The following is a 72,089-nucleotide window of genomic DNA, read 5'->3' on the forward strand; positions in this document are numbered from 1 at the left end:
ATAATGTAGCCTTCTTCAGAAGTCTTGCCCAGGTAGGTTCAAATGGTTCAAATGGCTCTGAGCGCTATGCGACTTAACATCTGAGGTCATCAGTCGCCTAGAACTTAGAACTAATTAAACCTAACTAACCTAAGAACATCACACACATCCATGCCCGAGGCAGGATTCGAACCTGCGACCGTAGCGGTCACGCGGTTCCAGACTGAAGCGCCTTTAACCGCACGGCCACACTGGCGGGCAGCCCAGGTAGTGAAGGCAGCATATAGGTGTATGGAGACGTTTTTAAAAATTTTGAAAACAGGATTTCTGAAGAAGGCTATATTATTATAGCTGAAACCATGGTCAAGGTTTAAAATAAACATAATTTAGTGCAACTGTGGGCTGTTTTTCACTTGAGACAAAAGACGAATTTAGTTCATCGCACAACTTCTGGTTACAAGGAGTAGAGCAGCAGCGCTTTTTTCAGTTTCATGTTCTGATACGAAGCGCACTTTGATCAAGACCACAGTTAGGTGGAAATTTACGCATTAAATCAAAGGGCTCCTAGAATCTTTCCGTTGTTGTTGGATACAGAATGACAGAGCACGTAATATGGTGGTCTTACGCAGTCAGAAACATTATCCGTGTGTATATATTTTTGTTTAAATCCTAAATTAATTCCATTGCACTTGAATGAGCTCTGCATTTGAAAAGGAGGGATGCCACTATTCGACGATGTTGGCAGTAATGGATAAACCGTGACCATCCACAGCGTCAAAAGGGAAGTGGTCGAGCGAGAGAGACGACAGAACGTGAGCACCGAGAAATCGTCAGACAGACACTGAGAGCCCCGGATTCATCACTATCTTCGATCCTGCGTGCAAGCGGTGCTTCATTCACCACAAGGACCGTCAATAGGCGGGTCACAGAAAGGGGGCTGATCTCACGGCGCCCCTTGCCCCTTCTCTATATACCAAGAGGCCCGTTTGCAGTGGTGTTGGGCACATTGCACCCTTAGAATTGAGCCGCCGCTGTGCCGCTTTGTATTTATCCGACTTGGAACCTTAGATTAAACTCACGCCAGGCACTCAAACACCTCAAACTCTTTCATCCTTAAATCACGGTAACGCACCGCTAGAGGAGAGTGTTGTACCTTGTAATCTGTTTTTTACATGAATTTTTTTCATTATTAGCGATTCTTAAAACCTGATCCCCTCATGAAGGGATTATTTTCTTATAAATTTATGAGTGTGCTGTTCAAACACGAAAGTAGCGGATGTACTACCCCTTTAAATTCTTGTCTTTTTGGGACTGATGATTAATTTCTTTGGATAACAGTGTGGTTTTTTTCGGAAGGATAAGACTTTATTGGATCTTGTTCCAGCTGTGAATACTGCCTCTGTTGATTAGTAGATATACAAAGTTACTTAAGAGATAGCTCTCGAAATAAATGATGTGTTGGTGAAATGCTTTTTGATAACGATCTCAATAGCATCACCTAAACGCTTCGGAAAGTCACGACAGCCTTTCTAGTAGTTTGGGCAGATCTTGGAACACAGTAACAGTTTTGTTACAAGTACACATCAATTGTGTAACTTTACTAGACTGTCATCGTGTGTAGTTCTCGGGTGTATAGTAGATAAAGGTTGTAACTATCTCACTCGGGAAGTAATAGCTAAAAGCAGATAAACGAAAGATTGAATTAAAAGTAGTATTTTATATTTGATTCCTGAGTAAAAGCATGTTTGTTGCATCCTCAACTCCACACTATCCATAAATCCTTCCAAGTACTGGCAACACCCCTGCTACCTCCTAGCCTCTCCTGCACAATAATCACCCGTTACCTGACAACCTAAGGAAAGCCAATCACTTTCCATGTTATTTGTCTGACAGCTTCACAGTCCCTGAAAACCCCATTTTGACTTCTCCTTATAGCCATCAATCAATGAGTGCCCAACACCTCCCTTCGATGTCTTTCTCCTAGCTTTCAGTACTCAGACAACGTACCACAAACAGTGCTTAAAATTCCCGCAACAGCAGAAGATAGTCAAGCGATACTCCATAAATAAGGCAACACCGCTACCAGGCCCCACTGCATTACCAACAGACACGTGAAACAGAGTGCTCTCTTCAAAAATGGTTCAAATGGCTCTGAGCACTATGGGACTCAACTTCTGGGGTCATCAGTCCCCTACAACTCAGAATTACTTAAACCTAACTAACCTAAGGACATCACACACATCCATGCCCGAGGCAGGATTCGAACCTGCGACCGTAGCAGTCTCGCGGTTCCAGACTGTAGCGCCTAGAACCGCACGGCCACTCCGGCCGGCAGAGCGCTCTCTTCTTCCCAAAAATGCTAGACACGCTTTACAACGCAGGTCTGTCGCCTGGACCGGTAAGACACCAGCCTTTATCACTTATTGCAGGGAATTCAGTTTCCTAGATAACTGATTCAGATAATGAGGGGAACAGGGGAAAATTAAAGACCACTAACATATATATTCACGACAGAACACACAAATGTGAGGTTGTATTAGCACGAAAGTGAGGTTTTGCAGACCCAAAATTTAGTGGTATTTGAATAGGACAAGACAATGTACATAAAAGCAAACAAGAAACAACAATGTGACTCTTCAAGCTTTCCCGGCGGATGTGTTGTAAATAGTCTTCACGGGTTTGCCACCGGATCATGTTGTGCAAATTCCACAATATTTCCTCGGAGCAACTGTCCGACATCTTCAGGTGGTTCAACCTTGCTAGTGGCTACGTACGACTGACAGTATCCGCACGTCGACGCCCCGTTTCTAGACCAAGCGCTCGAAGAATGCGCAGCCGCGGAAATCGCGCATGCGCAATGATTTGCCATACTCAAACTCCCTCTGCCGAAAATCGCATAGCGGCTCTCCCGTGCGTGCGCTGTACGCTGAGTTTGTCAACAGTGCGGCCAGACGTTACTCACCAACGGCCGTGCTAGGCCAGTGTTATGACGAGCCTGTCATCGAAGAATCTTGATTTTGGCGTCGTGATTTAATACCAGCCAATGCAGGGTTACAGGCTGTGCTCAGTTGAAATCCCGTATCCTTGTTGATGAGATTATCGTCTGTACGGATATGCATAGCTTCCTTAATGACGCAATCCCAGAAAGATGATGCCAGGGATAAAACTTCCGTCTTTTCATAAATCATACGATGTCCCGTATTCAGGCAGTGTTCCGCAATTGCCGACTTTTCCGGTTGACGAAGACGTGTATGACGCTGATGTTCGTCGCAGCGTTCTTGTACTGTGCGGCATGTCTGGCCTATATACGCTGCCCCACACTGACGCGGAATCTTGTACACACCACATTTCCTAATGCCAAGGTCATCCTTAACCGAACCCAACAGGTTTCTCAGTTTTGTAGATGGTTGGAAAACACACTTAATTCCATATCTTCCGAGGACTCTTCCGATTCTTGACGACGTGGAACCAAAATACGGCAAAAAGGCCAAAGTGGTGGGTGTCTTCGTATCTTTATTGTGCTCCATAGAGTGAACACGCCTGGGCCTGAATGCATTACGTATCTGTCTCTCGGAATAACCGTTTTGTCGAAACACTGTCTTCAAATGTTGTATTTCACTCGACAAGCACTTAGGATCGGATACCATATGTGCTCTTTGAACTAACGTACGTAATGCATTACCGCACTGTGCAGGATGATGGCAGCTTGTGGCCTGCAGATACAGATTTGTATGCGTTCGCTTGCGGTAGACGCTGTGTCCCAAGGTTCCATCCTTACGAAGGAAAGGGTATGTCCGAAAGAACAGACACCATATCCATATAAGTGTATAGTTCTGGCAACACCAGCCATGACCTTCTTCTTCTGTGCGGATGCACACATATTCCCCGAACTCTTACGGGACTTGGAGAGAATGTCTTCCACGAGTAATGAGTGTGTTGGGGTGGGACGCTACGAATGTAGTGTGCGGACATACAAGGTGAGAATGTGGGTCTCGCGGGAGGCGTGCACGACATAGTCCCTGCAGTTGCGCTATCCTCTGTGCTCTCGGTGGCTCAGATGGAGCCGGCACGGTACCTCAGCGTGTTCGGTCAGACGGTTCTAGCCAGCACGGAAGCTCAGCGTGTTCGGTCAGAGGGTTAGCAGCCCTCCGTAATAAAAAAAAACTGAGTCCATGGATCAACGACGAACTGAAACGGGTGTCTTGCGACGTCCGCTCCGAGCGCATACAACGAACGAAAACGAACAAAACGAGAATTTATCCAAAAAAAAGGAGGGTTAGCTGCTCTCTGTAATAAAAAAACTGACGAACAGATACAAAGAACGAAGACGAACAAAATGAGATTAAAAAAAAAAAGGATGGATAGAGCGTCTGCCATGTAAGCAGGAGATCCCGGGTTCGAGTCCCGGTCGGGACGCACATTTTTACCTGTCCCCTTTGATATATATCAACGCCCGTCAGCAGCTGAAGGTATTAATATAATTCTAATTTCGTTCTAGACGGCTGCAGGTCATCAATGGTGTCTGTTCTTTCGGACATGTCCGAAAGAACAGATACCACATCCATATAAGTATAACTCCATACTAAGTGTGATTTCGGGAACTGTTCCCACAATCAGACTTCCTCATCCCTCAACCAAACATCCGCCCACATAACACCAATCCTATACACCCCCCAAAATCCTACAAATATCATTATACCCTGACTACTCGCAGTGCACATAAACTCACCACTTTCTTCAACTATGGAAATATTTCAAATAATTAACAAATCAACCTATTGTGTTTAAACCAAAACAACTCAAGATAAGTATTTAATTTTGTGAAGTCATTTATTTTTCTAACGCCATTCAACAATTTTAATATCTATTACATTTCTGAAAACATTTTGGCTGAAGACTGGTGAATCATAACCGCTGACAGCCCTCCCGCAGCCCATATGGGGCAATGTTGATGAAATAACAATGAAGAAAAAATACATTCATTTTATTGAATTATGGGGACAGGAGTGAAATTAATACACAAAAATTATTTACATTGTCCCAATAGTGTAAGACACCCTTGAGCCCTGTGTTCCACCCTCTCTCCATCTCCACACCCTCTGCCTCCTTTCCCAATGCAACTTCCACCGTCTACCCCTCCTGGATTATGAGCTTAGCCCTGGCATCTACCCTTCCTAACAACTCTAACCCCATCTTCCTGCCCCCTCCTCAGGGCTCCCTCTCCTCCCCCTCCCTTCTCCTAAGCGGGTTTCCCCTCCTACTCCCCCTCCCTCTCTTGTGCTCCCCTTCAGTGTCTCTGTACTCCCTCCTGCCTTGTCTTCCCTCTTCATCTCCTTCCGCAACAGCCTCTTAGTGTACCCGCTGACACCCCTACTCTCTTCATCCCGCCGCCTCCCCTACTGCTCCTTGCTCTCCCCTCCTCTTCCATCCTCTCCGACCTCTCCCTCAGCAGGTCCCACATGGCAGTTTTATACTTCACCGTGTGTGCTCCAAGTGGGTTTTAAGTGTGTTGTTATGGAGTGTTTTTAATACTGTGGCCGACTTTGAGCCTGTGCATGTGCATTCAGTGTCTTCTTTGTGTTTTAAGTCTCACCAACTGTGTTTTTTAACTTTATGATGAATGTCTCCCTGTCAGTGTATTTTTACCTCCGTTATCTCCCCTTACTCTGTTTTATGTTCCCCTTTCATATCGCCCTATATATGTAGCATTTTATTCTTGTTTTAGTTACCATGTCACTCGGCTGAAGAGCGGCGGATTGTGCCGCTGACAGCCCTCCCCTACCCATATGGGGCAGGGGAATGAAATCACGATAAAGAAAAGGAAAAAAAACCTCCACAGTGAGTCAGTCAGTCAGTCGAAGGCAGTTGGTCAGCCAAGGCAGTCTGTCAGTCTCGGCGAGTCGGCCAGTTGGTCAGCCGGGTCAGAGTGGGGCAGTCAGTGTTGGTCTGTCGTCCGGAGTGCTAGTATGTGTTAGGCCGCCAGTCTGCTCGAGTTTGTTCAGACAACGGGCATTGGCGGTTGGATCGATCGGTTGGTCGGTCGCGCACTGAGACACAATATGACTTGTCTGCCTGGAGCGTTGGCGGATGTGAGGTCGCCACTTGTCCAGTGGCTGCGCCGTATAGCGAGGCGTAGTGGCTTCGCGGCCAACACGATAGCAACAGGAGTCAACCCACGACATCGGTCTGGCCGGGGCGAGCTGCGACGCCGTGAGACGGGAGATTGGCGTGCCTTCAAAAATGTCAAATGTCTCTGAGCACTATGGGACTCAACTGCTGTGGTCATAAGTCCCCTAGAACTTAGAACTACTTAAACGTAACTAACCTAAGGACAGCACACAACACCCAGCCATCACGAGGCAGAGAAAATCCCTGACCCCGCCGGGAATCGAACCCGGGAACCCGGGCGTGGGAAGCGAGAACGCTACCGCACGACCACGAGATGCGGGCAGTGGGGCGTGCCTTCCTGCGTCCGTTGAAGCGGCTGGCAGCGGACGCTTCGGGAGAGTGTTTTGGGGGTGCTGCGCCAGGTCTTTGCCAGAAATCGCAGTTATTAGAAGTTAAGTGATTAGTGATATGTTGTTTCAGTTACTTGTTAAATTCTACTTGTGTTCTTGGTCAGTCTCTCGTCCCCAGCATGCTCGTCTGTATCTCGTCCGCATTTGTTAGCGGTGTCTGTCTGTCTGTCTGTGGTACGTTTGTCGGATTCGGTGTTAACGAATTTATTGCTTAAAGGACGAATTCTTGAAATATGCTTTTATGTTGCATATCATCTTGTGAGGTGGTATATGTGTAATGTAGACCATGTTGTACATTTTATGTAAGTCTGCATTTTATGGGTTTTATTTAGTCATTTTTATAAAGTTGCCACCCTTCCACCGCAAGAGTCCTTTTAAAATCAAATTGCACTTTTCGTGGCAAATAATTTGAGTGTTGTACCATTTCCATCCCTCTTACAGGGTGCATAGTTTACATTTTGTGCGAGTTGTTAAAAATTTTTGTTTAAAGTAATCTGGTGTGTTGCAGATTTGCACCCATGTACTCTTTCAGAGGTTGTTGTAAGCAGTCGTGACTACGGCCATGTTGAAAGGGAGCAGGCAACCATCTCAGCTCGAAGGGTCCTACCGTTAATATTGTTCTTTGCCTCTAAATAAAACTGTAACTTGATATTTCGAGGGTGCTTTTCTGCTTATAATTTTAAATCTGTTTTGAAAAAGCTTTTAGGAATAAATTCACATTTGTGAAAAGTAATTTTCCATCAGTTACTTCCTGGCAACTACTTCCACGCTCACCTAGTGTGATTAAATGTGTCAATGTTTTTACGAATCGCCAGTAAATAAAGTAAATTCACGGTTCAACACTGGTGAAGGGTGCTTGATTGGTGATCGAAACGTAGGTTAGTATTTTACATTGTGACATGGTCCAAGATCCATAAGAATAGAACTGAGTATGATACCGGTCTCAAGTGCGTGCGAACACACGCATGTTTACTGTTTCTACATCTACATTCTACATTTATACTCCGCAAGCCACTCAACGGTGTGTGGCGGAGGGCACTTTACGTGCCACTGTCATTACCTCCCTTTCCTGTTCCAGTCGCGTATGGTTCGCGGGAAGAACGACTGTCTGAAAGCCTCCGTGCGCGCTCGAATCTCTCTAATTTTACATTCGTGATCTCCTCGGGAGGTATAAATAGGGGGAAGCAATATATTCGATACCTCATCCAGAAATGCACCCTCTCGAAACCTGGCGAGCAAGCTACACCGCGATGCAGAGCGCCTCTCTTGCAGAGTCTGCCACTTGAGTTCATTAAACATCTCCGTAACGCTATCACGGTTACCAAATAACCCTGTAACGAAACGCACCGCAATTCTTTGCATCTTCTTTATCTCCTCCGTCAACCCGACCTGGTACGGTTCCCACACTGATGAGCAATACTCAAGTATAGGTCGAACGAGTGTTTTGTAAGCCACCTCCTTTGTTGATAGACTACGTTTTCTAAGCACTCTCCCAATGAATCTCAACCTGGTACCCGCCTTTCCAACAATTAATTTTATATGATCATTCCACTTCAAATCGTTCCGCACGCATACTCCCAGATATTTTACAGAAGTAACTGCTACCAGTGTTTGTTCCGCTATCATATAATCATACAATAAAGGATCCTTCTTTCTATGTATTCGCAATACATTACATTTGTCTATGTTAAGGGTCAGTTGCCACTCCCTGCACCAAGTGCCTATCCGCTGCAGATCTTCCTGCATTTCGCTACAATTTTCTAATGCTGCAACTTCTCTGTATACTACAGCATCATCCGCGAAAAGCCGCATGGAACTTCCGACACTATCTACCAGGTCATTTATATATATTGTGAAAAGCAATGGTCCCATAACACTCCCCTGTGGCACGCCAGAGGTTACTTTAACGTCTGTAGACGTCTCTCCATTGATAACAACATGCTGTGTTCTGTTTGCTAAAAACTCTTCAATCCAGCCACACAGCTGGTCTGATATTCCGTAGGCTCTTACTTTGTTTATCAGGCGACAGTGCGGATCTGTATCGAACGCCTTCCGGAAGTCAAGAAAAGTAGCATATACCTGGGAGCCTGTATCTAATATTTTCTGGGTCTCATGAACAAATAAAGCGAGTTGGGTCTCACACGATCGCTGTTTCCGGAATCCATGTTGATTCCTACATAGTAGATTCTGGGTTTCCAAAAACGACATGATACTCGAGCAAAAAACATGTTCTAAAATTCTACAACCGATCGACGTCAGAGATATAGGTCTATAGTTTTGCGCATCTGCTCGACGACCCTTCTTGAAGACTGGGACTATCTGTGCTCTTTTCCAATCATTTGGAACCCTCTGTTCCTCTAGAGACTTGCGGTACACGGCTGTTAGAAGGGGGGCAAGTTCTTTCGCGTACTCTGTGTAGAATCGAATTGATATCCCGTCAGGTCAGTGGACTTTCCTCTATTGAGTGATTCCAGTTGCTTTTCTATTCCTTGGACACTTATTTCGATGTCAGCCATTTTTTCGTTTGTCCGAGGATTTAGAGAACGAACTGCAGTGCGGTCTTCCTCTGTAAAACAGCTTTGGAAAAAGGTGTTTAGTATTTCAGCTTTACGCGTGTCATCCTCTGTTTCAATGCCATCATCATCCCGTAGTGTCTAGATATGCTGTTTCGAGCCACTTACTGATTTAACGTAAGACCAGAACTTCCTAGGATTTTCTGTCAAGTCGGCACATAGAATTTTACTTTCGAATTCACTGAACGCTTCACGCATAGCCCTCCTTACGCTAACTTTGACATCGTTTAGCTTCTGTTTGTCTGAGAGGTTTTGGCTGCGTTTAAACTTGGAGTGGAGCTCTCTTTGCTTTCGCAGTAGTTTCCTAACTTTGTTGTTGTACCACGGTGGGTTTTTCCCGTTCCTCACAGTTTTACTCGGCACGTACCTGTCTAAAACGCATTTTACGATTGCCTTGAACTTTTTCCATAAACACTCAACATTGTTAGTGTCGGAACAGAAATTTTCGTTTTGATCTGTTAGGTAGTCTGAAATATGCCTCCTATTACTCTTGCTAAACAGATAAACCTTCCTCCCTTTTTTTATATTCCTATTAACTTCCATATTCAGGGATGCTGCAACGGCCTTATGATCACTGATTCCCTGTTCTGTACATACAGAGTCGAAAAGTTCGGGTCTGTTTGTTATCAGTAGGTCCAAGATGTTATCTCCACGAGTCGGTTCTCTGTTTAATTGCTCGAGGTAATTTTCGGATAGTGGACTCAGTTTAATGTCACTCGATGCTCTGTCCCTACCACCCGTCCTAAACTTCTGAGTGTCCCAGTCTATATCTGGTAAATTGAAATCTCCACCTAAGACTATAACATGCTGAGAAAATTTATGTGAAATGTATTCCAAATTTTCTCCCAGTTGTTCTGCCACTAATGCTGCTGAGTCGGGAGGTCGGTAAAAGGAGCCAATTATTAACCTAGTTTGGTTGTTGAGTGTAACCTCCACCCATAATAATTCACAGGAACTATCCACTTCTACTCACTACAGGATAAACTACTACTAACAGCGACGAACACTCCACCACCGGTTGCATGCAATCTATCCTTTCTAAACACCGTTTGTACCTTTGTAAAAATTTCGGCAGAATTTATCTCTGGCTTAAGCCAGCTTTCTGTACCTATAACGATTTCAGCTTCGGTGCTTTCTATCAGCGCTTGAAGTTCTGGTACTTTACCAACGCAACTTAGACAGTTGACAATTACAATACCGATTGCTGCTTGGTCCCCGCATGTCCTGACTTTGCCCCGCACCCGTTGAGGCTGTTGCCCTTTCTGTACTTGCCCAAGGCCATCTAACCTAAAAAACCGCCCAGCCCACGCCACACAACCCCTGCTACCCGTGTAGCCGCTTGTTGCGTGTAGTGGACTCCTGACCTATCCAGCGGAACCCGAAACCCCACCACCCTATGGTGCAAGTCGAGGAATCTGCAGCCCACACGGTCGCAGAACCGTCTCAGCCTCTGATTCAGACCCTCCATTAGGCTCTGTACCAAAGGTCCACAGTCAGTCCTGTCGACGATGCTGCAGATGGTGAGCTCTGCTTTCATCCCGCTAGCGAGACTGGCAGTCTTCACCAAATCAGATAGCCGCCGGAAGCCAGAGAGGATTTCCTCCGATCCATAGCGACACACATCATTGGTGCCGAAATGAGCGACCCCCTGCAGATGGGTGCACCCTGTACCCTTCATGGCATCCCGTAGGATCCTTTCCACATCTGGAATGACTCCCCCCGGTATGCACACGGAGTGCACATTGGTTTTCTTCCCCTCTCTTGCTGCCATTTCCCTAAGGGGCCCCATTACGCGCCTGACGTTGGAGCTCCCAACTACCAGTAAGCCCACCCTCTGCGACTGCCCGGATCTTGCAGACTGAGGGGCAACCTTTGGAACAGGACAAGCAGCCATGTCAGGCCGAAGATCAGTATCAGCCTGAGACAGAGCCTGAAACCGGTTCGTCAGACAAACTGGAGAGGCTTTCCGTTCAGCCCTCCGGAATGTCTTTCGCCCCCTGCCACACCATGAGACGACCTCCCACTCTACCACAGGTGAGGGATCAGCCTCAATGTGGGCAGTATCCCGGGCAACCACAGTCGTAGTCCGATCAGGGGATGCGTGGGACGAGCTGGCCGTCTCCGACAAACCCCCATCTGGACCCCCACAGTGAAGCCCATTGGCAACAGCCTCAAGCTGTGTGACCGAAGCCAACACTGCCTGAAGCTGGGAGCGAAGGGATGCCAACTCAGCCTGCATCCGAACACAGCAGTTGCAGTCCCTATCCATGCTAAAAACTGTTTTGCAAAGAACGTCTGAACTAATCTACAGAGAGCGCAAACAAATCGACAAAATTTAAACGGTTATTAAAATACAAGATTGCCTAGTAAATGCAGTAATGCTGCTACTTGCGCACAGCTGACACTGCTCGTCGGCGGAAGGAGACTACGCGAATTTACACTATTCAGGTACTAAAACGCGATGCTACACTCTCAAATACTATAATACGCCCGAAATTTATGAATTAAACAACGCAAGTACCAAAAACACGCAAAGAAATTAAGAATTAAACTATGTAACAAATGAGTGAGCTAGGAGTATACGACTTGCTGCTGCAGCTGCTTATCCAACGGCGGCAGGGAGCACTCTTGGGGGGTTGTACAAAAATGAACAGAGCGAGAAATGCATGCTTGAACATAAATGCAGGCGCTGGCCAAGTCTTCCCTTTGAACTGTTGTATTTGACCACCTATCCAATGTCCTCAGTACGTTGCAAATGTCAGTCGTGATCAGAACATTGGTCTGTGTAGTTCTGAGTGAATTATGTCGAAGGTAAGAGAAATGTGACCATGGTAGACTAAATATTTTGTGTTTCAAGAGGGAGTGTTTCGGAGTTTTACACTACATACAAGGAAATAGAAAACACCAACCATTAAGTCACAACAATGACTAAAATATTTGTTTACTGATCCTAACAGACGGTCATTGAAGAGAATTGTGACAAAAACAGTATGATTACAGCTGCAAAAGTCACTCCAGGACTGAATGTCGCATTCACGAACCCTGTCAGTAAAACAACAGCACGGAGGGAGATCCATAAGCTGGATTGCAGGACAAAATGTAATTCCAAAACCACACATCAGTGATGATAAGATGAAAGCATGGCCCTGGAGTCATAACACCAGTATTACGAAGCAATGGGAGAAAATCATTTGAATGAGTCTCGTTGCACATTGTTTCAATATATTTTCAAGTCCACATGCCAAGAGTAAACCATGAGGTGAGTTCGGTGATTATTTGCGCAGCCACTTCATGGTATTCCGTATACCCCATGGGTGTTTTGAAAGGTCGCAATACTGCCGAGTATTATGTGACTATTTGGGGCGATCAGGTATAACGTATGGTACAACATTTGTTTCTCGATGGAGATGTTGTCTCCCAAGACGTGTGGCCCCTTGGTCACACAGCTCGGATCGTCCATGGCTGGTTTTTTGAGAATGAGGATGAACTGTCGTATCTATCCTGGTCACCTTACTTATGATATCTCACTATTATTGGGCGTTTGTGGTCCTGTTCGGAGAGAAGGGTCCATGAGAGTTTCCACTCCATAATCGTAACCTGAACTTGTCATTATTTTGCAGGAAGTATTGTATGAGATAACCTTGAGGACCAAGCAGTACCTGTACTTACCCATTCTGCGACGACATGAAGCAGTTTTGAATGACAACGGTTTTCCTGAACCGTGTTAAACATGGTAATGGGTTGTCTCTAGTTGTTTTTTTTGTGTGTGTGTTTCCACCCCATGCATGTTTCCATGATTCTCAAAAGTTGAAACTGTTGAGCAAACGAAGTTAAGCTATCAGTGATAAATCGGTTGCGATCCATATGTCATTCTTTCAAGTTTACTTTTTTCCTAATGTCTCTGCACCTGCGAAGTCCTTCCATAACTCCGCTACAAAATTTTGGTAGTATTAGTACATTCTTTTCTTCGTGAATACGGACGCTTTAATAACTTATAAGCACTGTGCTTCGTTTAAATTAGAATGGCAGCTAATCTCTTTCCCTGTTAATCATTCAACACCAGACTTCGGCGAACTTCAATTGCAACGCAATACGTCCTTCACAGTAAGATCTGAAAGACTGTATAGAACTAGCAGTTTCCAGTGACGCAAACCGTTCACTCTATGCACCGATATACATCGTAATCAAGTGTTCCTTTAAAAGGTTAAGTACTTTGCGGCGATAAGCACGACTGCTATATAAAGACAGGCACACATAATTACCTAGCAGCACCAGCATTTCAGAAGCAAAATGAAGTGCATCACAGTGCTTTTTGTGAGCACGATAGTGCTTTCTTGTTTTTCACCATGCTTCATTAACGTAAGTTTCTTTGTTTCACATAGTGTTATCGTTTTTGGAACTCATTTAATGGTACTATATAATATGTTGACTATGCTAGTGTAGTACCAACTAAATGATAATTGTCATATTGACGCCTCAATAGCGAATTGTTTGCACATGTGGAACGTGAGGTAAAAATAGAATGTAACAGCGATCGAAGGTGGTAGCCGGAATCAAACAATTGAGGGACAATACGCGGTACATAAACTGACAAATATTATGCTTAACTTCCTCAATCGCGGAACTTCCCAAAATTAACATTAAGCAGTCGAATGCTTCATTGTGTTTACGTTTGATATCACCAATTCCACTTCCGCTTCAGTGATTAGTGTCGTGTTGATAACGACAGTAGCCACAGGCGGCCCCGTACATCCTACTGACAACTACAGAGAACTGAATAATTCTTAGAAATATGACCAGAAGTATACCGCTGAAATGACGCCTTAAATCATTGGTTGACTCAGGTGTAAGCCTGGTGTCCTTTTACCAGAGCCAGTCGATGCAGCAGGAGACCCAGAGGGAACGTTAGCTTTCTGCTGTCTGGATTGTGCCCAGTTATCAAATAGCAGAAAATTGTACCCGTGGTCTAGGGGTAGCGTCTTTGATTCATAATCAAAACGTCTTCGGTCCCGGGTTCGATCCCCGCCACTGCCTAAATTTAGATAAATAATCAGCATTGCCGGCCGAAGACTTCCGGCATAAGAAGTCAGCCTCATTCTGCCAACGGCCTTGTCAAAGAGGGCGGAGGAGCGGATAGAGGTTCAGGGCACTCTCTTGTCCTAGGGGTGGGAAATTGCCCCTAAAGGCGGAAGAATCAGCAATGATCAACGACATGAGGATGCAGAAGGCAATGGAAACCACTGCGTTAAAGACACGTAACGTGTATCCACAGGACATGTGGCCTGTAATTGAAGAAGTGTCATGATGATCTCTACATTCGCAAAAGATTACGGAATAGTCCCCCATTCGGATCTCCGGGAGGGGACTGCCAAGGGGGAGGTTACCATGAGAAAAAGATTGAATAATCAACGAAAGGATAACGTTCTACGAGTCGGGGCGTGGAATGTCAGAAGCTTGAACGTGGTAGGGAAACTAGAAAATCTGAAAAGGGAAATGCAAAGGCTCAATCTAGATATAGTAGGGGTCAGTGAAGTGAAGTGGAAGGAAGACAAGGATTACTGGTCAGATGAGTATCGGGTAATATCAACAGCAGCAGAAAATGGTATAACAGGTGTAGGATTCGTTATGAATAGGAAGGTAGGGCAGAGGGTGTGTTACTGTGAACAGTTCAGTGACCGGGTTGTTCTAATCAGAATCGACAGCAGACCAACACCGACAACGATAGTTCAGGTATACATGCCGACGTCGCAAGCTGAAGATGAACAGATAGAGAAAGTGTATGAGGATATTGAAAGGGTAATGCAGTATGTAAAGGGGGACGAAAATCTAATAGTCATGGGCGACTGGAATGCAGTTGTAGGGGAAGGAGTAGAAGAAAAGGTTACAGGAGAATATGGGCTTGGGACAAGGAATGAAAGAGGAGAAAGACTAATTGAGTTCTGTAACAAGTTTCAGATAGTAATAGCGAATACCCTGTTTAAGAGTCATAAGAGGAGGAGGTATACTTGCAAAAGGCCAGGAGATACGGGAAGATTTCAATTAGATTACATCATGGTCAGACAGAGATTCCGAAATCAGATACTGGATTGTAAGGCGTACCCAGGAGCAGATATAGACTCAGATCATAATATAGTAGTGATGAAGAGTAGGCTGAAGTTCAAGACATTAGCCAGGAAGAATCAATACGCAAGGAAGTGGGATACGGAAGTACTAAGGAATGACGAGATACGTTTGAAGTTCTCTAACGCTGTAGATACAGCAATAAGGAATAGCGCAGTAGGCAGTACAGTTGAAGAGGAATGGACATCTCTAAAAAGGGCCATCACAGAAGTTGGGAAGGAAAACATAGGTACAAAGAAGGTAGCTGCGAAGAAACCATGGGTAACAGAAGAAATACTTCAGTTGACTGATGAAAGGAGCAAGTACAAACATGTTCCGGGAAAATCAGGAATACAGAAATAAAAGTCGCTGAGGAATGAAATAAATAGGAAGTGCAGCGAAGCTAAGACGAAATGGCTGCAGGAAAAATGTGAAGACATCGAAAAAGATATGATTGTCGGAAGGACAGACTCAGCATACAGGAAAGTCAAAACAACCTTTGGTGACATTAAAAGCAACGGTGGTAACATTAAGAGTGCAACGAGAATTCCACTGTTAAATGCAGAGGAGAGAGCAGATAGGTGGAAAGAATACATTGAAAGCCTCTATAAGGGTGAAGATTTGTCTGATGTGATAGAAGAAGAAACAGGAGTGGATTTAGAAGAGATAGGGGATCCAGTATTAGAATCGGAATTTAAAAGAGCTTTGGAGGACTTACGGTCAAATAAGGCAGAAGGGATAGATAACATTCCATCATAATTTCTAAAATCATTGGGGGAAGTGGCAACAAAACGACTATACACGTTGGTGTGTAGAATATATGAGTCTGGCGATATACCATCTGACTTTCGGAAAAGCATCATCCACACAATTCCGAAGACGGCAAGAGCTGACAAGTGCGAGAATTATCGCACAATCAGCTTAACAGCTCATGCATCGAAGCTGCTTACAAGAATAATATACAGAAGAATGGAAAAGAAAATTGAGAATGCGCTAGGTGACGATCAGTTTGGCTTTAGGAAAAGTAAAGGAACGAGAGAGGCAATTCTGATGTTACGGCTAATAATGGAAGCAAGGCTAAAGAAAAATCAAGACACTTTCATAGGATTTGTCGACCTGGAAAAAGCGTTCGACAATATAAAATGGTGCAAGCTGTTCGAGATTCTGAAAAAAGTAGGGGTAAGCTATAGGGAGAGACGGATCATATACAATATGTACAGCAACCAAGAGGGAATAATAAGAGTGGACGATCAAGAACGAAGTGCTCGTATTAAGAAGGGTGTAAGACAAGGCTGTAGCCTTTCGCCCCTACTCTTCAATCTGTACATCGAGGAAGCAATGATGGAAATAAAAGAAAGGTTCAGGAGTGGAATTAAAATACAAGGTGAAAGGATATCAATGATACGATTCGCTGATGACATTGCTATCCTGCGTGAAAGTGAAGAAGAATTAAATGATCTGCTGAACGGAATGAACAGTCTAATGAGTACACAGTATGGTTTGAGAGTAAATCGGAGAAAGACGAAGGTAATGAGAAGTAGTAGAAATGAGGACAGCGAGAAACTTAACATCAGGATTGATGGTCACGAAGTCAATGAAGTTAAGGAATTGTGCTACCTAGGCAGTAAAATAACCAATGACGGACGGAGCAAGGAGGACATCAAAAGCAGACTCGCTATGGCAAAAAAGGCATTTCTGGCCAAGAGAAGTCTACTAATATCAAATACCGGCCTTAATCTGAGGAAGAAATTTCTGAGGATGTACGCCTGGAGTACAGCATTGCATGGTAGTGAAACATGGACTGTGGGAAAACCGGAACAGAAGAGAATCGAAGCATTTGAGATGTGGCGCTATAGACGAATGTTGAAAATTAGGTGGACTGATAAGGTAAGGAATGAGGAGGTTCTACGTAGAATCGGAGAGGAAAGGAATATGTGGAAAACACTGATAAGGAGAAGGGACAGGATGATAGGACATCTGCTAAGACATAAGGGAATGACTTCCATGGTACTAGAGGGAGCTACAGAGGGCAAAAACTGTAGAGGAAGACAGAGATTGGAATACGTCAAGCAAATAATTGAGTACGTAGGTTGCAAGTGCTACTCTGAGATGAAGAGGTTAGCACAGGAAAGGAATTCGTGGCGGGCCGCATCAAACCAGTCAGTAGACTGATGACAAAAAAAAAATTAAATATTGGTGAAGGGTCCTGCTTCATTGCTCAACACAAAAAATCACGTGCTTGGGCGGTACTTCTGCATTTTTACGGACGCTGATAGGAACGACAAGAGAGTAAAAGGAGAATCCAGCGCCCACAAAATAGCCACAAGATGACGGGGGCGCTGCGTCGTCACGCAACTGACGAATCATCAACAGTGTCACTCAACTTTACTACATAAGGCACTGTGGAGAGATGTGTTAAACAGTTCACCATTTACGTACGCAAACTGGTCATTAGGACGTGTGTACCCCTGTCTGTCTCTCTTCGACAGTACGTTCTGACACCGAAAGTTTCATCTACCACGTTGATTCATACTAGGTTGCTTCCGACCGAAAGTAACAGCTACACTCACTTGTTGGGTATAAGATACGTAAGGAAGAAGCAAGGGTAGAGCCAGAACATTAAAACTGGTTGCAAACCAATATACTGAATATTATCCTCAAATGGAAAACTGACAAACCCAATGACTGTAGTGACACCAATTACCATTAGCACCGGACTTCATACTGCTGTAGTTGAAGCACTTGACCCTCATGCCTGAGGAGTTCTGTTCAGATCATTGTCTAAGCATTTCCACTGGCGTTTCACGAGGTCACTTTAAATAATTTCGAGTGTTTTCCGGCATGGAACCTTATCCAGTTTGGCTTGAAGTCTTTTTCCAGAAATCATACAATGTACGAGGCGTTAAATCATACCCTTCGTCCCTGTACAGCCGTTAGATATTCAGATGGGATATATATGAGTTTGAAAAGTCAGTGCGAAAGTTACGGCATAACTCATTGTGAAATAGCAATAGATGATGAAACAAGAAAAATGAATACATGTAAATTATTGTCAGTAGTTTCGTGGCAGTGTCCATAATTTCAGATTACACATCGTTCTGTACATCAACAGTCAAGCAGTGTCATTTCACTAAACCGCTTATGTTGCAACACGGCACAGGAGCTATTCATCACGAGAAAGACAATATCAAGTGAAAGGGAAAACGTTTTATCATGAAAACACGTCAGCTACATCTGCTGTGTCTGTGTATTGCTTTACTCTTTATACAGGGTGCAAATTTAAACAGTAACTGTTTACACCGTACACAGTGGTATAGGGGAAGTAGAGGTGAACAGTTAGATGTAAGACACTTCTCGCCTACCAACCTCAAACTAACGTAAAACAACCACCTAATGTATAGCGCTTGCGCGTCACGAGACATTTTTAATATTCTCTGGCCCTCTTACGTAATTGCTTAGTCGTGCATTTACAAAATATAAAACTGACGTTCATATAAATGTTATCTGACAATTTTGTGAATGTTAACAGCGTAATCGTTTTATTTCTCTGGTCTTACTACTGCGAGGGTACTGTTGCTGTAGGAGTTAAATATAGTTCGAATTGGAAACAAAATTAGTTTTTGCGTAAGTTATTAAAAATCTTTTTCTTTCACTTCCCTCACAGAAAATGTTATCTTACCAATGATAAAGAAAGTCGGTGGCATACGAGGGTGAGGGGCGTGACATAGGTGACTTACGTATGCCAATTTCAGGTTGTTCTACAGATCGTTACGCAATAAGTGTGCTATATCAAATTCTTCGTCTCGACTTTCTCTGCATCCCTGTGGTACACTGTAAACAACTATCGCTTACAACATTTATAGATAAGGGTTCAATACAATGTCGAGGATGAAGTTTTAAGAGAAGGTTGACAATCTCGGATGGGAGAAGGATGGGAAACGAACTTCGCCGGGATATCTCCTAGTGATCCTTCCTTGCATTTCCCCCTCGGCGATTTTGGGAAAAATATAGACTGACTGACAGACGAGTCCCTTGTCTCATCACAAGATGACGTCACTCTGTTAAATACCAGTGTTCAGACTCTTTACACCACAAGATATTCACATTTAATCATCTGCTAAAAAGTACTTCATTTTACAACATTTAGAATGCTAGTTAAGAGTATAATTTCTTTTGAAAACTTCTAAATTCTAATAAATGAAGTGTCTAAAGCAGAAAGTTTCCATGCAGGCACAGGAATACGTGACAGTCAGTATACAAGAAGGAGACGTCCGAGGTCAAGTGGAGAGCACGCGCACTAATAAGACGATGTACAGCTTCAGAGGCATCGCGTATGCAGAACCTCCAGTCGGCGACCTCAGATTCCAGGCAAGTCATTAAGCTGCTATGCGTGTATGTTGTCTTCTTGTCTCGTATAGTGGTGTTAACTGATGTTTCTTGATACCTGAATCAGAATACAAGACATATGTTTTAGTGGTGTTTTTAGAGACCAACTATTTATTTTCGATGTATTTGTTACTAACTGTTCGCGACGCGCGTCACTATGGCTCGGTCTGGATAAATGGAAAACAAGGAAAAAAGAAAGTACTCGTTTCTAACGTGTTTGGGGGATTGGAAACACGTCCTGATCTCCTTGTCTCCCCTGTCTGCGTCCATCTCCTCCTTCCCATTTCTTTGTCTATCTCTTCCTCCTTCGCTCTCTCTGTGTTCATCACCTCCTCCCCCTTTTCTATGTTCATTTTCTCCTCCCAACCCATTCTTTATATATTTTATACACATTTATGTATTATACGTATATTAACAATATGTAGCTTATGTTCATCCGAATGTCCATTGGGTAAAAATTTGAAGTAAATCGGTCAAAAACTTTTACAAATTTTTGGTTTAAACGTTTCCCCTTTACATAGTACTTTTTTTATTTATATATTACATTTATTAGGGTGTATGGAAACACGCACATGTGTCAAAATTCGGAAGCAACTGGTGCAGAAACTTTTGGAGATTTAGGGTGCTGAATAAACGAACATGAGGTTTTCGCTAACAACGTACCCCATTGTTATATATATGGCGCTTCAGCAGATATATCAAAACACGCTCGATTTAGAATGCGACATTGTGTCAATCTTATAGGTTCTCCTCTCCATTCACTCCGTATGCACACACACACACACACACACACACACAAAATCTCTTAGCAGACTGAGATGCAGCAACAACTCCCAAATCACACGATAGCTGTCGCTACCGTACATCCAGTTTACATCAGTTACACAATTCATCACTCGTGTAATACAAGAGGTACTCAAGACAGCTTCTGTAAGAGACAATAACACTTTATGCAGATATGAAGAGATGTGGGAACACAAAACAAAAATGTGATAGGCAATTGTGGATCAGGGTTCACATCCGGCGAGCGAAACATGTTGGTCTACAGTTGCTCAAAAAGTTACAGGTAGACAATTTTATCAAATTCACGATGTCGCAGGAACGATGACGGTCAGCAGAACTTGTATTTAGCATTCGCGCTCTACGTATCACACTTGTTTATTTGGCGTACAGAAAAAATGTAAATGTAAGCTCAGAGAGAAATATAAAAATATATAAAACAGCAACAAAATGAGAATGCGTAAACTGCACCAACGTACAGACGCGTCGCCATATCCACCAATCTGCTATCCTTACGTAATACTCGTGCGTTCGAACAACAACAAATATCTCAGGGATATTGACAGGTTTGTTGGGTGTTATTGATCATCATATGACATATAATAAACACGAACAGCAAAATCCTTGTAATAACTATACCTATACCCTCTCGTAGTTATTTAAGCTGAGCACCAGTGCTTAAGAAATATCACACACTTGTTACTTAAGAGGCAAGTGTGCTCAGAGTAAGAAAATGTTCCAGTTAAGAAATTGTTACCAATTAAGAAATTGTGACGTAATGTAAAATGTTACCCTACTTTGCAATTACATCAAAGTTTAGCTAATGACGTTAATATTCGTGGGAATGGCTATAGTTCGGATGATACATTCGAGTTTCTTAGAACATCTGTTTTCATGCTACCTTGTGTGACGTTATAGTAGACTTTTGTTGAAAATGTCTTACTGATCAGCCGACCTTTGTACGGGTTCACATTTCCAATTAGTTCCTTCTGATGTCGAAAGTACGTACTATAACTGTGTTTTAGCATAGTCTGTACTGCCGGCCGAAGTGGCCGTGCGGTTAAAGGCGCTGCAGTCTGGAACCGCAAGACCGCTACGGTCGCAGGTTCGAATCCTGCCTCGGGCATGGATGTTTGTGATGTCCTTAGGTTAGTTAGGTTTAACTAGTTCTAAGTTTTAGGGGACTAATGACCTCAGCAGTTGAGTCCCATATTGCTCAGAACCATTAGCATAGTCTGTACTATTGTTTTGTTGCCAGTTTCATCCGTAGGGTCGACCGGGGTAGCCGCGTGGTCTAACCGTCTTGCCACGGTTCGAGCGGCTTCCGCCTCCGGAGGTTCGAGTCGTTCCTCAGGCGTGGGTGTATGTGTTGTACTTAGCGTAAGTTAGTTTAAGGTAGATTAAGTAGGATGTAAGCCTAGGGACCAGTGACCTAAGTGGTTTGGTCCCATAAGAACTTACCACAAATTTCCAAAACTTTTCGATTCGTAGAGATTGCACAAAATGTGGTATTTTGTATATTTTCATCATTATACATTCACAGAGAATTCGCAGTTTCCCCTCTATCCTACAGATGAATCTAAGTCATTATTTGTTGTACCCTTAACGTAATTAATTTTAATTTTTGCGAATTAATTTTGTTAGCATGAACTGATTCCGATATGTATGATAACTTAGAAGCAATTAGTGGTACGCAGAACAGCGGCGTTGTATCGACAGGAGATTATAGTGACCTGGTTTTATTATTTTAGAAACGTAGCACACATCAAAATCATTTTTTCCTTTTTTTATTTTAATCAACAGTTGCGACCGAATTAGGCCACTTCCAATACTAAAGTACACCAGAAGGTTGTAGTTTTATTCAAAACATACTTGAAGTAAATCGATAACCTTTTGTATGGCATCGTCTGGAATACATTGTGTACTGAAATACTGTATCAACTTTTCACAGCCGCCTGTAAGAAAGGCAGCCTGGACAGGAGTTCGAGATGCTCTGGAGTTCGGATCAGCCTGCACCCAGGCTACGTATGGTTCAGAGGACTGCTTATACCTCAACGTGTTCACACCGGCAGTACGTATCTCGAGTAAAATAAGCTTTAACTCAAAGTAATTTTAAGAAATGCGTTTAATTGTATTCCTTACGCTTGGATCGACAAACATCAAAACTAAATTAACCTACAACGAACTTTTGAATCCGTGACACGTGGAATCGCTGCTGTAACGAGTTGCGAAGGTGCACCGTCAGACTATCAAGGAGGTGATCGTAATGGTTTGGTTCATCACTGTAAATTTTATTGCAAAAGGCAAGAATAGGTAACTGTGCTCACATCTTTATCAAACTGACTACACAGTTTTTTTTTAGTTTCCTTATTCATTTTTTGCCCTTTTCTACACGTGGAACAATGCAAGTCACCACTGACCATCTAGACCAGGAGCTCCCAAACGTTTCCTCTGACGGAGCACTGAGAATCCTGCTGCTTTGATGCATCATCTTAGTTATTTTGAAGGTCAGCAAAATTTTTTAAAATGAGAGAACTTTTTTATTCACTGATTAATTCAATTTTAAATGATACCTAATGATACAGAAATCATAATGAAACTAAAAAAAAAAAAACAAGTAACATCGTCAAAATGTCGAAAAAGAACACCATATTATTAACAAATTTTATCGGAGTCCTTATTCTCTTCCGCCAGAACACTGGTGTTTTGTGGAACACAGTTTGGGAAAAACCTGATATTGACTCATTATGTGCAGGATAACTTAATTTTGTTGAGTAGTTTTTTGGCTATAGATATGAAATAGTTATATGTACTAAAGTTGTATAGTGACATTTAAATCGCCGCGCGGGGTAGCCGAGCGGTCTAGGGCGCTGCAGTCATGGACTGTGCGGCTGGTCCCGGCGGAGGCTTGAGTCCTCCCTCGGGCGTGGGTGTGTGTGTGTTTGTCCTTAGGATAATTTAAGTTAAGTAGTGTGTAAGCTTAGGGACTGATGACCTTAGCAGTTAAGTCCCATCAGATTTGTCACACTTTTTTTTACATTTAAATCCAATTTATTAGACTATGTGTTTGAACTATGTGTTGACATTTTCTCTTTTTCTTTTTGTATTTCATATGCAGTCTGCCTATGTATATATCTGGAGATTTTAAAAGACTGTTAATTTGAAATTCGGCAGTATGCGGAAAAACTATTTAAATGTTACACAGCCTTAGTGGACATACGATTTCCTTTACTTATTACATAACGATGGTACGTTCCTGCAGTTTGATGTTGAACAAGGCCTAGAACTTGATAGAATCATGAATAAAGATTTTTTATTATATTTACCATTACTGTCGTATTAAATATTTGTCCAGTCTCTAAAGTATTATTCGCAATGTCTATACAGATGCCAACGCAAGGTGATGCACTTAAAGCTGTCATGGTTTGGATTCACGGAGGATGTTTCACCGCGGGAAAAGCTAATTTGTATAAGCCCCATTACTTTGTGGACAACGATGTTGTGTTTGTTAGTATGAATTACCGTCTCGGACTACTAGGTAATGTACGCTAGGAAATGCGCTTTTATTATATGTTACGATTTATTTCGTTGTGTTTTCTGTCTATTGTTTCGTGAGTATACTACTGTACGCTGAATCGATTACTGTGGTCACGCAACACATGTTAATACTGGCATTTCAGTATCATCTTCAGGGAAAATGCAGATTCTTAAAGGAAGTTCTCAACGAAATTCTTCCGGAAGTAATGCACACATAGTGACTCCTTCCGCACTTGAAAGACAACAATGCAGAATATTGTATTAATGCCATCAAATACTACAAGAGTAATTACGTTACGATGTGAAAAAGAGATAGTTTGGTTAGAGTACTTTAATGACCAAGTGAAATAAAGTTTTTTTTTTATTTAAAGGTACAGATGGAATGGTTAGGGTAGAAATAATTGTAAACTGACAGAAGGTAATGAAAGGGGATCCTATACGAATTATAAGTCTCATTCCTTCGAAATACGTTATCCTGATGTCATTGTTCAACTTGCAGCTATTTCTAAAGGAATTGTAATGTTTGCAACCTTACTTGGACGCCCAATGAATTCATTGTACATGCTCTGTCTAGGTTTCCTCAGCACCGGAGATGAAGTCGTCCCTGGAAACATGGCCCTCAAGGATCAAGTGGAGGCCCTGAGGTGGGTGCAGAGAAATGTAGCTGCGTTTGGCGGAGATCCAGAGAGAGTGACTATCTTTGGACAAAGCGCTGGAGGAGCTTCTATTCATTACCATGTCTTGTCTCCACTTAGTAAAGGTAAATTACTTAGCGTTAAATTTTAAGCACCTTATGAACCTACTTCATAGAGTTTAGACTCGAATTTCTCAATTCATACCATTTTCTGCGGGTAAAACGCGTTGCGACTCCAAGTAAAAGAGTATAAATTCGCTAAGGTGCATAATTTAACATAATTTAAAAAAATTTCAACTTTATAGCGACATTTACTCTCATGAATTAAAAATAAAGGCTGTTAAACATTCTGGTGTAATCAGAAATCACTTGTACCGATATCGGTGTTATAATTACAAAATCTTGTTTCAGCATACAACCTTCGAAATTAAAGTAAAACATAAAGAAAACTGAGTGCCTTTTAGTCTCCTTAAATGCTCAAAATGCGACCAGTTATTAACAGTGGCAGTGGAATTTCCACTAAAGCAGAGATACTAAAAACCGTTTTGCGAAATTCTTTCGCCGAATATGAAGAAATAAATATAAAGAATTCGAATCAAGAACTGCTGCGACTTATAAATAGATATCTATGATTTAGTGAAACAGCTTAAATTACTTAATAAAGGCAAGGCCTTGTATACGACCTGATACAATAGCTCCGCACTTTGCAGTCATATGCAATTGCTCACTCGGCGAAAGATTCGAAACTAAAGACTGGAAACTTCCACTGGTCACAGCAGTACTCAAGAAAGGATGTAGGAGTAATCCGCTGAATTACAGACCTATATCACTAATGTCGGTTTGTAGTAGGATTTTGGAACATGTACTGTGTTCGATCATCATGAATTATCTAGAAGATACCTAGTCAACACTGACTGAGAAAATATCGTTTCTGTGAAACTCAACTATCTCTTTATTCGCACGAGGCTATGAGTGATATCGACAGGAGATGTCAAATTGATTCAATACTTCTAGATTTCCAGAAGACTTCTGAACCGTTCCTCTGAAACGGCTTCTGATCAGATTGCATGCCTGTGGTCTGTCGTCTCAGTTGTGCGACTGGATTCGTGATTTCCTGTCACAAAGATCACAGCTCGTAGTAACTCATGGAAAGTAATCTACATAAACGATTTAGGAGACAAACTGAGCAGCTCTCTTTGACTGGTTGCAGCTGATGCTGTCGTTTACCATCTAGTAAAGTCGTCAGAAGGCCAAAACCAAGTTCAAAATTAATTATGAAATTAGATATCTCTATGATGTGAAAAGTGGCAGTTGACTCTAAAATGTAAAAACTGTCAGATCATCCACATGAGTATTAAAGGAATCCGTTAAACTTCGGTTACACGATAAATCACACAAATCTGAAGGCGTTGATTTAACTAAATATCTAAGGTTTACAGTTGCCAGCAACTTAAATTAGAACAATCATATAGATAGTGTAGGAAAAGCGAACCAAAGACAATGATTTATTGCAGAATACTTAGGAGATCCAACAAGTCTACTAAAGAGCCTACGTTTGTCCGTCCTCTTCTGTAATATTGCTGCGTGATGTGGGACCTGTATCAGATAGTACTGATGGAGGACATCGGAAAAGTTAAAAGAAGAGCAGCTCGTTTTTTATCGAGATATGAGGGAGAGAATACCTCTGATATGATACGCCAGTTCGGGTGGAGTTTTTTGATGTGGTTTAATCGTTTCCTGTGAATGCGAAAACATTTATTTCGGGTCTACCTACATGGAAGTAATGATCAATGTAATAAAAAAAGAGAGAAACTTAAGTCTTTGTTTTTACCGCGCGCTTCTCTAGACCGTTACGATGAAGAAATAGCTTGAAGGTGATTCGATGAGATGTCTGCCAGACACGTAATTGTGGATTGTATAGTCATGTACATGTAGATGTGGTACAGAAACCATTATATCAGCAACATTTTTGTGTTTTTTAACAGTTTCACGCCTGTGGACATAGCGTCTGTGTTGTCGTATGATAAACTGTAAATTTTCTTGAAAATAATTTTTGAAAACTTCACAAAATATGATGAATTCAGAGTACCAACCGACGAAATTACTTCCGATTTATGACTGTGAAAGTGTTCCTTTTATTTACTTGCAACTACATAAACTGTTATCAAATCTAAATTTTCTTACACATACTGTTGTTCTTTAAATGAATGCTGCGACCTACGATCTTAGCACTGTCCTTACTTGTATGAATCTGCGTAATCTTGTCACGAGCTGCTATACGATGTGCGGTGAAAACTTTTATAGTTAAATTTAATGAGATACCCAACGCTCGCCTTTAACAGCATGGCAAATACAAAGCAACTAATAATGCAGGTTCATCCTTCATAAAGGTTTTCTCGGTGCATATCGTCCTCTGTATCAATGTGCAGGAAATCGATGTAATCTGATACCCGATGAATAAAAGTTCACGAGGCATTTAAACTGATACATGACGAATAACAGCTCGAATGACACTTGAATGGCTTCGTCTTTTTAGTAAAACTCAAGAACCGACAGAATGGTGCGTTTGGTTTTGGTGACAGCAGTTATTACCAACAAAATGGAAATGATCCGGGAGGGCCCCTGCGGGGCAGGTCCGGCCGCCTTGGTGCAGGTCTTACTACATTCGACGCCACATTGGGCGACCTGCGCGCCGGATGGGAATGAATTGATGATGAAAACAGCACAACACCCAGTCCCTGAGCGGAGAAAATCCCCGACCCAGTCGGAAACCGAACCTGATCCCGTAGGACGGCAATCCGTCACGTTGACCCCGATAGCTATCGGGGCAGACAGTTATTACCAACAGATACTGTCTCACCCGATTCCTCTTACTTTTCTACTCTGCCGTTTTCTTTCTCGCTACCAAGATCTCTATTACTAGAATGCTAGTGAGGTGCATAAAATGTAATTTCTTCTTAGGCGGCTTATATTACCTGACAGGAAACAAAGTGAAGCCTGCAGAACAGCAGGAGGAAAGGGAGTAAAACTTCACGTTTTGGAAGGGTCCGTGCTCTTATTTCAGTGATCATAAACTGGACTCAAATTTCCTAATAACTTGGCACTATGATTATGCACCCTCTTTGGCCTGTCTCCAAGCACTGATTCGTTTGTAAAGACACTGTACCTTCTCCAGAGACAAACCGACCCACAGCTGACGTAACTGACCTCAAGACTGGCGCTGGAACAGAGTTAACGTGAGAATTAATCCCACGCACGTTCTACTGGGGCAGGTCTAGGCATCTTAATTGCCAAAGAAATTCCTTAGTATAACACAGTTTCACACAGAGACACGTGCCATCTGTGGGCGACCATCATGTCGCTGAAAACTGTCCCCACAATACTGCTGCATGAGAGATAACACTTGAAGGCGGAGGATGTCCGTTACGAACCATTATGATGTCAGTGTACTCGCAACCACTACCAGCCGTGAACTAAAATCATGCCAGAAGGCTACCAACATTATGACCCCAGGTTGTTGTGCATATCCAACACGTCGGAAGAGTGAATCTTCACCCCAGGTCACCATAATACTTACCGACGACGTTCATACACGGTAGTGCAGAACCGCGATGCGTCGCTGCACACAATACGATGCTATTCGTCAGCGGTCCACGCTTCCCCATAACGGCACCACCCCAAACACAGGTGTTTGTATTGTGGTTTTCACGGCAACCCACTCAATTCCCTACTCCAGCTGTTGGTAGTCTACATCTACATCTACATCCATACTCCGCAAGCCACCTGACGGAGTCTGGCGGAGGGTACCTTGAGTGCCTCTATCGGTTCTCCCTTCTATTGGTCTCGTGTTGCTCGTGGAAAGAAGGGTTGTCGGTATACTTCTGTGTGGGCTCTAATCTCTCTGATTTTATCCTCATGGTCTCTTTGCGAGATGTACGTAGGAGGGAGCAATATACTGCTTGACTCTTCGGTGAAGGTATGTTCTCGAAACTTTAACAAAAGCCCGTACCGAGTTGCTGAGCGTCTCTCCTGCAGAGTCTTCCACTGGAGTTTATCTGTCATCTCCATAACGCTTTCGCGATTACTAAATGATCCTGTAACGAAGCGCGCTGCTCACCGTTGGATCTTCTCTATCTCTTCTATCAACCCTATCTTGTACGGATCCCACACTGCTGAGCAGTATTCAAGCAGTGGGCGAACAAGCGTACAGTAACCTTCTTCCATTGTTTTCGGATTGCATTTCCTTAGGATTCTTCCAATGAATCTCAGTCTGGAATCTGCTTTACCGACGATCAACTTTATATGATCATTCCAATTTAAATCACTCCTAATGCGTACTCCCAAATAATTTATGGAATTAACTGCTTCCACTTGCTGACGCCCGGGTTCCCGGGTTCGATTCCCGGCGGGGTCAGGGATTTTCTCTGCCTCGTGATGACTGGGTGTTGTGTGATGTCCTTGGGTTAGTTAGGTTTAAGCAGCTCTAAGTTCTAGGGGACTGATGACCATAGATGTTAAGTCCCATAGTGCTCAGAGCCATTTGAACCATTTTTAACCAGTTGCTGACCTGCTATTTGTAGCTAAATGATAAGGGATCTATCTTTCTATGTATTCGCAGCACAATACACTTGTCTACATTGAGATTCAATTGCCATTCCCTGCACCATGCGTCAATTCGCTACAGATCCTCTTGCGTTTCAGTACAATTTTCCATTGTTACAACCTGTCGATACACCACAGCATCATCTGCAAAAAGCCTCAGTGAACTTCCGATGTCATCCACAAGGTCATTTATGTATATTGTGAATAACAACGGTCCTATGACACTCCCCTGTGGCACACCTGAAATCACCAACCAATGGTGCGGAATGACATAGGATGTTGCACGGAGACAATTACTTGTTCTCGGATAGCAGGCACAGATGTAACAGGGTTAAAATGTGTTTAGTGCACAATACGACAATCCTCCATTGTGGCGGTTTGATGTTGTCGACCGCCTTCACGTTCCGTGTTGTCCAACATCAGGTCACTGTCACAGCTAACTGCCCCACAAATCTGGCCAGCCTTCCAACTGGAGACCTACAATGAGGCCGCTTCCAAACTCTGTAAGGCGCTGAAAATGCTGTCTCATACGAATAAATGAAATCACCGCGTTCTTCGCAGTGATCAATCAACATCTGACGATGTTCTGGCTCTGAGCACTATGGAACTCAACTTCTGAGGTCATCAGTCCCCTAGAATTTAGAACTACTTAAACCTAACTACCCTAAGGACATCGCACACACCCATGCCCGAGGCAGGATTCGAACCTGCTACCGTAGCGGTCGCGCTGTTCCAGACTGAAGCGCCTAGAACCGCTCGGGACGCTGTTCTCGCCGTATGTATACCCTACCACAACACTAACAACACTCGTAACAACACTGAACATGAATGACATTACTGTAGTCGGATAGCCATTCCGCCTGCAACTCTGATCATTTACATACCAGCCGATGACGTGCACGTGTCCGTAGTTGCACCGACATCCAATCATTACTTCTAGGTGCTTCGCGTTTCTTGTCAGCGAGTGTAGTTTTTCCTTATCCAGTCGGAATTTTCGGCAGGTTAGAAATCATCCTCACTGTAGGAAGTAGAGAGCAGAATTGCAGGTGACCAGGTTTTGCTGACTGACTTACTGGTAACGCTAAAACGGTTCCCCTATCATTCATAGAATTTGTATCTCTCATCACTGCTTTCACCTCTGACAATATTGGTTAATGTGAAAAAGATCGACTTGCAGCGTAGATCGGAGGCCATGTTAAACAATTAATGCCACTTCTAGCTGTGTAAATTAGTTCAATGAGCGAAGGAAAGTAATGGTATATGATTTCCGATAAGACACTATGTTTAAACGAATTGTGAGGCTGACTATATTTCCACCTCGGTGGTTTACCTGAGTCACTAACAATAGTGTATTGATTTTTCTTTAAATAGCTAAAATTTCGGATAACGCGCAGTAAAAACGCCAACAAAATAATACTTGAAAATCTGTTAGGCTTAGTTGAATACTAAACTATACTAAACTCCGCCAGGCCAGGCCATGAAGGGCCAACGGTACCGACCGGCCGCCGTGTCATCCTCACCCATGGAATTTCGAATTCGTGACGAAAGATGAGTGCTAAGTCGCCCTTCGTTGCCTTGCCCGCCGTCCAATTCCTCATCTTATCAAACACCGTCATTTTGCGATTCAAACATTCCGGGAAATCAACATACCGGAAAACCAAGTCGTATATAGATTTACAGCTTCGAGCACTATTTCACGAATATCACATGAAGAAATTAAAGAGAATTTCTCCACAAATGCTGTGACTTACGAGGTGGCGTCATAAACTTAAGAAATTGGGATCCAAATCACATTTTTTTTTATTACACACTATGCAAATGACAGTACCAAATGTTTCTCCTTGAAACACCTGACTTCTGTAGAAGTTTCGCCTGTTATGGTATCAAGACTTTTATCTAGCATCACAGTTGTGAATTGCCAAATTAATCTTATCATCTTCGTTTCCTTATCCAGCTTTCCCATAGATAATATGTGGAATAAAAATTAGTCTCCACATATATCCACAAGCTACAACATGTTAGGTTGGGCACCATTAATATTTAATCTCACATTTGTCTAGTTCTGAATCCTGCGGTCGAATGACGGCTGTACGTAAGCCACCGTAAGAGCTGCAGTACCCATAATTTCACAGTTTTAGCCCTTTCGCGACATGTACGAAATGTTAATCACATTTTTCTTGACTTTAATGGAACGCTAGTTGCAGAATTGTAATGCTGATGAATACCGCCTCAATCGTTGATCTGCCACTGGAGTAGTTCAGCATGCCTGCGACGCTTTTTCGCTTTCTTAATGAACCCGTGACTCAATGATCCATTCTTTTTTGGATTCGCTTTTTATCCTTTATCAGTCTTTCCGGGTAACGGTCAAGAATTGCCCAGCAATGCTTAATAATCGGTAAGTATCGATCGACAGATGTCCCTCTAATACACCTCCTTTCATCAGCTAATGAGGTTTACTTAGGTACCAGTCTTATTAAATAATAGTACTTTCTACTGCTTCGTGAATAACATTCAGGTAAATAGTAGCCGTGCGGGATTAGCCGAGCGGTCTAAGGAGCTGCAATCATGGACAGTGCGGCTGGTCCCGGCAGAGGTTGGAGTCCTCCCTCGGGCATGGGTGTGTGTGTTTGTCCTTAGGATAATTTAGGTTAAGTAGTGTTTAAGCTTAGGGACTGATGACCTTAGCAGTTAAGTCCCATAAGATTTCGCACAAATTCGAACATTTTTGTAAATAGTAGAGGCGCAGAGGGAGGATGACAGAGAGGGGATATAGACTCTGTTGTGTGTGCAAGGGGCGTTCAGTAAGTAATGCAATAGGTTTTTTTTCTATAAACAGACTGTTATGATTGTGGACTGTAATACATCATATCATTCCCTACTTTTTGGCTACAGAAGACTGTTTTTCAACATATTCTCCGTTCCACGCGACGTCCTTACGCCAACTTCCTAGGATAGCCATGTGTCCTCATGGTACCACTCTACTGGTCGAGTTTTGCAGCATCAATAACTTCTCCATCATCCACATACTGCTTCCCACGGAGTGCGTCCTTCACTGGGCCAAAGAGATGGAAGCTGGAAGGTGCATGACTGGTTGTTGGGTAAATGAGGAAGAACAGCCCAATTAATTTCTCTGAGTTCCTCTTGGGTGTGCAGACTTTGTGAAACTTTATGTTGTCATGGAGAAGGAGAAGTGTGTTTGCATTTTTGTGGCGATGAGGAACACAATGAAGTTATTCTTTCATTTTCCAGATGGTATCATAGTACATTTGTGAGTTGATCGTTGCACCATGAGGGAGGACGTCATACAGAATAACCCCTCCAGAGTTCCAGAAGACCGTCGCCGTAAATGTACTGGATGAGGGTGTGGCTTCGAACATTTGCTTCGGAGGAGAAGTGGAGTGGTGCCACTCCATGGACTGCCGTTCTGTTTGGGGTTCGAAGTGTTGAACCCACGTTTTACCGCCTGTGACGATGTTCGACAAAAAATTGCCACTATCAGCTTCGTAATGCGTAATCAATAGCGCACAGAAGATCTTTTGTTGCTTTTTATGGTCTTCTATAGTCGGCGAGAAACCAAGCGGGCACACACTTTTGTGTATCCCAAATGGTGGACGACTGGGTTAGTACTACCAGCAAACACGTCCAGTTGTGCAGCGAGGTGTTTCATTGGGATCCTCGATCACTTCAAATGAGAGTGTCCGCTCGCGGGAAGATCGAACAAGTTTGCGCGACCTTGTAGCGATGATGACAAATGCCCCGCCCAACGACTCACTGTGCTTATGTTCACTCTAAAGTCTCCGTAGAAATTCTGAAAGCACCTATGAATATTTGTGATGCTCTAGATTTCTATCAAAAGAAATTCAATGACAGCTCTCTGCTTGGAACGCACCTCCTTTATAGGTACCTAAAACTAAAGTCCGTCCGAACAGACCTTGGAAGGCCCAACGGTGCCAACCGACGCCGTGCCGTTCTCAGCACACAGGTGTCACTGGGTGCGGATATGGAGGGGCATGTGGCCAGCACACCGCTCTCCCGGCCGTATGTCAGTTTACGAGACCGGAGCCGCTACTTCTCAATCAAGTAGCTCCTCAGTTTGCCTCACAAGGTCTGAGTGCACCCCGCTTGCCAACAGCCCTCGGCAGACCGGATGGTCACCAACCCAAGTGCTAGCCCAGCCCGACAGCGCTTAACTTCGGTGATCTGACGGGAACTGTCGTTACCACTGCGGCAAAGCCGTTGGCATTTACAGATATCAGGTGGTTGTAACTAAACTTTCCCTATTGAACACGTTATAATACGGGAATTAATTACCGTACGAATACCAAACATGGTAGCATGGCGTGCATGATTTCCATACACCACAGCTCCGCCGTTCAGTTCCTACTATGGCCACCAGTTGCCGTGATCAGTCAGAGTGGTTCATAGTCTCACGCACCTGACCAGTCGCCGTGCACTTGTTGACGTGTGAACATGATCTTGAACAAAAGGAGCAGGGCATTCATGGTGAAGCTCTATTATCAAAACCGCAGTAATGCTACATATGCATTTCGAGAATATCGCCGGCTGAAAGGATTGCGGAAGGGTCCTCTTTGTTCGCCTGCTCTGCGGAACTTCGAACGAAACGGTGAACTGGGCGTCGCTCTGGGAAGAGGCCGACGACCGGTTGCAAGGCGGGTGGTCAATGAAGTCGCTGTTGTTATGGCAGACAACGTTGCGCGCAATTCCCGATCGTTAGACAGTGTGCGTGCTGTGTCACGACAGTTGAACATCCCGTGCTCCACTGTACGGAGGGTGCTTCGAACCATTCTCAAGTGGTATCCGTACAAGATCCGTATCGTACAGCAGCTTGCACCAGAGGACGCACATCGACTTGTTCACTTCGCTCTCCACTTTCCCGCAAGGATTGAAGTTGACGAGGGCTGGCCCTCGACCATCCTATGGGCAGACGAAGCTCATTTTTCTCTGACGGGTGAGCTGAACACACAGAGAATTGCTGAGTGTGGGGATCTTCACCTCGAGTCACAGTGCATGAACTGCCGCTGTATGGTGAACGTGTCACCGATCAGTGTGGCTTCGCGACTACTTTGTCATTGGTCCATTCTTTTTTGAACAAGTTGGCGCTCAAGAACCGAAAACGCCCAGTGTGACTGGCTAGCGTTACTGAAATTTGCTTAGCCAGAATGTCATGCCCACCCTACAGGAGAGAGACCCATTGAACAGTTTTAATACAAGATGGGGCCCTACCGCGCATCGCTCATGAAGGCCACCTGCATCTCCGAAACACATTTGGAAACGATCGAATTATCAGCCGATCGCTTCCAAAAGCTTGGCCGGCGCGATCTCCTGATCTCACCCCCTGTGATTTCTTGATAGTGGGGACTTGGTTTACCAGGGAAACATTCACATGTGTGCTGGTCTGCAAGCCAGCTGCGGTGGCCGAGCAGTTCTAGGCGCTTCAATCCGCAACCGCGCGATTGCTACGGCCGCAGGCTCGAATCCTGCCTGGGGCATGGATGTGTGTGATATCCTTAGGTTAGTTAGTTTAAGTAGTTCTAAGCTCTCGGGGACTGATGACCTTAGATGTTATGTCCCATAGTGCTCAGAGCCATTTGAACCATTTTCGCTGATCTGCAGCGCAGCATATCAAGAGAGGTAGCCAGCATACCTATCGACATGCTTCGTTCTGCTGTGTAGAATGCAATCCTGCGCTTTCAGACACTTCTGCACACTGATGAGCGCCACATTGAGCCCCTTTGTAGCAGGAATGGTACCAGTCTGTAATAGTACGACGTACCGTAGTAGCACATTAAAAGTGTTTCCGAACACTTAATTCTGCTTTATTTATCTTTCCCGTATCCTTGACATTAATGATACCAAGTTTGGTCCTCGTATGGTGATTATTTTCCGTGTTATGACGTGTTAAATAGGGAAAGTTTGGTTATAATCAACCGGTATTTTGAAGGCTACGTATAGTACCACGACCCATCGAAGCTTTATGAAAGTAAAGGTGCAAAAAAGAGAATATTTCACAATGTCCCACAACAAATTCAAAATTTTTGCAACCAAAATTGGCTGACAAAAATGTGTCGCATTTTTATTGAACACTCCTTGTATACTGATCTTAGGGGATAACTCCCTTAATTTTGCGGCCTGCTAGTATGTTTTTCTGAACGTTCCCGATATAATGCCGATCGTTGTACGCACTTCTCACCTCAAGATCGTTATTAACACGTTGACTGCCACGAAACCGCCACCGGCCGCTGGCCTGGCGGTGAACATCCGCTATGCAGACGGCAGTAAAAATGTTACTATAATTCTTTGTTCCACTGAATGAAATTAAGGATGTGTAGATTTTCGATATTATATTGGAGAAGAACTATTTCAAGTGTCATCATGTAATCCATTTTACTGATAAAATACACTGAGGTTACAAAAGTCATGGCAAATATCCTAATATCGATTCGAACCTCCTTTTGCCTGTCGTAGCATGAACTCAAAAAGTCGTTGGAAGTCCTCTGCAGATACATTGACCCATGCTGCCTTTTAAGCTGACCATAATTCCGAAACTGTTGCCGGCGCAGGATTATGTGAACGAACTGACCTCTCATTATGTCCCACAAATATTCGATGGGATTCATGGGGTGCGATCTGGATGGCCAAATCACCGCGCGAACTGTCCAGCATTTTCTTCAAACCAATTGTGAACATTTGGGGCTCGGTGACATCAAATCGTTGTTTGGGTGCATGAAGTCCATTAATGTTGTAAATGGCCTCCAAGTAGCGGAATATAACCAGGACCTAGTCCATTCCATGCAAACAAAGCCCAAACTGTTATGGAGACACCACCAGCTTGCACAGTGCCTTGTTGACAGCTTGGGTCCATGTCATCGTGGAGTCTGTGCCACGCTCGAACTTACCATCAGTTCTTACCAATTTAAATCTGGACTCATCTGACCAGTCCATCGTTTTTCAGTCTTCTAGGTTCCAACCGATGTGGTTACAAGCCCAGCAGAGGCGCTGCAGGTGATGTACTGGTGACAACGACACTCGCGTCTGTCAACTGCTGCCACAGTCCACTGACACCCCATTTTGGGTCACTGTCCTAACGGATACGTTCGCCGTATGACCCACATCCATTTCTACTATTATTTCTGGCAATGTTGCTTGTCTGTTAGCACTGACAACTCTACGCAAACGCATCTGCTCTCGGTCGCTAAGTGAAGGCCGTTCGCCACTGCGTTGTCTGCGGTGAGAAGTAATGCTGAAATTTGGTAATCTGGGTACACCCTTGACACTGTGCGTCTCAGAATACTGAATTCCCTAACGATTTCCGAAATGGAATGTCCCGTGCCTCTAGTTCCAACTGGCGTTCCGCGTTCGAGGTCTGTTAATTCTCGCCGTGCGGCCATAATTACGTCGGAAACCTTTTAACATGACTCACTTGAGTAGAAATGACAGCTCCGCCAATGCACTGCCGTCTTATACCTTGTGTACGCGATAGCGCCGCCATCTGTATATATTCATATCGCTATCGCATGGCTGTCCCCTCAGTGTATACTGTAAAACTTGACGATATATCGGCGCATAAACTTTATTTGCTGCCTTTAGTATTTAATGCATAGCCTTATTCATCAGTCCAAATGTGAAGCCGTTTCACGCGTAACAATGCACATTTCATTTACATTAGATTTATTATTATTATTATTATTATTATTATCGTTAAGCTTAAGTGCTAAATTGTTGCTGTGACTAATCCGCATTTCTGTTCGTTGACAGGTCTGTACAAGAACGCCATAGCAATGAGCGGATCAGCTCTGAGCCCCTGGGGTTTCTCGAGAAACGCAACAGACAGAGCAATACGCTTCGCGCAGCATTTGGGATTCTCAGGGCAGAACACCACAGAGCTTGTAGATTTTCTCAAAACCATGGATGCACGGACCCTAGCCAACGACATTTACTACGCCCTTTCAGAGGAGGTATGCACTTGCTCGAAGTTACTTACATGTGCTTACGTCAAAAATGTTCATTTCTACTGTATTTCGTATCTACAAGGACGTGCTGAAAAGTAATGCCTTCGAATTTTTTGTGAAAGCTCTTAAAGATGGCCAGCTGGAGTGGTCGAGCAGTTCTAGGCGCTACAGTCTGGAACTGCGTGCCCGCTACGGTCGCAGGTTCGAATCCTGCCCCGGGCATGGATATGTATGCTGCCCTTAGATTAGTTAGGGCCATTTTTGAACCAAACCATGAAACGTGGACTACGAAACAATCGAAGGAAATCATTTGGTCAGATGAGTCTTGTTTCACATTGTGACCAACTACTGGCAGAATTTACATTCCAAAAATGAAACATGGCGGGGTTCGGTGATGATTTGAGCAGCCACGTCGTGGTATCCTATGGCCCCCATGTTTACTCTGCAAGCTCGAAGTACAGCCAAGGATAATATGACCATTTTGATGATGTTGTACAGGTGTTGTTCTACCAAGAAACGACGGGAGAATCAGTTAACTTTATCATTTTGGCTGCAGGTCCGTTCCGTGGTACGCTGTTTGTTCTCAAATAGCGATGCTGTTTTCCAAGACGAGAGGGCCTCTGTTCACAAAGGTCACATCTTCCAGAGCTGTTTTTCTGAGCACGAGGAAAAATTGTCACGTCTCCCCTGGCCACCCCAGACACCAGATCTCTTTGTTATTGAGCCTTTGTGATCCACTTTGCTGAGAAAGGAGAATAATCGCTATCCATCATTGTTACCCGAACTTGCCACTATTTTGTGGGAAGAATGGTACAAGATTACCTCGAAAACCTTACAGGACTCGTATTTATGCATTCCGAGACGACTGGAAGCTTTATGAATTGCGTAGGTTTTCCTACACCGTGGTAATGTGTTGCGTTTCTATATTTTTGCCAGCCTCTGTACATCGTGGTCGCGCCGTTCTAGACTGAAGCGCCTAGAACCGCTAGGCCCCACCGACCGGCTTTCACGGTTTGGGCACCACATTTTCCTCTTAATGGCATTTGGATCACTGATGTTTATTTTGGAAATTCAACTTGTGTTGTAATTCCCTACTTATGGAGGTCCTCCATTGGTGATGCCTCGACGCTAACAGAGCTCGCGAGTGTCTTCTTGTTTGCCGGCCGGTGTGGTCGAACGGTTCTAGGCGCTTCAGTCTGGAACTGCGTGACCGCTACGGTCGCAGTTTCGAATCCTGCCTCGGGCATGGATGTGTGTGATGTCCTTAGGTTAGTTAGGTTTAAGTAGTTCTAAGTTCTAGGGGACTGATGACCACAGATGTTAAGTCCCAGAGTGCTCAGAGCCATTTGAACAATTTCTTTGTCTTCTTGTCCTCCTCTTATTTTTCGTCACAGTCCGCTTCCAGGATCATCTGTTACGATCATTCAACTTACACTATCGTCCGCGATGTGACTTCGGGAGCAACGTTTCTTCGCTTTTCCCGTATGCGGTATAAATCTTAGATTCGGTGCCTCTTGAAACAATAAAACTGCGGCTACCCTGGTTACGGAAGTACCCATCATACGAGCACCAACAATTAGCCCAAGTTCGAAGTACTTAGCTCAGACATAATGCACTCACAACTGCGCAAAATACTGTTGCGACCACGACTTGCACTGGTAACATTATGAGGACATTGTACAGGCTTGGCTAGCATTTGCATTTATGTTCAAGCAAGCATTTCTCGTGGCGTTTCAGTATTTTTGTCCAACCACTGTAGATGTCCAGAGGGGTAGGGTTCAGCAGCCAAAAATCAAACGTCACGTCCTCTGCCTTCCCTTAACTTGGCCACTCAGTGTAGTATTGAGACAGGACTAGCGGCAGCACAGTTAGTGACTGTCGTTGAAAACTACGGAACTCCAGTTGTCAATGATGGTGGAGGTGGAAGTCAACTGTAATGTCCCGTCACGGTCAACAACGGAGCAACTGACCATCATAGTAAGTAGTTACAAGCGCATTCGTGTAGACCAGAGTAATTCACATGATCCTGCTGTGTACAGTGATGCTAAACAGACGGACAGTAGAAACACCTTTGCTAATAACTGTACATCGAAAGAAGAATATGCATAGCAGTAACGAAACTAAGCTTCTGATGATTGTTAACAGCTAAGCTTGGATTTAAAGTCGCATTTTTATGGTGCACTTGGCGGACGTAGGCTCTCCGCAACTACACCCTTAATCGAAGATATGTTGATGTTGAAATGATATAACAGCAGCTCTGTCTACATTTACTGACGCAGAATTCGTTCTTCAACGATCTGCATTCTAGTCTACCCTGTGACAACACCTTCATCCGCTTACGTGATGGTCTGCTCTGAGAAGTATCGGACAATACACCTAGATAATGCGCTACGCAGATAATAGTATCCACAAACATCCAAAATAATATGTTCAGGACGTCAGTATATTTCCTCTGTCTCCAAAATTCCCAGCTCGTAAACCCTACCGAACATAATATACATAATTCCCCGAGTCGTAGCCTGTGATTTGCAAATCTTGACTGAAACACTTTGAGCTCTTTTAGCTACTATGACTGCCGTAAACAATACTCTCGATGCTGTCAGGGTAATATGATCTGGTAGTGTAAAGAGCATATTAACAGTTAGACATATTATTCGGAGACACAAATTTTCCAATGTCGTCCGACGTAAATCTATGTTCGTAGGCGCGTTTCTACATCTGAAAGACGATTTATACTAAAATTTCTCGCCATTCGCATAAGAGTGACGCTACTAGCGCCACTATAATAATGCAAATCAGGTTTGCTTTAAATACACGCTGTAACTGTCATGAGCGTCAGTTACCTTTGACAATGGACATTATGAGTTGATGTTTGTCAACAATGCCTCTAAGGCAATAGTCGAGTTGTGATACGCCGGTCTGCACGAAAATCGGCATCCGCGAGATTTGGAAGCGTCGGGAGCGGTGGCTGTGGCACGACATCCCGAGCGTCACCGGTCACGGCGCTCAGCTTCTCTATTTCCTGGCGCTTTAATTTCCTTTATCCATTATCAAACAGCACTCCTATCAACTGTATCATTGCCATACACTGTACGCAAACTTTTATGAATGTTCAGCACTGTTTCTTTTTCCGCAATTAAGCATTCCATAAAAGCACGTGGCCCGTAGCGAATGTCTTGCGTAGATGTCGTTTTTATGGCTCACAATGTCCATCTGAATGTTTATTAGAGTATTGTGTAAAAATGTGAAGTAAACCAGTCAAGAACTTTTACACATTTTTGCTAACGACGTTTCCCTGTTATACGTTATGTATGACGTGTCTACGTATGGGTTGTCTCTGAAATGAACACCATTATCAATAGCTCACTGAGTTTGAACGAGGTCGTATAATAGGACTAGGAGAATCTAGATGTTCCTTAGCAATATTGCAGAAAGACCTGGAAGAAATGTAGCCACTTTACATGACAGCTGACTACCAATTACGACTTTGGGTGAAAGTCGGTTCTGCCTCGGTGACTGTGATGGCCGTGTGTTGAGTAGAAGGACATCAGTTAAGGGCCTGCAACCAATCTGTCTGGGTGCTGGACACACTGGACCTACGCCTGGCGTTATAGTCTAGGGTGTGATTTCATATGCCAGCAGGAGCACTCTCGTGGTTATGCCACGCTCCCTGACCGCACATGTGTGCCTCAGTCTTGTGAATCGACCTGTTGTGCTGCAATTCATGAACAGCATTCCAGGATGTGTTTTCCAACGGGATAACGCTCACCCACATACCGCTGGTGTAACTCAACATGCTCCACAGAGTGACGACATGTTGCCCACAGACCCCTGTTACAACCCAACATGATCTATAGAATGTCGACATGTTACTGTGGGCTGTCCGGTCACCAGATCTGTCTCCAGCAGAGCACATATGGGACATCATCGGACGACTCCAGCGTCATCCACAAGCAGCATTAGCCGTCCTTGCATTGTAAGTGCAGCATGCATGGAACTCCACCCCAGAAACTTGTACAACACAATGCATGAAAGTGCATTCAACATTCAGCCGCTTATTAATATACCAGCATTTCACATTTGCAGTGGTTTATCTCGAGCTTACATTAACCAATCATCTTGCAATGTTACAACTTACACATGTTACATAGACAAGTGTATTCCCGAAACTTCATTACTCTACGTTACTTATTTTTTGGTGTTGCGATTTTTTTCTGTCAGTGTATTTTTATTTCACTACATACTCTTCAAAATTTTTACTTCAGAGCAGGTATATATTTCATTATGTCCTTCTGTGATCGCTGCGGAAGTTGGGCTAGCCGGAGGAAGTGTATATCACTTTATTTGAACCCTTAATAATCACTCGTACTGTATTCACGTTTGTAGAAAGTACTACCATGCTGATTTTAAAGTACGAGGTGCGGCTAGAAAAAAACCGGACTGATGCTGGAAAAAACATTTATTTACAATTATTTACAATTTCATGTTATCTCCTTCAATGTACTCTCCTCCTCGGTCTCTACACCGCTCCATACGAATTTTCCACTGTTCATAGCAATGCTGCAGATCATTTTCGGTAAGTCCATACATTACTTCCGTCGCTTTTTCTTTTACTGCTTCAACAGTCTCAAATCTAGTTCCTTTCAAAGCTGACTTGACTTTAGGGAAAAGAAAAAAGTCACAGGGGGCCAAATCAGGTGAGTAGGGTGGATGATCTAAGATGGGAATGTTGTGTTTTGCCAAAAACGTCTTCACTGACAACGCACTGTGAGCTGGGGCATTGTCTTGGTGAAGGATCCATGACTTTTTTCTCCACAAATCGTTCCGTTTTCTCCGTACTCGCTCACGTAGGGTAGCCAGGACGCTAATGTAGTAATGCTAATTCACTGTTTGTCCCTCTGGTACCCAATCAATGTGCACAATCCCTTTGATGTCAAAAAAACAATCATCATTGCCTTGAATTTCGATTTTGACATTCGTGCTTTTTTTTGTCGTGGAGAACCAGGAGTTTTCCAATGCATCGATTGGCGTTTAGTTTCGGGATCGTAAGTAAAAAACCACGATTCATCGCAAGTAATAACATTTTGTAAGAAGGTGTGATCACTTTCAATGTTTTCCAGGATGTCAGAACAAATCATTCTTCGGCGTTCCTTCTGTTCAGTTGTGAGACACTTTGGAACCATTTTTGAACACACTTTGTTCATGTTGAAACTTTCATGAAGAATCTGCCTAACACTTTCCTTGTCAACTCCTGTTAACTCAGACACTGCTCTGATTGCTAAACGGCGATCTTGTCGAACAAGTTTACCGATTTTTTCAATGTTTGCATCAGTTTTTGCTGACAATGGTCTGCCAGTGCGAGTGTCATCACTGGTGTCTTCGCGGCCATCTTTAAATCGTTTAAACCACTCAAACACTTGTGTTCGCGATAAACAATCATCGCCGTACACTTGTTGTAACATTAAAAACGTTTCACTTGCAGATTTTCCTAGTTTGAAACAAAATTTGATGTTAACACGCTGTTCTTTCTGTACACTCAACATTTTCCGACGCACAGACAAAACGTCAACTACTTAAAACAGACGCCACGGGCAGACTGAGTGCAGGAGGCAGATGAAACTCGAGCAGTAGGCGGAGCGAGAGTCACGTGACAGGCCACGCGACTTTCAGCCTTATTGCATTCGTTTTATTGTTTCACCAGTACTAGTCCGGTTTTTTTCTAGCCACACCTCGTATGGCGCGGTTGCCTTCCTTTCATTGTGGATTTATTTGCTCAGCGATACGCTGTGTTATAGACAGAACAACATAATAATGTATGCCTAGTATTGATAGAGTTCGTATGTCAAGGAATGGAAAAAAATGTGAGCAGTTATTCCCACCAAAATAGCACGCCCGTTATCCTGTATAGGAATCCATAGACGTCTGCGTGTGATTCTGACGTTACAGAGACGTCAACATGGCGGTAATAATAAAAGGGGTTCAAAGGATGAAATGATTTCTGTAGCATGAGATCAGGGAGTGCAAGTATGGCAATGAATGCTTTGACAATTACTTAATAAAATGAAGAGCTAATTCGTAGTAACACGTTTTTGGGCTCAAAACAGATGTGAGTAGAGTACATGAATCAATGTGTGGCATACTAGCAGGTCCTCTAGTTCAGATCGGGTGACAAGTCTTGAAGGATGGGATTAAAGTTGCTGCATCATTTGCGAATAAAACCGAGGGAAGTGAACCTCTGTACCAACATTCTTTCATTTTAAATATGCATTTATTTCGTCGAGAACGAATAGGAACATAAGATCCTTTCGTATAAGTAACATTTTATCCTTTTTGTGAGGCTCATCATATATACTACTACACACAATAGAGAAGTTAAGGACTGATAAATGAAAGATACTGTTACTGACAATGCAATTGTTATAATGTAGTCCTATCAATATAGTCAATTCTACTTCAGAGGCTACAGTATTTGCATGTAGTAGTAGTAATGATATGCAGAATGTATCTGTAGCAGCATTAGGAACCTATCATTTAACGTGCTGTCCTAAATTAAAATTATCTATGTGTAACTGGTACTCATTAAAACAAAATAAAATGTTGATCAAACACCCCTGACATGTTATCTTTGTTGTGGTAAAGAAGCTTACAACACTATCTCATACATACAGTTGCCATTTATGTATTGTCTAAGTTTTTTTATCAACGTTGCTACATTTACTTTGAATTATTGCGTATGTAAGTGTTAACATAAGAATATTTTTTGTGATAGGATAGTCAGAGTATCGGCACTTGCGTCTGGGCCCCCAGTGCCGAACCAGAGCACGAAGCAGCGTTTATCACTGAAGAACCGTGGCGGCTGGTGGCTGAAGGTCGCTACAATCGCGTCCCATTCATGTCGGGAGTCACGGACCTCGAACTAGTAAACAATATTCACGGTTTGTATGGAAAGGATTTACAAGTTCCTTTTGGATGACAACTCTCAATAGGTTTAGAGCTACTATTGTAAATTGTTAGTATTACTACTACGTGTCTCCGACATCAGTCGTGATTCTGCAGCTTTGTATATACATGATGAAAGAGAAATACCGAAATCAGTCGCATGAGGACATTGAAATAATTCGATGGCGACAAGTGAAAATTTGTGCTGTAATTTATTGTACACTCCCAATATCCCCTGTTAGTTCTATGGCTACGGGTTCTAAATTCTTGCACACTCATCCCTCTCCGTTGATAGTAAGACCAGGATAAACGAAACTTGATATCGATTGGCGTTAAACTGTTTATCAGAATAATTTCCTCTAGCAAATGAAGGAAAATGAAAGGTACACCAAATATTGACATGTTTGATTTACAGAAACCAAGGAAAGAAATAACTAAATATAGGTATACGTTTAACAACGAAGAACAAAGTTGATAAATAATAACTACGAAGTTATGGGGTTTTTAAATCATGCTGAAAGTTTTCGCCTGACTCGAAATGTTCCCTTGGTGTTCAGGCCGAAGACTGCTTTTATGCAACCATTCACGCTAGTCTATTCCGTGCCAGTTTTTCATTTCTATAGAAATACAGCAGCCTATACGGCTTGACTTACTAACAATAGTCAGGCATTGGTCTCTCTCTAGAAGTTTCATTCCCCCGCCCCCGAACTGCCTCCACACATACAGTTCGCACCATTATCAAACTGATGATTGCTTGACGCCTCAAGATGTTTCCTATCACTCAATGTCTTCTTTTAATCAGATTCTTCCATAAAGGTTATTTTCTCCCTAATCCGATATAGCACCTCTTTATTGTTTATATCTACTCCTCTAATTTGCAGCATTCTTCAGTAGCACCAAACTTCAACAGCTTCCACTATCTTTCTATTTGAATATCGCTTATCGCTAGCGTTTCAGTTCTACACGAGACAAATAGTTTCAGAAAATTATTCCTAACACTTCAATTTATGTACAATGTTAACAAATTATTCGTCTTCAGAAACACACTTTTCGCCATTGCCAGTCTGCATTATACACTCCTGGAAATTGAAATAAGAACACCGTGAATTCATTGTCCCAGGAAGGGGAAACTTTATTGACACATTCCTGGGGTCAGATACATCACATGATCACACTGACAGAACCACAGGCACATAGACACAGGCAACAGAGCATGCACAATGTCGGCACTAGTACAGTGTATATCCACCTTTCGCAGCAATGCAGGCTGCTATTCTCCCATGGAGACGATCGTAGAGATGCTGGATGTAGTCCTGTGGAACGGCTTGCCATGCCATTTCCACCTGGCGCCTCAGTTGGACCAGCGTTCGTGCTGGACGTGCAGACCGCGTGAGACGACGCTTCATCCAGTCCCAAAATTGCTCAATGGGGACAGATCCGGAGATCTTGCTGGCCAGGGTAGTTGACTTACACCTTCTAGAGCACGTTGGGTGGCACGGAATTCATGCGGACGTGCATTGTCCTGTTGGAACAGCAAGTTCCCTTGCCGGTCTAGGAATGGTAGAACGATGGGTTCGATGACGGTTTGGATGTACCGTGCACTATTCAGTGTCCCCCTCGACGATCACCAGTGGTGTACGGCCAGTGTAGGAGATCGCTCCCCACACCATGATGCCGGGTGTTGGCCCTGTGTGCCTCGGTCGTATGCAGTCCTGATTGTGGCGCTCACCTGCACGGCGCCAAACACGCATACGACCATCATTGGCACCAAGGCAGAAGCGACTCTCATCGCTGAAGACGACACGTCTCCATTCGTCCCTCCATTCACGCCTGTCGCGACACCACTGGAGGCGGGCTGCACGATGTTGGGGCGTGAGCGGAAGACGGCCTAACGGTGTGCGGGACCGTAGCCCAGCTTCATGGAGACGGTTGCGAATGGTCCTCGCCGATACCCCAGGAGCAACAGTGTCCCTAATTTGCTTGGAAGTGGCGTTGCGGTCCCCTACGGCACTGCGTAGGATCCTACGGTCTTGGCGTGCATCCGTGCATCGCTGCGGTCCGGTCCCAGGTCGACGGGCACGTGCACCTTCCGCCGACCACTGGCGACAACATCGATGTACTGTGGAGACCTCACGCCCCACGTGTTGAGCAATTCGGCGGTATGTCCACCCAGCCTCCCGCATGCCCACTATACGCCCTCGCTCAAAGTCCGTCAACTGCACATACGGTTCACGTCCACGCTGTCGCGGCATGCTACCAGTGTTAAAGACTGCGATGGAGCTCCGTATGCCACGGCAAACTGGCTGACACTGACGGCGGCGGTGCACAAATGCTGCGCAGCTAGCGCCATTCGACGGCCAACACCGCGGTTCCTGGTGTGTCCGCTGTGCCGTGCGTGTGATCATTGCTTGTACAGCCCTCTCGCAGTGTCCGGAGCAAGTATGGTGGGTCTGACACACCGGTGTCAATGTGTTCTTTTTTCCATTTCCAGGAGTGTATATTTTCTCGCATATTTTGCTACCCAAATAGCAAAACTCATTCCCTGATTTAATTCCGCCGGCACCACCGTATGCATGTCTACAATATTCAGTAACCCTTGTTTTACTTTTGTTGATATTCACGTAAACAAATACGTGCAAACGGTTTGTTGTAAGATATGGTAAAAGCAAATGAGTATTGTTATTAAAAAAATGGCTAAATTAATATCAAAAGTTTATCGTCTTTGGTATCATGTTGGCACGTGGAAGAAGCGATGAAAAATCAGAAACAAGCTTTACAAATAGATATAAGCTTCACCACTACGAATAACGTTTTTCTGTCATTTAAATGATGGCTGACCAGCGTTTTAGTCATACCTACCCGTTGTTCTTCCAAAAAGACTTGTTCATTCTTCGCTGTCTGTTGACACAGAACATCCTGTTGAAGTGTGGAATGTTGAGTGTCTGAGAGAGAAACAGCATCTTACGTTCTTGAGGTCTACCTGATATAGTGATAATTGTTTGGTTACTGTCACTACAAAGGAGGCAACAGCCCATGTTATACCCAATGGCTCAAGTGGTCTTTCACCATTACGTCGCTCATACACGCATAGGGCTTCATATTATTCTTTGCAACGTATTGTCCCAGTAGTATATCGAATGTAGCTTCAGTCCATTTAATTCCGCCCAAGGTTTTTGTGAAGTTTCCCATGGGTGTAAGGCGAAAACCGGAACTGTAAATCCCCTCTCTAGTAACTCCAATTGGATATTATCTACCGCACTCCCAATACCAGCTCGTGGTACTTGGCCGAAAAAAAAGAAAAAGAAGAAACATGGACTTCATTGAAGTGTCTGCTAAGGAATCAGTAAGCAAGAACTTACTCCCAGGTAGACAAGGCGAAATACATTTATTAATGGCCACATAGACTGAATCACCAAAGAAACTGGTATAGGCATGCGTTTTCAAATACAGAGATAGGTAAACATTCAGAATAGGGCATTGCGGGCGGCAGCGCCTATATAAGAAAATAACTTCAAAAATGGTTCAAATGGCTCTAAGCACTATGGGACTTAACATCGGAGGTCATCAGTCCCCTACACTTAGAACTACGTAAACCTAACTAACCTAAAGACATCGCACACATCGATGCCCGAGGCAGGAACTAACCTAAAGACATCACACACATCCATGCCCGAGGCAGGGTTCGAACCTGCGACCGTAGCAGCCGCGTGGTTCCGGACTGAAGCGCCTAGAACCGCTCGGCCACCGCGGCCGGCAGAAAACAAGTGTCAGGCGCAGCTGTTAGATCGGTTATTGCTGCTACAATGGCAGGTTATCAAGACTTATAAGTGAGTTTGAACGTGGTGCTATAGTCGGCGCACGGGCGAGGCAGCGATGAAGAGAGGATTTGCTGTTCGACCATTTCACGAGAATATCAGGTAATCGGTAAAACATCAGATCCGTGACATCGCTGCGTCGGTAAAAGATCCTGCAAGAACGCGACCAAAGGCGACTGAAGAGAATCGTTCAACGTGACAGAAGTGCCCTTCCGGAAATTGCTGCAGATTTCAATGCTGGGCCATCAACAAGTGTCGGCGTGCGAACCATTCAACGAAACATCATTGATGCTGGCTTTCGGAGCCGAGGGCCCACTCGTGTACCCTTGATGACTGCACAACACAAATCTTTTCTCCTCGCCTGGGACCCTCAACACCGACATTAGACTGTTGATGAATGGAAACATGTTGCCTGATCTGACGAGTCTCGTTTCAAATTATATAGAGCGGATAGACGTGTGCGGATACGGAGACAACCTCATGACTCCATGGACCCTGCGTGTCAGCGCGGGTCTGTTCAAACTGATGGAGGCTCTGGAATGGTGTGGGGCGTGTGCAATTGGAGTGATATGGGACCCCTAATACGTCTAGATGCGGCTCTGACAAGTGACAAGTACGTAAGCATCCTGCCTGTTCACCTGCATCCATTCATGTCTATTGTGCATTCCGACGGACTTGGGCAATTCCAGCAGGACAATGGGACACTCAACACTTCCAGAATTGCAGCAGAGTGGCTCCAGGAACACTCTTCTGAGTTTAAGCCCTTCCACTGGCTACTAGACATGAACATTATTGAGCATATCTGGGATGACTTGCAACGTGCTGTTCGGTAGAGATCTCCATCCCCGCGTTGTCTTATGGAGTTTTGGACAGTCTTGCAGGATTGATCGTGTCAGTTTCCTACAACATTACTTCAGAAATTAGTCGAGTACTTGCTACGTCCCGTTGCGGCACTTCTGCGTGCTCGCAGGGGCCCTACGCAATGTTAGGCAGGTGTACTAGTTTCTTTGGCTCTTCAGAGTTCATTTATTATTAACCACATTAAACAGTAATTTCCATTTCTGTAGCTCTTGACGTGTAAATAACAAAAAGTAAAAACCAGTAATATCTCTCTTCGAGCACGTCACAGAAAGCAACTGTTTGCCATAATAGACAAGCCCAATGACTCTATCAGACGAAAGTCTATGTCCAAAAGTACCACAGTTTTGGATGGCTGTCCAGGAACATGAGACAGTAACAGGCTGCAAGAAAACACAGTCCGGGTTACAGTGCTCAGAGAGGTCAATCAGAGCGCAGTGAAGACATTGGTGGCTGTGGGTTCGACGTAATCTCTGTTGGCAACGCTCCCTGGCTGGTGAGCAGGCTTCAACTGCAGGACCCTGGCCGTACAACATCACAAGTACCGCTTGAGTGGAAATATCCATCGTGGACCATTTGCGACCAAGTATAAGGGCAGAAGCGAGAAGGCCTGGCTTAACCGCGGCTCTTAGGGGCTACGAGGCTGGCGCCGTCAGCGAGACGAGCTCCCTGGTCGCAGCGGTGGCGTCGTGAATTGCCCCTGACATTGTGCAATGGTGGTTGCTGTCGTACGGAATTGACGCTGTTTTGGTCCTCGTTTCCATGGCGCCTAAGAGCTAGTGTACCGGCTACTTGCTGCACTATCATGCTAAAGTGGTGAGCTAAACGCCCAGTCACAACGTCTACAAAAACTTTCACCTCGAACAGGCTGTTCTATCCGTCCGAGTAGAGAATGAAACGCAGAAAAAAAACCACGAGCTCTCACCTATGCTGACATTTGGCACTGTTCACTGTGATCTGTCGTTCAGCAGCAATAATTAAGGTTCAGCCCTCGACGGACTCTCTGTTATGGACTGGAATTGGCCTGTGCTGCTCACAACTGCAGCGCACGCATCACTCCACATCGGGCTTCAACTTGGCAGGCTCAATTCGCAACCGCACCTCCAAGAAACCACTACTGTGCAGCGTCCACTTTGCATTTCTCCTCCATACATGTGGTGACAAAGGTTAAAATTTTTCATGTTTTGCAACTTTATCTTAAGACTGAATCGCTGAAAACTCTGGGAATAGTCTTTCTGTCACAAGAAATTGATTTCTTCATCGTAGGTGAAGGGGCATTGGCTTTCCACTCAGTGCGTTGTTGCTGTTCCGTTTGTGCCGCGAATTAAAGCACCAACATGTCACCCACGGATATAAAACTGTGAAAAGTATTAAATTCTTTTAAATGGTTATCATTTAACAAACTGGTACCCAATTTGCTCAAAGCATTCTTATACCTAATTCTTCAAATATGCGCATGGTGTCAGATATTTCACATATCTTAATTTCATTTAACACCATGTTATGCATTTTATAGATACTTACAATTCTGATTATTGTTTAGTATCGACCTTGACGACGATCATCTTGAATAGAAGTATCACTGAATTAAGTTCAAAGTAAAACAGCGAACTCTTTATAATGGCTGACAACTTACGATCAACTTCTGTTGGCAGTAAAACGTCCAAAACAATAAATGTTATAATGGTACGGCATTCTTCCTCATCGACTTTATCCATAACATATTCTGTTATCACTTATCTTATAAAATGCTAAAACTGAACTGAGAATTTTTTAAACCTCTACCAATTTCACAGCAGAACTTCTATTTCGTAAAATACTCGTTCCATGTCATTACGGTGTGACATCAAATAATTAATGCAACCAAACTTGTAGCATATTAAAAAGGCCCATGATCCAGATACAAATCAGGGAGAACTCTCAAGACCTGTGTGTGTAGAATTACATGACGAAATACAGTATTAATCTGAGTGGGTAGCAAAACAGTATCGAGTGGATGAAATATTTAGAAGTGTTATTGACTTCAATTACTTAGAAGTCGCTTCAAATTTGGCCTCTGACAATTAATTTGCTGTTAATTTTGAGAGACGTATTAGCATTACGTAAATCTAGGTTGTGAAAAAGCACCTAAGCATATCAGTGATACATAATGTAAAGAAGACACCTAAAGCAGAAGAGCTCAAATGAGTGGTACAATTAACAGACCATCTGCCAGTGATAACACATTTCACTACAGGAAGTAACAATCGTTTGATTTTTTTCATCGCAGGTAATGCAACGCTAGCAACAGAAGAAGGTATTAGGCACTTCAACGAAAACTTTGAGGCAATTATTGGCTGTGATCTGAGACTTCCGACCAGAGCCGAACGGCTGAATGGCGCTCGTGCAGTGAAACAGTTTTATTACAATGGCAGCGACATCACAGTGCAGGATAATTTCACCACAGCTTTGGTAAGTGGCAGTAGTACTCGATTAAATTCCTTATCTACGAAATGCTATATAACGAAATCTGTAACAAAAATGAGGAAGTTCTAATCCAGAAACCAAATTAACAAGCACTCTGCAGCATTTAAAATTAACCTTCTAGTGTAAAACTTAATTTACGGTGGCAATATAAATCTTAACAGCAGTTTATAAAAACGTTGAACTACTTACACAAGATGATCAAGAAATTAATGACACTGCTATTGGTACAATGTGTATTTATTTTAAGAATCCTCTAGCTGTGTATTAAGTACCTGAGCACGAGCAAACTCAGAAAGAATTGATATGTAGGGAGTGGTAACTATTTGGTTCTTACAGCTTTACAAAAAACTTGTGGCGTCGAACCTACTTTGATGGTCATACGAAACTATGCTATACTTGATGGAGCGGTTTGTATGCAAGCAATGAACACCTGGAAAGTATAAACTGTCACGCAAAATTTGTCGACCAACAGTTCGTTCCAATATTTCCGTACTTCTATAGCTTCTGGAGTTCCTGCACGGTGCAGCCAATATACAAAGTGGCTCTTCAAGTGAAAAGAGTTCCCAGATTCGTATTTCACTTAAAAAGTGACTAGCTACGAGCATATTTCAAATTGTTCAATTACATGGTAGAGGGTATAGAATTTAAACCTGATGCAGACATTTGTGAATCAATTATCTGACCTCAGCACTCTCGCAGAGTGAAATAACTATAGAAGTGAGCCAGGTTACCGATTCCCAACTGACTGCACCCCTTCAACGGGCAACGTCAACGTGCGCTAGTGCTGACACTTGACGCACAAATTGTAGTACCGAGGATGAGTAATTGTTAAGTTTCGAGTTACTTGGAACGTAAAAAACTCTTTGGTTTCCTCTATTACCAGTTAAAAAGAATAAAATTAGTAACGATGATTATACCGGTGAAACATAGTGTTACTACGTCACGCAGATTTTTCACAATTTTTCTGACGCTCGGTTCATAGAGCCGCAAAAACAAATGGTCCACTTCATAGTTTTGTTCTGAACTGTCACTTTTTGTTGCACAACCAACGGCTGTGGTATCGCCATTGATAATGTGTTCTGTACACTGACGGTGTTAAGCTGTCTTGGACCTCTTCCTTGTTGCACTGCTCGAGTGCAGTCCACCTCATCGTACAACTGCAACTCAAGACCACTTGCAAAGAGAAACAAATACTTTATCCTGGTGGAAAACAGTTTTTTTTTCAGTCATGTGCACACAGTATTTAACAAGGTCGAAAATGAGTCTGTTAAAGCAACACTACTACTCACATGTACCCAAACCAGGAGATCCTCATTCTAACAAAAGTTTTAAATATGTTTCATCTATGAAGTGGAATTCACTGTGAACTAAACACTATCAATTGTTTTCTGCGCGCAAGACCTAGACCAACTTACGGTCTGAGTACAAATGTTACAATAGGAAACTATGTTTCTTATATTTTTCATACAATCATAGAAAAATTGTAATAGTAGTTTTCATTATTGGATAGTTAAAACAATAGAAAATCGTTTTGTATAGCTCTGGTTCCAAGTTTCACTGTAAAATACATATCTCACGACAGTTATGTCCGTTGTACTTGTGTCTTTGTTTGTTATTTTATGTAATATCATTAGGAATAAAGTGTTTATTCGCTTATTTCATACTCTTACTAAAAACTGATATTTTGATTGGATCCAGGTTTATTATTTTCATATTTTTAATTATAATTTTCAGTTAGATTCTCATATGTTTTTCGTGGAGGGAGTTGACGCTGTCGTAAGGAATATGGCTAACTATTCTTCAGAACCTGTATACTACTATGAATTTACTTACAACGACGGACCTTTCAACCGATATCCTGAAGGTAAGAAAAATGCCTCTTATTACGAACAGACTACGTGAATGTTTCTTTGGAATGCTGGTCTCCTTAAGAAAAGAAATAGACATATTAGAAATTCTCATACAAACAATATAGTACGTCAAATGTCCTAATGAAAAGTGTAGAGTACTATCAAATATGAAAACAATGCACTGTATTTCCTATAATATATATCCCCAAAAGTGTGTTTAAATTCCATTTTAGATCTTATGCATATAAACGATTAACCTACGGCAAGTGAATGTGTAAGGGTAAAAACTGACATTTGAAAAGCAGCAGTAACTGTGTGGTTTCATTTTCCACCAACGTTTATATGTTTGAAAGGCGTGTGTGGTTTCATTATCCATCAGCGTTTGCTTGTTTGAAAGGCGTGAAGAGATTGCAGAGAATAACCAAAATTGTCATACTAGCTGAAAAAGACCTTTCATACAAACAGAACAAGTCTACAGAGAATGGACTGCATATTTCTTAGAGTTAACTAATATCTGAATATTTATCTCGTCATCGAAGACTGATTTGGTCAATAGGTTCAATGAAAGATGTTCTAATGAAAGAGGTGACGGATGTCTCATATTTTTTGAAATTTTAGACAACGTTCCACGTTTCAAGCAGATACTTAAATTTATTTTTACAGAAAATCGAAAGCAGGAAAATATGGCTACGTAACAAATGTGAAAAGACACATTTACAAGATATTGTACCCATTTTTAAAATTTTCATCTAGGCAGTCCAGAATACCAACGATGGTTAGGGTAAACAGAACTCATACTAGTTCTCTGCTCCCTAGATCGGCGTAAGTTTTAAACGGGAGCAGATGGAGGATAACACTGGAATGTAACTGGAACATCAAGAAGGTCATAAAATTTCATTCCATATTTTACTGTCTCCAGTGTCCATAACAGAATACATTACTTTAACCACCAATAAATAATTTTAGAGATGTAGAATTACAAACATATGCAGATCCTCATTGTAAGATTTCGTTTCACTAATCTGTATCTCAAAACGTTTAGATCGTCAGCTGACCGGAAGTCGGTTGATCTGTCGTCAAGTGAAATAAATGCTTATTTATTTTACTTGTACCGCTGGACAATTCATGTACGCAAATTAAGTTCGTAGCTCCGTGATTAAGAACAGTTCGGTGGAAACAGAACAGTCCCCACATGAAATTAAAAGACAAAAGTATTTTATCACTCGATAATCCATAACCAAATATATTAAATAATGTAACAAAAACGAACTATTAAAATTATTTATGATGTCTAGTAACAGAGATTTTATCTGTCTGCACTTCGTATCTTTGATCCAGGTGTCCGCTTTTATCGTCGGTAACAGGTAACTCTTCAGATAAATTCTACTGTTATGCTCTTGCGATATCATAGAGGACAAACATACTCGATGCTGTTCAGTATGAGTTGGTTGTGATTAAAGCGTAGCTACTCACGGAGGTGTGGACTGTAATTATTATAGTATAACAGCGAAACATGTTAGATATGCGAATGCGTTAATGCGGAAAAAAATTAGTTGCGATTCTGGCCACCAGGTGCAAATGTGTCACTGTACATTTTTTGTATGACGTTATAACGTCCACGCTGTCATTTCACAATCCATAATGGCTAATGATGAAATCAACATTATGTGCCTTTCTCGCTTATTTGACCTTCTCTGCCCAAGTCCCGTTCCTAATCCATTACTTATGGAAGCATTTCTGTATGTCTTTCTTGTGTTCACAGCGACAGATTTTCACCTGTTGGCCAAAATAGGAACTAACGGTTTTTTTCAGCGTAAATTGATTCAATCACATTAACTCATTCGCATATATACCAAGATTCGGTGCCACACGATAATTATAGCCCACACTGGATCTTCCTGAGTAATAGCACTTTAATTACAACCACCCACTACCAAGCAAGACGGTGCAGCGGTCAAAAATTGGAGGCATCCTGGCAAACAGGGATTCAAATCCCAGCCCAGCCTATCCGATTTAGGTTATCCTTCGTTTCCGTATACACCAGGATGGATCGTCTGAAAGCGCACGGTCGATTTTGTACCCACGCTTTCCCATTCCACCTCTGATCACCTCGTCTTCAATGGGACTATAAAGAATAATCTTGCTTCTTTCTTCTGGTGCAGAGTAAAGAGAAGCCAAATAAAACAACAGTAAACAATGTCAGCCATAGCCTCTCATACTATGAATTACATCAAAGTTCATTGTTAGTCTTTCTTTTGCTAACTATACGATGCCTTTCCAAGTTATGACTATAAATGTACGACGTTAATGATCATGTTCTCGAACTCCTCATCCCAAAAAACAGTAGCTGTGTTACTCCTTGAGTTTGTATTCTTACTATTTCCAACTCAACGTTGTATATCTTCATATACCTCAATTTTATCTCTTTATCCTATGCTCGTGAATGTAACACAACATGCGCTGATTATTGATGCACAACCTAATAATCACTTATACATAGATTTATCGCTATGAGGCTTTCGCAAGACTTGTATAATTAACTTTCTTATGGTGGTTCCCTGTTATAATACATAAATTTGATCATGATGTTATTGTGTGCGGAATTTCGTAATGAGAACTCCTAGTTATTGTAATCAACAGAAACGAAATACCAAATGCTCCTTACATTTGTTACGTTAATATAAGAACAAAATAGCTATTTTAGATTTATGTTTTATGTTATCTTCCAGGCGTAGGCCATGCTATCGACATAGTATATATGTTCCTTTCATTCTGGCTTGATCCCACATCTGACGGGGCTATTCTCCGAGACCAGATGACTGCAATGTGGACTAACTTCGCTAAGTACGAGTAAGTACTATTTTCTTTACTCTACCTTAGGCTCATACAGTACAATAAATATGACTTTCGGAAACTATACGAAAAATCAGCGCATTCTAGAATTACATAATTTTGAAACCATCTCACAACCATCAAACAAGAAGACTCCAAAAGAACACAAACACCGCATTCTACAGTACTGGCATAATTTTTGGACGTAATATTTAAACACCCCCCCCTCCTAGCAGGAGGTACGCGACACTAGTGATGAGAGAATGTACGGTTGCCTTCAACAACGTGTCAGTCTCTTTCTATTCATAACTCTCTTTCAGACATATTACAGGGCGTCCAGCTACAAATAAACACGGATGCACTGTTTGCGTAATGGTCCCCATCACGTTTCAGTCACATTGTTCGAGACTCATCGGGTCTTAGGCAGCGAGCGGCTGAAGTTAAATTGCAGCTATTGACAGATGTAAGGTGCGGTCTATAAGTAGCGAATGGCAGGAAAATTTGGTAGATTTACGTTGAAAAATACTAGTGCTAATTCTGTCTACCAGGCAAAAATCTGGTGGTGTGATTGTAAGAAAGACGTATAGAATTGTTTCCATACGTAACGGATTAGGAAAGTTTCGTGAACAGAACAGATCAAACAAATAAGAAAGCCGTAATGTTAATTTTATTATTATCCTCCATTTGCACAATCTGTTGAATCTGAGCACTGGAGACGTCGACGGGATGCTGCATCGGTAAAATGATGAGATCAACAGATGCTCGCAGCAGTTCCGGTGGAATCTGAGCAACGTATTCCTGTATACTGGCATTAAGGTCAGCTGGAGACCGAAAGTGCTCCTGGTAAACGCGTTCTTTTAGATACCCCCAAAGCAGAGAGTCTCATGGATTTAGACCAGACGATCTTGCAGGCCACGCGTCTGGGAAACCTGTTGAAGTAACATGTTCGTGGAACTTTGCATTAAGCAGATCTTTCACTGGACGAGTGGCGTGACGTGTTGCCCCATCTTGCGCGAAAACAGTGGTCTCCACATTTTTGCGCTTTTGCGAGGCAGGAATGATATGCTGTACAAGGCGGTCTCAATAATGTGCAGTTGGCAGGGTAGACGTGACAGCCCTCTGGGTATATTCTCTTCAAAGAAGAGCAGACTGATAATTAAGGTGTTTGAGAACTCCCACATCACACAGTCAGGTACGGCGAGTGCAATGGCTATTCGTGCACAACACGCTGTTTAACATTACCTCGAATTCGGCAGGTCTGTGTATTTACTGCACCCTTTACTGTGAAATGTGGCTCGTTAATCCATAGAATATTGCCTAGTCACACGTCATCAGCCTCAATCAGCGCCAGAAATCGAAGATTCAGAATATTGCTGCAGATCTTGAGTTTCAGTTGCTGCATCGTCTGGATCTTATAAAGGTACCAGAGTAATACAGACTGCAGAACCTTCCTTACTATTGATCTTGAGATGGACAATTCTCATGAGACTCCACGAGCACTAGCACTACCAAGGGCACCTTCCTCTTCCAGGTGCCACATCAAGCTCGCCAGTGTTTTCGAATTTCATTCTCGTCTTCTTTAAACCATTTAATGATATCGGGCCCCTCCCCAAACCTTTCAGTCTGGGGTAATCTCTCAATTCAGCGCAATAATTTCTGCCGTTCACAGAAAACAATTTCACTAATAATGTACGGTCTATCTTCTCGATAGCCAACTCACGTTATGGCTTGTCAAATGACAGCGTGTATATTGCACCGTCACGCAGTTTTCGACATGAAGGAAGCAACCAGTTCTATTAGCTTCACGACTGCACATATCAGTCCATTGGACTGATTTATAATTTATATTGAGTCACGTAAAGCACTTGGTTTACACAGACTACATTCCTAATGTACAGACTTCTCATCAACGTTCATGGAAGGCTCTGAAACTTTCCACCCCAGCTGCGTGTCACTGAAAGGGTACGGTAGACCATTATCCTCAAATGCATGCATGTCTACAGCTGTGTATATTTTAAATACTTACGAGTATTATTAATATCTGATCAGACAACTTTGTAAAATGCAGTTTCATTAATATCTTAGAAACGTGAAATTTTCTGACGAATGTTTATATGAATTTTTCGCTTATTCTGATGTAACAATCTGTGGACGCTTGCTGACAATGCTGAGGTGTACGGTAATGTGTCGAAGTTGACTTAGACAAAATTTCTAGATGGTTTTGTGAATGGTAGCTAGCTCTAAATGTAGAAAAATGTAAGTTAATGCTGATTAATAAGAAAAACAAAACCATAATGTTTGGGTGCAACATTAGTGAGGCTCTGCTTGACAGAGTCACGTTATTTAAATATTTGTGCGTAACACTGCAAAGTGATATGAAATGAAACGAACATGTGAAGATTGTGGTTGGAAAGGTAAATGGTCGACTTGGATTTATTGGTACAATTTTAGGAAAGTGTGGTTTATCTGTAAAAGAGACGGCATGTATGACACTGGTGCAATCTATTGCTCTAGTATTTGGGATCTGTAACAGGTCGTATTAAAGGAAGACATCGAAGCAATTCAGAGGTGGGCTACTAGATTTGTTACTGATGGGTCCTACCAACACGCAAGAGTTACGGAGATGCTTTGGGCACTCAAATGGGAATCCCTGGATGGAAGGCGACGTTTCTTTTCGAGGAACACTATTGAGAAAATTTAGAGAACCGGCATTTGAAGCTGGCTGCAGAACTATCCTGTTGCCTTCAACATATATTGCTCGTAACAACCTCGAAGATAAGATACGAAAAATTAGATCTTCATACGAAGGCCAATACACAGTCGTTTTTCCTCGTTCTATTTGCGAGTGGAACACGAAAGGAAATGACTAGTAGTGATAACGGATACCCCCACCATGCGCCGTAGGATGGATTGTGGAGTATCGATGTAGATGTAGATGTGACAAACTTGCCCGTAGCGATCGTAAACGTCTTCTTGTACAACTGTTTCCATGACCATTTATAAATGTTATTGCTTTTGTTCCAGTAATCCGACTCCAGAATTGAACTCAATGCTGACACAAAAATGGGAGGCGTACAACGAATCGCTGCCGTTCTACATGGAACTGACATCTCCTCTGAAGCCAGGAATGAGGTTATATGAGCCGTACATGAACTTCTGGCACAGTTTACTGCCATAATAAGTGCAACAACTGGAATATAATTTTTGTGATGCTTTACTGATTCTAAAGTGGTCAACGTTGATATCTTCCAAATGCTACGCTTTCGTGTACGTGTTTGATTCATAATCACTCAATGTAACGCTCCATTTTATTAACATTAAATCATTATCAACAACTATTGAATGTCTGTAAAGAAGACCTACATTTACTTTTCAACTTCTTACTTGAAGCTAAACCTATTGATGCAGTATTCGCAGTGAGACGTACACAAAATGTTCAAGAAAAATTAATTCATTAAATCTCTTTGTGTATGATTCGTACAACAGCATAATGATTACTTCAGTGACTTCAGAGCAGATATGTTTGCAGAAACGTAAGTTCTCACATAAGTACATGTTCACAAGAATCTTTAACGCAACGAGAATTCATGTACTCACATTTACTTGGTCAGAGTCAGACACGCGCGGACTGCATTCGAATTCTTAGATATGTAAAGAGTACTATGGGATTTGAAGGGTGATTTCTTATTTCTTTTATCATCCTATAGTATCTTCCAGCAGCTAATAATAAGATGAATTACAAACTTTTACCGTTCTTTGAGGACAGTATCAGCTGCTGGCCTACTCCTCCAGTAGGGAGCAATCAGTACAAGTACATAAGAAATAGCAGAAAGTGTTAAAAGTAACACTATAAGACAACTTCCGAAGCTATGAGAAAAATATTATTTTTGTAGACATCAAATGATGCATCTGTGAATTACTCAACGAACTTCAGAAATATTACTAACAGCGTTCGTAGTTGCTCCACAACACGCAATGTGACGGAAATTTATTACTCACAAAATTTATTTTGAAGCACCAGGCACGATTTTCCTGTTTTAACCCACAAAATGACAAAACGTCTCGATTTAGAAAATAAAAACTGGAATGAATTTATCGACTTGAGTTTTTCGCAGTTTCGTCATATAATCTTCAACTTATTCACTGAAGAGCCGAAGAAACTGGTACGATTGATGAAACGTGAAAGAATCAGAATTGCATAGAGACATACTTCTAGGCAGGATTGAGTTCTTGTTTAATTAGATCTTCAGTGCATTAGTTTCACTGTAGTTTACACGTCGTCTCACTTCGAAATCTTACCTATGATGCGTCATTGAGTGGGTGACCAATAATAGCAATTTACACGGTAAAAGAACGATGTAATTTTGTAAACATGTTCTAGTAGCGAGCAATACTATAAATGTGGTTAAGGAAATTGTTTGAAACGGTTAGATCGCTAAAATGGATATACCGATTTAAGAGTTTTATAAGTCAGTTTTTAGTAATGATAGCCTAACTGGTGTAACACATAGCTCTACTTTTCCAACTGTAGTCTATTTGCTTCTTTTCCAGAATATTTCTCGCCAGTAACTGTCAGTTTTTCAGGATTCACCAAACGTATCAAAATCGAAATGTACACCTACTTTGATCATCTGCTTCATTTTGAATTTGAATTTCATTCTGAGGTTTTCAAATAACGTAAGTCTATACCATGCTTCGTCATATACCAACAGTTAGTTAGTTAGCTACTAGTTTCATGTTCCATTTCATTCTGAGGTTTTCAAATAACGTAAGTCTATACCATGCTTCGTCATATACCAACAGTTAGTTAGTTAGTTACTAGTTTCATGTTCCATATATCTTTTGCATGATAAATCATAATGATGAACAATGGGTCATTTTATATTAGAATAATTTTTAAATATGCCTCCATGCTGATAATTTATTAGTTTCTTTTTACTTTTGAATTAAAGACAGACAGATGCTAGCCAGTAATCGTACACATCACCATTTACATATTACAGTAATAGATAGTCTTCTGTGGAATAGGTGGAGTTGACAAATAGAAACGTTATCAGTTTAGTTTAAAATTTCGCTTTTCTATCACTGGGTAAGTGATCAAAACTTTTCCTTGCAGCGTTGTGACAATCTTAATGTGGCATAATGAATGTCATTTTTTTCCTTCTGGTGGTGTAGTTCTCTACATCATTGTTGCTGTTGAAGTACAGTGGAATGTTTACAACAAACTTCGTGAGAGAATAACTGTACTGAGAACCAGACAAATTGCTACTCACATACCGAGCAGCAGGCAGATATGACGAAAAGAGTGTTCACGTATGCTTTCATCCAAAGGCTTCTTCAGAATGGAATCAAATCGTTGATACAATCACACACACGACAGACCGCTGTCTCCGGCTGTTCCAGCCAGAATGTTTTTGTTTCAAGGAGAAGGAGATGCGAACAATAAATTACTATCGGCGGGAGGAATTTAAGGCATAACATACTGCACTAACAACCAGCATTGCGTGGGGATGGGACAATTGATACAGCGTGGCTCGGATATTGGAGCGTTTCGAAAAAAGCAGGAAAGACTAAAAATAAACGGTGCAGCCATAATTCATATATACAAAAGAAAATATTGTTTGAACGACTCCACTTAAGAGTGAAATGTGATTCTTTTAAACTTTAAATTATGTTTGGATAGATTAGTACACCCATAAACAACGCAAGCTGGCGTGTTTGATAAAATAACTATGTCTCCACACAGTAAAGGCACCAGGTGCTCTTTAGGATACGACCACAAAAGACGATAGATATCCCCAACAGTCGAAGCTCTGCAGGGGCACTTCAGAGTGACATTACAGAGCAGTACCACCCTGGTCAACCATGTAAGTATAAATGAGTTGTATTGCAAAGTGGGCATGAGGGTTGTTTTGTTAGTGCGGGTTGCCTACATTCAGGGTCATTAACCTATTGTTCTGCTAAGTGGATTATGACTCCCTGGGAATATCTGTCCTCCTGAGAAATCTCCACCCTCCCCCTCCCATCTCAACCTACCTAATATCGTGTAGAACCCCCGAGAGCTCGCAGAAGTGCCACAACACAGCGTGGCGTGGACTCGACTAATGTCTAAAGTAGTGCTTGAGGGAACTGACATCATGAATCCTGCAGGGCTGTCCATAAATCCGTAAAAGTACGAAGGGGTGGAGATTTCTTCTGAACGGCACGTTGTAAGGCATCCCACATATGCTCAATAATGTTCGTGTCTGTGGAGTTTGGTGGCCAGCGGAAGCGTTTAAACTCAGAAGACTGGTCCTAGTGCCACTTTGTAGCGATTCTGGACGTGTGGGACGTCGCACTGTCCTGCTGGAATTGCCCAAGACCGTCGGAATGCACAATGGACAATGGATGGAGGTGACCGGACAGGATGCTTACGTACGTGTCACCTGTCAGAATCGTATCTAGAAATATCACAGGTCCCATATCACTCCAGCTGCACACGCCCCACACCATTAGAGGGCCTCCACAAGCTGAACAGCCCCCTGCTGACATGCAGGGTCCATGTATTCATGAGGTTGTCTCCATACTCCTACTCGTCTATGCGCTCGATACATTTTGAAACGAGTCTCATCCGACCAGGCAACATGTTTCCAGTCAACAGTCCAATATCGATGTTGACAGGCCCAGGCAAGGTGTACAGCTTTGTGCCGTTCAGCATCAAGGGTACACAAGTGGGTCTTCGGCTCCGAAACCCCATATCGATGATGTTTCGATGAATGTATCTCTTGCTGACACTTGTTGATGGCCCAGCATTGAAATCTGCAGCAATTTGCGGAAAGGGTATACTTCTGCCACGTTGAACGATTCTCTTCAGTCGTAATTGGTTCCGTTATTGCAGGATCTTTTTCTGTCCGCTGTGATGTCGGAGATTTGATGTTTTACCGGATTCCTGATATTCACAGTGCGCTCGTGAAATGGTTGTACGGGAAAAATCCCCTCTTCATTGCTACCTCAGAGGTGCTGCGTCCCATCGCTCGTGCGTTTGTTATAACACCACGTTCAAACTCTCTTAAACTTTGGTAACCTGCCATTGTAGCAGTAGTAACCGATGTAAAAACTGCGCGAGACACTTATTGTTCTATATAGGCGTTGCCGGCCGCTGCGCACATATTCTCCCTTTTACATGACTCTGTATTTGAATACGCATGCTTAAATCAGTTTCTTTGGTACTTCAATGCAACAAACACATAAACCCAGGACTGTGCAAAACGTAGGTATCTAGTGAAAATCAACAAATATTCTCTCTTCATGAGTCGGATGTGCTCGATTTGTCGACCCATGAACTCGAACACATGCCATTACTCTGCAGAAAAATATTGAACTGAATCCAGGAATTACCAAATAGCTGCTTGTCTCCTCTTATCGGACCATTAGTTCCGATTTTGTTCCCGCCACCAGGATTCGAAATATAGAAACGAATAAAAATAAGAGTTTATGAAAGACAGACGCGGTACTGCTGCCAACTTTCAAAGCAATTTCGACCGTGACGTCATTAGAGGTGGAAGACAAGTTTAGAATGGAAGAGGATTGTGTAGTAATTCCGTCGTGACATTGCGTTTCCCTCAGGTAAGTTGAAGAAGCCACAGAAAACCAAACGAGGAAGGTAAATCGCGCTGGAACAATACTCTTACAGAAAACGCCAGCAGTGTCTTAATCGCTGTACCAGTTTGCTCAGTACAAAATTTCTAGATATCGGTACTCTCAAATTTCTACCGGGACCGTCATCAAGAGCTGCCCAACGTATCGTTTTCAAACCTTTTCAAAACTGTCGCCATTCCTCTTGCTTAATCAGTCCGATGGCACTAATACACGCTACTGCTTTTTATGTCAAAGATCATGGCAATCACTTTAAAATTTTTTGTCTGTATGTATACTTCTAAAGTTGAATATTTCCACCTCCCTAAATATGACAAGACAGTTAACCAACATTTTCATGCATATCTGATTAGCTGTTTATACACCCACTTCTTTTTAGTCAGACATCTATTTTGTCAGAATACTGACAAAATTTTCCCATTTTGAATATTCCGGGTACTATGATGTACACAGTAAACAACTTTTCATAACGATGCATATTAGGTGATCTTTGTGGTTTGTTAATGGCAAAAATACTGAATCATTGAACAAGGTACAGTGAAGACTTGCCAAAATCTTGTGTAGAAATACATTTTACGTTGTATAAACGAACACAAAAAAACTGCACAATATTAACAGCAACAAGATGATGTACCCATATGTGAGAACACTGTGCCACACCCACAACTAACTCAAGTAGACGACACACAGACAGTCACCATGTAACACACTAGAAGTGTTGGTGCGAAGCAATAGACAGCTTTAGATACAGATGCATGCGGATTCTACACAGTAAACATTGAAGAAACAGTCGTCCACCTACAATGAATTGTACGACAATTTCTTGGAATAGACGATGTGAAATTATTTTTGATATTTAGGAGACTGTAGTGACTGTCAACACAGGACATTACAAACAGTTTCAAAACAAATTAATATCCTGAATTGCAATAGAAACATTGCAGAAGACGAGAACTTTTTGTTGACAGTCTAATAACATTTGAACATTTGGTAGATGTTGTTTTAAAGATAACGCAATACTGAAACGTACGTCGTATGTCATCACTTGATGCTATTGCGGACATGGCTTCAACAAAAAGAAAAGGTGACTCTGAAGGTACTGGAATTACAATGCTCCCACACGGCGAAGTCACGTATGACCTACACTATAGAAACAGTGGAGTAAGGAGGGCTTGTGTATTAACTCGTCCAAAGTAACGCTAAGCCAATAAACTTCTTCTACTTCCACAGCAGGATGATTGATTAAATACGTGAATAACTGAACCTATTGAACTTCAACTGAGACGTTTAATAAATTTTACTATTTTACTGGCATTACTTTATTTATTAATGTTTAATTTGCAATAGATATTATGTAAGTATGTCTAACAAGCAGCTTCTTTTCGTGAAAGAGGGCAGAGCAAACCATTAGAAAAATTTAAAGACTGCTTGTATTATTCGGTAATATATGTTATTAGTACACGGTTTTAGGGCTGGGCCAGTCTCTGTTACAGTATATGTAATTATAAGAACAAAATATGAACAAGAATAGAAGTAGTAAATAAGGAGCTTCGAGAAGCTTCTAAATGAACTTAATACGTGTGCTTATCACGTTCTCGTAACGCATAAAACGTTGGAATGCACCCACTGTAGATAAATTAAGAATAATACTTATTAAAACGCAGTCACAAACGCTCATACAAAGGAAAAGGAAACTGCGCAAGAAAGAAGAAAGAAAAATTGTGTTGTTGCATTACTAGATTCAAGTAGTGCAGCACTGAAGAGAACTGATACTTGATCCACAGTCAAGAACAAACGAAGATATAAATAGGAGAACTGATAACCTATAATACAGCACGAATAAGTAAGCGAACTTGCAAATCAGACCGGTGGTACCGATAATACAGCAGCAATAAGTAAGCGAACTTACAAATCAGAGCAGTGATAATACCAGGAAAACGGTGATCAGAGGAAGATAATGGGAAAAGCAACAGACGAATTGCATATGAACAGAGGAGTAGCAGACTTACCATAGTAAAGCTATATTCTTGATGCCTGTTATTAAATTTCGTTAGGACATTACCACCTTTCCGATGCTGAAGAAGTATTTACAAACTAAAATAAAATTTCACAGACGCTTGAAGATACTGCTGTAGTCTGTTTTTTTCATTCTTTCTTTTCTTCTCTTTTCACACTAATGACTTTCGACAGGGTAATTTTTGTGTTTATTTTTAGACATGTTTTTTAACTGCCATATACATGGAACTGTTATTTTTCATTTTCTCATATTGAGTGCTTACCCATTTATTAATGTGTTGTTAAAATACTTCAGCGTGCATAAAATTGTATGTTAATTAAGTAGCGCAAATTTTACGAGAGATATGAGTTTTGAAATGTGACCCACAGCTCGCTGCGTATAGCGGTAACAGAAGAATCTTGAGAGAAGTGGAGTGACTTACTGTCGGACGTAGGCAAGAAAGTAGCGTGTGTATAGCATAGCTTTGCACTGTGTTTCCGATGTGAAACGGAGACTGTTTTAGATAAGTATTACGACTTGTAGAGTAAAAATATAAATACATTATTTCAAGGTTTTCAATACCATTCGTTGTATTTCGTCATCTAAATGAGTCATTGCCAACAGGTGAAAATCTATGCTAAACGTGAGAGGCGTCTTAACCGCCTTGGTCATCCGAGCACTCTTTCCATCCCACCCAAAATCCAAGCCTGTTTCACACACTAGCGGAGAATAGCCCACTCATGAACACTCCGCCCTCGCCTTTTCGTATTCCCGCCTAGTGTGCATCCGCACTGGAGGAATAGAGCTTTGTTCATCGCACCTTGTATTGTGAATCCTGTCGTCTCACGAAGTAATCTGGAAAATTAAGGTGTTCGGACCCTGGAGTAACTAGTTTGCTGAGTGGAATATTTTCAGAGCAGACTATGAACTTGAACGGCGCAATGACCAAAGTGCTTCCCGTTATAAACTATCATATTAGAAAATAATAATGTGAAAGCAGCAAAATCGGGACAGTAAAGAGAGAGCTTTACCAAGCTGACTTTGAAGTTAAGGTAAAGATATGTGTCTTCTCATGGACTAATATTTCTCAAAGTCATTCAAAAGCTACTATGTGTGACAATGGAGTAGCGTGTTTACGAAGTGGACTTTCTTTGACGATGAGCGCGTGTTGTGAACTACAAATAGTATTATAGATCACGTTTGGTATACATTGCTGATTATAGATCCTTCGGTCAACTAGGAGACTGGAAACAACTCACATACACAACACATACAAGTACCCACTTTCAAGAGGACAATTTTAGCGGTAATTCTGAATAAGAATAACACTTGTTTTTTTGGCCTCCAAAGTGGGATGACGACGGGCCATTTCCCCACAGTTAGTTCTTCTAAGGCCATTATCACTGATATGAGTATTTCTTCCAATAAATTTGTTTCAAAAAGGCTTATGTAATCCAACAGAATATTCAGAAATTTATGCCAGTTGCAGCATGTGTAACATATCATGAATTAAGAATGCCTACACGGATTTGGTTGATTTTTGTCTTTGTTATGTTCGTAATTGTCAGGACCAGCTTTGTATTAAAGAAAATTTTTGGGAACTCCACCGGAAACGTCCAAAATTAAAATCAGTTGTGAAAGATCATCACCTCAGAGCAGCTCGCAGATTGATTTATGTCTGTGTATGCGTGTGTGTGAGTGTGAGTGTGTGTGTGTGTGTGTGTGTGTGTGTGTGTGTGTGTGTGTGCGTGTGTGCTTAATTGTGGATGGTAATGGCATTTTTGGTATGAAAAAAAATAAAAGAAAATCTTGCATTCAGTATCACAGTTTTGCTGTCACATGCTTTCATAACAAAAAAAAAAAAAAAGAAAAGAAAAAAAAAGAAAACAGCATGAGGGTTATACATATACAATATTACAATATATTAACACCTATGTAAAGTATAAAAGAGAAAACGTAGAAACCACAAATACCGAAAAGTTCTTGAGTTCTTGATCGATTTATTTCAAACTTTCATACGACACTCTAACATTCGGACGGACATAGGCAGACAGGCGTTGTTATCACAAATGTCGAATAGTTCTTGACTGATTTACTTCCAACTTTTACACGACACTCTAATGAACATTTGGACGGACATAGGCTATAGATATATCCCAAACATTTCAAAAATATTTTGACAGTTTCACATCAAATTTTTACACGATACTCCACTGAAAATTCGGAGATAGATGACGCAGGGAAGGGGGCAGGAGCAGATGGGCAGAGAGAGGGTGGGAGGAGGTTATGCGCAGAGATATGGGGTAGGAGGGGAGAGAGAGAAAGAGGGGGTTGAGAAGACGGGCACACAGATAGGGGGTGGCCAAGGAATTTTGTGTTTATATGCAGTTTCAGTATATACTTAGCAACTGCGAAGCATCACAGGGTTCGCTAATCTCTGTAGATAAAAGTAAATCTTCTGACTGACTGGTTCATGGTCAGCCAGCCCAACCGCTAAAGTTAGAAACTTGAAATGTGGAGATGGTGTTGATCTTGTACTGTAGATATTGTTTAGTAAGGGATTGTTCGAAATTCCACTCGTAAGGGGTGAAGCAGGGGATGAAAGGTTTTCTGGAAGCGTGTCGCTATTAAGGCATCTCTGAAGCTAGAACTACGAAAATTGTTATTTGGTTTTCCAGGCACATACATAAAATGCGTGTTTTGGTATTTCTGGAAATTAAACCACTAAGGGATAAAATTATGTGTAAAAGGTCTTTTTTAAATAAAACTTTATTAAAGTACCACTAAAGCATTTTAAAGCTATATCTATGAAAATTGGTAGGCCTATTTGACATCTCGGTTAGAAATTAAATAATACGTGTTTCAGAGTTTTTGGAAATTTAGCCCTTAAAGGGGTGAAATAGGGCATGTAGATTTTTAAGGGGGGATGTAATAGATTTTGGTCAAAAAAATCGATTTTTCAAAAATATTATTTTCTTGATCTGCACAGTTTAATCTATCTTGTGTGTGAATGCCTTTAAATTGTTAAACTGTTTTACCCTGCACTGGCGGCCACTCCAACCTTTTTCGACATTTGCGAAACTGCTTGCTTCAGCTGTATTCTTGTCAGTGTGAAGGCTATTTTCTTTTGATATCTTTGGCTGACACCTATATCTTTGCCTGAAAACTTTCTTGCATGTGGTTTATTTACGTTTTGTCAATACTAACACATAGTGGGTGGAAGACTGAATTCGCAAACCTTTATGTGGAAGTCAAGATTTACTCATAATGGGTGGGGGAAAAACTGTGTGTAGGAAACGGAGGGATCATGGAAATCGGTTTACCAACAAAAAAAGAGGAAACTGCTCGAAATGAAGAACATATGCTCTCAGCTTCCATGGAACAGGAGAATTGCATAGGTGAGTGTATGATGTTGATATGGATTCCACTGGATTCAGACTTATTGATTTAGAGCTTCTCTCCCAGGTTATAACGTTTTCATGATCATGTGTTAGCTGTAAAATTAGGGAATGCTTGATGGTTGTTGAAGAGAGAAAAGTGGGAATGGCTTGCGATTTTAAATTAATTTGTAATTTGTGTGGCTAAGACTTTTCATTTTACTCCTCCAAAAAAAATGACACTGGCACCTATGAAAGCAATTTTAGGTTAGCATATGTTCTGAGATGCCTTTGACAGGGCAGGGAAGGAGGTAATTTATGGTGTGTTTTTCTGAACATGCCTCCACCTTGTGCAAGGTTTGAAAGAATAAATAAAGAAGTGTTTGATGCTGTATGCGATATTGCCTAAGTTTCTATGAAGAAATCAGCGGAGGAACTGGTGGAAATAAACCAAAAAGAAGTAGATCCTGGGGTAGATATTCATGACAGTGAATCTCCTACGAATGTTTCTGGCTTTTGTGTGTCTGTAGATGGAAACTGGATGAAAAGGGGTCACACATCTCTGCATAGAGTTACATCTGTTATTGGTATTGACTAAGGTAAAGTTTTAGATGTATAAACTATGTCTAAATACTCCCACCATTGTGCAACATGGAAAATGTCCAAAATGAAGACAGTGAGAAACTGTGGCAAGAAAATCATGCAGCAGCATGCTATAATAATTATAGTGACTAAAGTGGGGGTATGGAGGCTGCTGCAGTTGCGAGGATGTTCTCCAGATCTGAGGACCAAATACTTTGGTGATGGGGACTCATCTTCGTTCAAAGCTGTAACAGATAACAATCCGTACAATACAACAAAAGAAAAGTTGGAATGTGTTGGCCAGATCCAAAAGAGGTTTGCTGGAAGAGAAGAAAGGCGAAGTACTGAGAGGATGGTAAACCATTAGAAAGAAAAGGAAGGCTTATTCTGAAACAAATTGATTCTCTTCAGTTATTTTATGGGAGAGCTATCAGGAAAAACACACATAATTTAGAGGCAATGAGGCATGCTGTGGGGGCAATTTTTTTCCGCAAACTACCCTCTGACCAAAAACCAATGCACTACCTGTGTTCGAAAGACGACTCGTGTAAGTTCAACAATAGAAATGAGACGTATTCACATAAACACTCATTACCAGAACCTGTTATGAATGCAAGCAAGCCCACATTCATGCTTCTTGCAAAACCTGATTTATTGAGAAAGTGTCTTCACGGAAAGAAACAAAACTACAAATGAAAGCCTCACTAATTTAATTTGGGATAGATGCTCAAAAACGACGTTCTGTGGAATTGAAGTACCCAAAATAGGTGTGCATGATGCAGTTTTATGTTACAATAATGGAAATAATGGCAGAATTGAAGTGCTGAAGAGAGTTCGTGTAGATCCTGGTCGGTTTACAACAAAAGTAGTTTACACCACCGACGAGAGCAGGATCAAGAAAGTTAATAGATCAGTGTCTTACCTGCAAATACAGGCCAGGCAGATTCGAAGAGGAACTTGGAGGATGAGGAGTATCGGTATCGAGGATTTTAAAATGGAGCTAATCTTGTTACATGTAGAAGTGTGAGAAGAAAGTCTTGGAACCTAATTTTCTCTGTTTTACATTTTTTATGTATTAGAAGCCTTTTCTCAAAAGTATATGCGCTAAAGCTATGAAATTTTCAGGAACTGTTCGAAACATGTCGCTGTCTCCCTGGAACTAAAAAATACAAGATCCTGCAATTACATTCTGATTTTTAGATGACTGAATGTAGAAAAAAAGTGAATTTTGGATGTGCAAAATTAGAAACTCTGTTAATGATACACTTTGTACCATAAATTCGTAACGGTAGTTCCGTGATCTTAGAACCTTCTTAGGACACTACAATAAAATTTTCAGATCAATTGCATAATTAGAATTTGAGTTATGGCTTTTTATAAAAAGAAAGACAACAATAAACCATAATCCTGCATATTTCATTATATTTTTCCGTTAAAACACAGCTCTTTTGCTTTACACATACAAAATTTTAGATTTGTACATTAATAAATAGGGCTGTAATGATTTTTTAAATAAATGTTTTCATTTCCCGTGATATCCCCCCTTAAGCAAATATTTTATATATTAAAACGCTTCTAAAACCAAATCTATGACACCTAGTTTTTCACTTCTCGCTTACAAACAAAGAAATATGTGTTGGCCATTAAAGTTTCTATGGAAATATCACCGCAAGAACTCAAAAGTCAGGATTAACAAAGATCTCCGATTCCAGCAACCAGGAGCACTTTTTGGTTAGCATATTCAGAAAAAAATCATGTTTCTATGGCCTTAACTGGCGTGAAAAATTTAGAAATTGGTGCAATTTGTTAATATTATAAAAAATCGATTAATGAAGAACAAAAAAAAAAACATCAGTGGAGACCATGCAATCTACTCAAGCGAAGCAGGGAGCGCTAAGATAGTAAGCATATAATTTACTTTGAAGTTACTTTTTCAACTTCTTACTGTTGTTGCCTGTCTCGCGTAACTTAAATCCAGATACTTTAGTTTTAGCAACTGAAAAATATTAAACTTAAATTAGTAATTTTAATTAACTTTTATCTCAACAGAAATATCACGTATTTTCTAATACTAATACATTATTTCACTCTTGTAGCATTTATGTCTGTTGTGCATTCCTCTGCAGTGTTACATAATTTTTCATTTTAGATTTCTTCTCCCTTTACTATATAAACGCCTTTGTCAGTGTTACTGGTTTCTTTTGCATGTATATCCAAATTGCAAGTCGAATAATGTTCTGTGCTAGAGAAATACACACACTTCATGGTGTCTGCCATAAGCCAGTTGGCTACGGCCAGTAAGAAAGAGTACAGGGATTTTAATTGGTAAATTATTTAAACCGTGTGAGAACTTTAAATCAAACGGATGAGGGTTGGCTAGCGTTCGTCTGTATCTCAGAAGTCGTCGTGCTGGTGGTCCATAGCCATTGTAAGGCTTGTTTACCTATTTTGCTGAGTAGCAGTAATAGTTTGAGTACAAGTGAGTGTAATGTTCAGTGGATTCTGAGAACAATAAAAATTTTATGTTTTTTAGATGTCCCGAGATTACATACCGTATAGCTTACGCTCATTTCATTTGAAAAATATCAGAGTTCCTCCACTTTTAACATTTTCAATCAAATTCTGTTTTGATTTGGGAGACCGGTTTTTAATCACTAATTT

At 42.1% G+C, this 72,089-nt stretch overlaps 1 protein-coding gene across 1 annotated transcript; it reads left to right on the plus strand.

Moving 5' to 3' along the window:
- Positions 1-13,354: 13,354 nt before the first annotated feature.
- LOC124596356 (esterase FE4-like) lies at positions 13,355-59,160 on the plus strand. Its single transcript, XM_047135464.1, has 11 exons — positions 13,355-13,429; positions 19,400-19,537; positions 22,287-22,406; positions 23,723-23,873; positions 24,447-24,632; positions 36,885-37,084; positions 43,848-44,013; positions 50,960-51,141; positions 52,891-53,020; positions 55,736-55,856; positions 58,863-59,160. The coding sequence occupies exons 1-11, from the start codon at positions 13,361-13,363 to the stop codon at positions 59,014-59,016; spliced, it is 1,617 nt and encodes a 538-aa protein (XP_046991420.1). The 5' UTR covers positions 13,355-13,360; the 3' UTR covers positions 59,017-59,160.
- The last annotated feature ends 12,929 nt before the right edge of the window (positions 59,161-72,089 follow it).

The sequence above is a fragment of the Schistocerca americana genome, chromosome 2 (assembly GCF_021461395.2).
Source record: "Schistocerca americana isolate TAMUIC-IGC-003095 chromosome 2, iqSchAmer2.1, whole genome shotgun sequence".
Taxonomy (NCBI): domain Eukaryota; kingdom Metazoa; phylum Arthropoda; class Insecta; order Orthoptera; family Acrididae; genus Schistocerca; species Schistocerca americana.

Coding starts and splice junctions, on each gene's coding strand:
- LOC124596356 (XM_047135464.1), top strand. CDS start 13,361: ATGAAGTGCATCACAGTGCTTTTTGTGAGCACGATAGTGCTTTCTTGT. Junction 23,874..24,446: donor TTACCGTCTCGGACTACTAG/GTAATGTACGCT, acceptor TGCTCTGTCTAG/GTTTCCTCAGCACCGGAGAT. Junction 51,142..52,890: donor ATAATTTCACCACAGCTTTG/GTAAGTGGCAGT, acceptor TATAATTTTCAG/TTAGATTCTCATATGTTTTT.